This window comes from Cololabis saira, chromosome 2 (genome assembly GCF_033807715.1).
Source record: "Cololabis saira isolate AMF1-May2022 chromosome 2, fColSai1.1, whole genome shotgun sequence".
NCBI classification, from domain to species: domain Eukaryota; kingdom Metazoa; phylum Chordata; class Actinopteri; order Beloniformes; family Belonidae; genus Cololabis; species Cololabis saira.
The window spans coordinates 27799702-27867145 of NC_084588.1; the positions used below are offsets into that span (position 1 = coordinate 27799702).

Here is a 67444-nt window from a genome sequence, read left to right on the forward strand (position 1 = left end):
TTATGTTTATGTGTTTTATGAAAAGCACTTTGTGTTACATTTTTTTGTATGAAAGGTGCTTTACAAATAAAGTTTGATTTGATTTGATTTGATAGTAGTAGTAGTAGTAGTAGTAGTAGTAGTAGTAGATTAAAAAAAAAAGTTCACTGACAGCTGTTAGACCAAGGTAGAGAGGACTTCTACACAGACATTAATTGTCATATACAAATTGATTTCGTACCCTGATCTCAAAGTGGCCACAGATAGCCAGTGGATGCTGAAGCAAAGCTGACTGATGTCCACCCCATCGCTGACATCAATACAATAAAAAGACCTTAACGACTATTAATATTATTATTATAAAAACACGAACACTAAGCTAAGCAATTAGGAAAATGATAATACTTTTAAGGGCCCGATTTACTAAGATCCTAAATAAAGAATACTAAATTGCGTGTGCACTGAAAAAGTTTGCGCGTGCTGTTGTTGTGTGTTTTGCGGGTGATCAACTAAGATTGCGTGCGCAATTGATAACAGGTGCAAACCTCAGTATTTAAATGAGGTGTTGCGCGTCTTACGGTTTGCGGCGCAAACTTTGCGCCATGGAGAGTGGATGGAAAGCAGGATATAGTCGCAAGCGCAAAATGAAATTTGACGAGTTGGAGTTATAGAGATATTAGTGGAAGAGGCAAATTGTTGTGCCGTATTCAGCACCCCTGCCGTGAAAAGCACCCCCTCGTATATTCAATGATAAGTAGACCAAGAAAAAAACAACACACTGACACTTCAATATATTTATATATACACACTCACACAAACACATACTTAGGAGTTTATATTATATATATTTACAAATATTATGGAAGACAAGACAGTAAGCAGGCTATTAATTAATCACATCAATAACCATTTACCCAATTTTTTTTTTTACCCGAATCCATGAGCGCATTTAAACATGAATCATTAACACAAAACTGGACGCTAAACAGAACATGGACAACAGAACATGAACAGAACACGGAATGAGAATATCATTTTTGTCAGACGAGGGGGTGCTTTTCACGGCGCACAAGTATAGGCGCACAATGACAAACACTTTTTTCTCCATGAAAACACGTGATTTATTTATTATCACAAATAAAAAAATGAATGTGCCTCCTGTGGCAACCTTTTGCTGAATAATACTCGATTTAACATTCAAATAAAATATTTCTCCTTTTGCATGTGGAGATTAGCACCTTCCTTTCGAACGTATTAAATACAGACGCAATCACAATCCACGCAAAAACTTTCAGGCTTGGTAAATCTCATTGCGCGTGGTAAATGGACCAATTTGCATCTTTCCCTCCCAGTATTTAGCGATTTCTGGTGGGTACGCCCCATATTGATTATTCATCAGGGCAAAAGTACTAAATGAATAGCGTGTGCTATTTTGCGCATTTGAGAGACGCAGTCCTCTTTGCACGCTGTTAGTAGATCAGCTGGCACTTTGTTTTGCGGGTGCTGTCAAGTTTGCACACGTTTTTACACACGCAAACCTTTAGTAAATCGGGCCCTAAGTCCAGTAAATCGCAACATTGAAGAAAAATTGATTGATTGATTGATCAAACATGTCTGTTTATGGGCTGACCAATGGGGAAGCATCCGCCCACTGCGGGATGTTTGTGTCAAGATGATTGAATCAAAAAAAAAAAAAAGACTTCAAAACTTTTTTCACTTCAAACAAAAAAAATCACTTCAAATCGAAAAAGATATTTTAAATCCCCCAAAAAGTGTTCAAATGCAATTTCTTTTGGTCTCAAATATTTTTTTGCATTCAAACACTTTTTGTCTTTCATTGAAAAAGTTTTCTTTTATTGAAGTGATTTTCTTTTATTGAAAATATGTTTTTATTTTTGAAGTACAAATGTCCTACCCATAATATGGCCCAAACACAAAAAACACTACTTCAATCAAAAAAGTTGCTTCAAACAAAAGAAACTTCACTTCTATCAAAGAAAACATTTCCAATCAAAGAAAAACAGTGTTCAAATGCATGTTTTTTAGTCTCAAATATTTGTTTGCATTCAAACACTTTTTTTCTTTGATTGAAATCATTTTTTTTTTATTGAAGTGATTTTTTTTAATTGAAAATATATGTTTTGATTGAAGCAATCTTTTTTTTATTGAATAATTAAGACACAAATCTACCTCCATAGAAATTTGGACATTTTTAAACGTAGACTAAAAACTCATCTCTTTGGTCTGGCTTTTATGTAGCATCAAATTGTATAGTTTTATTCTGTTTAACATTTTTTAGAGGTATTTGTTTTATTTATTTATCTATTTCTTGTAATGTTTTTATTATTATTATATTTTATTTTTGTGGACTGATTTTTTTTTTAGCCTTAATTCTTGAACTTTCATCATTATTTCATTTTAATTAACTATATTGTATGTCAGTGTGCATTGGTCTTCCAGTTTTTATTTATGTTTTTATTGTGCTTATTTTTCATTCAAAATGTTAAGCACTTTGTATTTCATGTACCTGGATGAAAGGTGCTATACAAATAAAATTTGATTAAATATGCAAACAGAAAAATCAAAAAACAAACAAAGTAAAATAACAACAACTAAAGCATATTCCATAGGAGCAGGAAGAAGAAAATCTTATTATACCTGCCCCTCCCTCAAAACAAAATTGAACCATAATAACAGATGGTCTGCACAATTACAATTACTCAGTTAACATCACAAAGAAAGGAAAACAAAAAATCAAAGATAGATTGTCTGTCTCCATACGCATATAATATAAATCTTAACTATTTCATCGATACATCGATACTTCAATCAAAAAAGTTGCTTCAAACAAAAAAACTTCACTTCTATCAAATAAAACATTTCCAATCAAAGAAAAACAGTGTTCAAATGTATTTTTTTGAGTCTCAATTATTTTTTTTGCATTCAAAAACTTTTTTTCTTTGATTGAAATCATTTTTTTTTATTGAAGTGCATTTTCTTTTAATTGAAAATATATTTTTTGATTGAAGCAATCTTTTTTTGATTGAATAATCAAGACACAAATCTACAGAAGAGTATTAGGGCCAGGCAGGAGAAAAATAAAAATAATATTGGAGAGGAGGAAGATTTTTTTTTCATTATGCACTTTGAGAAAAAAGTCGAAATGTCGAGAAAAAAGTCAAAATTTCGTGAATAAAATTGAAACTTTTTTCTCGAAATTGTACTTCAACATTAATCTCGACATTTCGACTTTTTTCTCGAAGTGCATAATGAAAAAAAATCTTCCTCCTCTCCAATATTATTTGTATTTTTCTCCTGCCTGGCCCTAATACTCTTCTATCTAACTCCATACGTAGAAATGTGTTTCTGGGTCCTTTCAAAGTCACTTCCTGCAGCCCTGGATCTCCGGAGGGGGCGGGATCCATGTGGCGACTCCCCTCCAGTGTTTTCATTTTTTCCTGCTGATACGTGGCTGTTTGGGAAAAGCGGCGGCGACACGGCAGCTCGTGGCCCGTCAAAGGTTTCTCTGCAGCGGCAGCAGCAGCAACAGCAGCTGGAGCTCTGCGGAAACTCTCCTCTGCCTGCTCCATCACCCGGCCTGGATGGCAGGGACACACTGGTGCACAGACTGCCGAAACCACAAGGTATGCAGGGGGGCAAACCGCCCTTATTTCGACTGTCTTTTTTAATCTGAGCATTTAGCAGCGTTGTTTTCCTGGCCTTGCAGCGGTAAGTTTGTGAAAGTGCGTCGTTTACACCGCCTGCGTGTCCGAGCAGGAGCTAAGCGCTTTAGCAGTCCGTCTGCAAGGCTGATTTATGGTCCCGCGTTAAATCGACGTAGAGCCCTACGCCGTAGGGTTACGGCGTACTCTACGGCATAAGGTGTGCGTCGCCGCGTACCCTACGCCGTAGGCTCTGCGTTGGTGTAACGCGGAACCATAAATCAGTCTTCAATACTAGCCGCCTAACTTTTACCTGCAGACTTCAGACTCTTTTAAATCCGAGTTTCCAGCGCAAAGCTCATTTTTAAGCGTGTTTCTTGTCACTTTCAGCACTGTGGCGACGTGATTTTTCCTGCTACGTGGAGGACTTTTCTGCTGCTAACTCCCACTCATGCCACTGACACCACTGCATGACTATAATAACAATCTTTTGTGATTTGTATCCATTTTTTTTTTAATATAAGGGCTCAACTTGTTACAGCTTCTAGCTTTTCAGTTACTTTTGAAGAAGCATGGGAAAATGGAAATAGGCTGCTGCCATAGAGGAAGTCTGGTTGGACGTCTGCCCGGTCTAGACTTTTCTGTCTCAAGGAAACCTGGAGAACTAAAACTTCAACTGTCCTGGACTAGGACAGATGAAGTTTGTCTCGCAGAAGAATACTTCTAGTGTGAGTTAGAACAAAACATGTTAATATACTTAATTTTAATATACTATTCATTCATCATCGTCATCATCATCATTTTGGATGTTTTCAATCACCTGATGATTTCACTCTGCCCCAAAATTATGCCCTAACTCTTATTCTAAGACGTGTGGAATCAACTGTATTATGAGGATGCCTGAAATGTTGGCATTTTCTGCAGCAAAACTGTTTCAAAATTATAATTTAGATGTCACCTGATAATGAGCAAGAAACAGAAGTGGGAATCATTGAGACTACTTAAAAATCATATCTCTAACCCATTAATACCTAATGTAGCTATATATCAACTTAAAGCAGCACAATGTAACTTTTCCACCTTAATATAATATTCCCAGAGTCATTGTGATGGTACATCAACTTACAACAGGTTTAATGACACCTCTGTCATGGTCTGAGGGGTCTGTATCGCCTTCACTGGCACTATGTAACTTTGAGGAGCACGGTAGGAACCCTGCCACACTACTGGTAAAGCACTACCGCTTTTGTCCAAAGGAGCCGCCAAACTCAAAAAAAGCTGAAAGTTACATTGTGCTGCTTTAGGTGTGAAATGTGTTACTATAAATCTAAATGTAACTTAACACAGACCTTTTTAATGAGTTCCTATCAGTTAAAAACATCCACAAGGTTTGATCATGAAGCTCATGCCCCGTTTACACGTAGCAAAAACCGTGGTGTTTTCATGCGTTTTGGCCGTTCGTTTTCACAAAAACAAAGCTCAAAGTCACCGAAAACGATTATTTCTGAAAACTCCGGCCAAAGTGGAGATTTGCAAAAACTCTGTCTTCACGTTTGCTTGTAAACAAGGGGGAAACCGACATTTAGGCTCCAGAACGTCACATTATGCGACAGAAACGTCACCAGCGTCATGTGTGCGACCTGTGTTTACAATTTGTTTGGCCACCGTCAATATTTTCTTTTAATTTACTTGTTTTTTATTCTAACGTCACACTTAAAAGTAACCCCACTTCTCTGTCACTCCAAACGAAAGACTCTTGTGCCATCTTGGAAGTAACTGGAAGGAACTTACAGGATTTCGATTGGCTAGCATGACTTTATGCTTCTCGTTACGCTGCCGCCTGTAGGTTTGGCTGCTCATAGCTCCCTTAACAGCGTATTTATGCAGGTTTGTGTAAATTATGGTATTTTTCAAAACTTAGAGGGAGAAATATCCGTTTTTGTAAATACCCGCTATGGGAACGTGGTCTCAGAGACTGTGCTTATAATGAGGGGTGTACTGATTTTGATTTTAGATTTAAAATGTTTTCTTTTTTACAGCTGACGTTCTGATTTTGTCTATTTCCAATAATATTTCTATTTAAGAGGTAAAATTGACCACTAATAAAAATATTTGTGTATCTTTTTTAAAATGTAAACTTTAACTGCATGTTTAAACTTGGACTCAAAAACGATCAACAGTAAGGCCTGACCACATGATTTGAAACAAAAAAAACCTCCAAAGCGACTCAAAATTCCAGCAAGCTTTGCTCCATTTATGGTATTTGGGTGATAGGGAATAAGCCCCTGATTCGGCATGGACCCCAAAACCCAGCAGGGGTCCCTCTGTCTAGTCCCGGCTAGAAAGAGCCGGGACTAGAAACTCTTCTCTCTCAAGTACTCTTCTATCTCAAACTCGCTCCCACAATAAGGACTTTTCTCCTGAGACTGAGAGCTGAGAAGGCCACAGCGCCTACAAGCTACCAGCCAACAGGCTACTTCTCCTCCATCGTTGGGCCCGAAGAAGTGTCTGGTTGCCAGGAAACGGCAACTACAGTCTGTCTGGACGCAGCATCGAGCGACCCGCAAACATTCCAAGCCCTAGACGAGCCGAACGAGGGACCCATGTACACCCCAACGATGTGAACGCCTTCAGAACGACCCGGAGCCAAGGCAAGCCCAGCACCGACACTACATCCCTTCATCCACATGGAGACGAGGAGAACGGGAAAAAGGAAGCCGCTCCTTGCCAGGAGCGGTGGCGGAGCATAATCATCCAGCTGTTCACCAAACAGGGAGGAACGCTGGAATTCCACAGACAAAACCATCTTTTCCATCGCTTGAAACACTATCCATGTAAGAGGCTGTTTTTGTGTCTGGGCAGAGAAACTTAGTTAACACATTTAACTAGTTTTGATTTACGTTTGTGAGCTGGACCGCTGACCGTTGCTGGATCTCCTTGACGTGTTCTTCCACAACAGAAAACTAAGCTTTTCCTAATTTCCCAGTTGAATGACCAGAGCGCGCATGTGAAGTTGGTGATTAAACACTGACTTTGGTTCAATCTGGCACCAGCCTTTCCTGAAAGAGAAGAAACTACAACCCCCAGCCTTCTATCTTTGTCTCTCACATGTACCATGTTTCCCAACACGTGGTCCACCAAGCGCAACTAAAGGTCTCACTGACTACATTTGTGATATAAAATGAAGATGGCGGCTACACTAACGAGTGCAGCAGTATGACAGCAGCACAACCGCCATGCATGAGCAACTCAAAGGAAAACATGCTGTGGATCTCAAACCTTAAAGTGACGACACTACAACAGTATAAGCATTTATCAAAATATTAAGTGACAGTTAAAGCATTAGCTGAATTAAATGTAGTTTATTTTACTGTTTTCACATGTAAGTCATGGCTTGACCATTTTCTGGTGTAAAAATTAAAACGATGATGCTAATTGCTTACCTGCTTCAAAGTGTTCCAGCCCATTTGTTTTTTTGTTTTTTTTTTAGCATTTAAGACTAAACAATATTGATTTCTATTAATGTCATGTTTGTGTAACTACATATTCAATGTGAATTGTGCAGTGATTAACGCCTGTGATGGAAAACCATTCAGACTTACAGTATTGGGCAGAATTTATGTTAGAATTATGGACTTTTATACAAAGTGACCTCTTAAAAACAGTGTTTGCACTTTTAGGGGTTTGAATACGTTATTTAAGATATATGAAGAATGATGCCCTAAGACACTTTTGCTTTGGTTTGTTTGAAATTTATTGTATTCTTTTACGAGTAAAAACTTGTGAGAATAGTAAAATGTATTATTTGTTGGCATTTAACAGAAAGATGTATCGAGAGGGGGAAAAAATAATTTTAGGATTAATCTAAAAAAAATAATCGTTAGATTAATTAACAAGAAAATAATCATTAGTGGCAGCCTTAGTTTAGCATGAACATGTAATGATTACAGTTTAGCTGATGATTAAGAGAAAGCTGTTGATAATTCTGAGAAGTTCGACTCGTATCTGGAACATTCATGACTGATGTCTGCACTGCAGCTGCTAAAGTTGCATCATCTGGACACGACAAACTGATATTACTGAACATGCAGAACAGTATATGTAAATATTTACCACTCCCAACATATTAAGTGTAGGTTTACACTGTTGGACAGGAATGTCATGATGTTTTGATTTTTTTCTGGGCTCAACAGGCAGCTCTAATGATTTATATTAAACAATGTTTCCACCCATGCACGTGTGGGGTGAGGCACAAATATGCTATTTCCTAAGCCTTTCAGCTCTGCACAGAAAGCTAAAGAAAACTGACTTAATTTACACGGTAACATCCAGGATTCATACTCCTTAACTTATTACTAACTCCTTAACTCCTTACTACTTATTAACTGTGCACGACAGTTGCTTTTTCTTCGTTTCGTATCAAGATAAGTTTTTAAGATGTCATATAAATACCGCATGTCTTGAAATACTTATTTTCTTCTTCCTTCTTGCTTTTTCTTTTCAGAAAGACAGCTTGTTATTGCTATAACTAATATTGATTTACTGATTATCCTGCAAAATACATATTTTAGTACCCAATTAAACTTCTGTTGTCCCTCGGGTTGATACAGTTTAGAGAAAGAAACAAGACTTTAAGTTATTTCAGTTCATGTCTCATCTTCCTTTGGGTTTCTTAGGCCTCGTCTATGATAGCATGCAGTTATCTGTTTACATCAATCTCACTCTAGGCAGAGAAAAGGATTTTGGATATTGAATCAATGATGGGATTGCGTGATGTACTTCAAAAAGCTAAGACTTCATCACAAAGAGGATCTCCATTGAGGCTTCTTGCATTTCTATCTGAATAAATCTAAAAAAAAAACAAAAAAAGGTTAATAACAGTACTAGCCTACTCCTGAAATAGTTTCACATATGTCTGAGCCTGCAACACCAATGGCAGAAACCTGCTGAAACATAGATGTGTTCACACGGCACTAACACAGTGAGATTGCAGAACCACTCGTATGCCTTCTAGCCATGAGCAAGTGCCACTGTGCAGCTTAGTGCAGCTGTTAATCAGTCCAACTGTTTGGAAAAGTTTGACTCAGGTCCCATCTTCTAACAAATTAACTTCTCTCAAATTCCCTAAAGGCTACAGTGTTTATTTCCAACCTGTATTTTTTTTTCATACAAACATGACGCCCCCCCCCATTTCTTCACCTCTAATTTAATTTTTTTTTTGCTCTGCCTTCATTTATGGGGAAGAGTATATACTTTGAAGTTCTCCAACTTGTGTAGGAAATTGACACTTGAAGTCCTGGTTCTTTACTCAGTTTTACGAAATGGACTGACCATTTGTCTTAAAATCTGTTCTTTTTACAGCATTACTGGTTGCAAGTGATCGTTGGACCGTGGGAGGGATGAACAGTGGATGTTACTGGAGGCCCAGCTGGGCTATAGCTGCTCTGTTTATCCCTGTTACCCTGCTAATGCTGACCTGCAGGGGGGCTTCAAGCGGCCAGAAGATGACACAAACTGCCATGTCTCAAGCGGGAGCCACAGCTGCAGGACTAGGTCCCAGCCTGACAGATGACCTCCCAGGCCTCCAGGCAGTAGCAGACTTTTTAGCCAGTGAGCATACACATGTTTGGCTCCTGTCCCTGGTGGGCTCTGTTGCTGTAGGCCTCAGTGGGATTTTCCCCCTACTTGTTATTCCCATTGAAGCTGGAGCAACCCTTAAAACAGAAGGTAAGAGAGAGCAATCTCTAACCTAAATATGCATTTACATTTATATTTGTTAACCTTTTTGTGGCATTGATTCAACAACATGTGGGAAACTTTCCTCAAAAATGTTGGTCTATATTTACAAAATGACATGACTGCATATTTGCTGCAAATTTTCCAGTCCTCCACATCCCAAAGGTCCTGTATTGGATTCATATCTTATGACTATGCAAGCCTTTTGTTGTAGAAACCAGTTTTAGATCATCTTATTTTTGTGATATCATGCATTATCCTGCTGGAAGCAGCTATCAAAAGATATGCATTCATCATGACATGGATGAATTAAATAATGCTCAGGCAGGGTGTTGTGTTTAATCGATGCCTAATTAGTACCAAGAGGTCAGAAATGTGCCGAAAAATATTCCCCTTACCATTACAGCACCATCACCAGCTTAAACTGTTGGTACAAAACAGGATAAAGCCAATTGATGATTTTGGATATTGACCATACGATCTAAATGTTGCATGAAGCATCATGTTCATATTTAGGATCCTGTGTTTTCACTGGCATCTGGACATCAACAAGAATCCAAAATGGTACATATATCTTAAATATATACATCTCAGACATCCTTTAGCTGATGTAATAAGAAAAGCATTTATGTTACTAATGATATTTGCATCAGATGTCATGCCAAAAACTTGGAAGAACTACCTCTGGATTGGTAGCTAAGGACATGTTGGTTGCTGAAATCAGAGAACTATAGCTACTAAAGTGACTGCTCAGCTGCTAATAATAATAATAATAATAATAATAATGACTTGGATTTATATAGCGCCCTTCAAGACACCCAGAGCGCTTTACAGAGATCATTATTCATTCATTCATAAACCAAAATATTGCAAACGTAATACAAATGAAAACAATTCTTTGAGTATTCTGCAGTTGGTTACCTAAGTGCTTAAAAAAGTATTTTATCCCAACTGCCTGAATCCAGCTGTGAAGCTAGGTTGGAAGTGGGTCTTTGATGACTTGTATTGAAAAGTCATCAAAGACCCACTTCTTTGTGGGTCTTTGAGTCAGTATCAAGTCATTTTCTTGATTCTGTAAAAGCACTGCATTATGCCCGATCACTCTGGGGTCATCAGGCCTTCTCGGTTGCTGCACCCAGACTCTGGAATAAGCTGCCCCCAGAAATGCGCACCATCACTGACTTTGGGGTTTTTAAATCCAGACTGAAAACCTATTTATTTAGACTGGCTTTTAATACACAGTATTGATGTGAAATATTCTTCATTTAATTTTAATGGTTTTATTATGTCGTTTTTAAATTATTTTGTTTTAATGTGGATTTTAATGGAAAGCACTTTGGTCACCCTGTGTGTTGTAAAGGGCTTTATAAATAAACATTGATTGATTGATTATAATGTTACTTTTAAGAAGTATTTGTCCAATTTGGGTTACTCTGATTTTCCCAAATGTGATGTAATCTTGAAGGCATACAATGAAAAAGAAAACGATGGCACACAGAGCAACACTGATCTGAAAATATTGGACCCTACAATCAGCAAATCTTAACCTAATCAAACAGATGTGTTGCTTTTTGGAGCAGCAAACAAGAAACTTCCGTCATCCTCATATGAAGGAGGCAACTGTCCAAATCTTTTGACTGCATTTGTCGGTGCAATGCTGCAGTTATTGGTTCCAAATAAACCAACTACATTTAAAACGGTTGCTCAACATTGTTTCTTCAACATTAACTTGCCTGTTTTAAAGGGGACCTATTATGAAAAACACATTTTTTCTTGCTTTAACATATATAAAGTGGTCTCCCCTCAGCCTGCCAACTCAGAGAAGGAGGAAAGCAACCAAATTCTGCAGTGTCTGTACAGCCATCCGGAGGATCCTTCCAGGGTCATGTGACTTCTAAGAGCCGTTCAGATTCTGCGATTTACATAGGTCTGCCTCCGCTGTCTGAAACCACACCCACAACTAACTCCGTCGGCCGGAGCGTCCGCCATTGTTCCGAAGCGTATAGTCTGTATCGTGTGGCTGTTTCAACAACGAGGGACAGTAAAAATTAGGTTTTGCATCAACACTTGCCTTCATAAAAGGATCAGTACCAACAGTACGGACCCGGCAACTGCACACGAGTCAGCGGTAAGTGAAGTTAATCTTTTATGTTATTTATATTTGTCTAGTATGATTTTTGCATGTGTTAAGTATTTAGCTTAGCTCGGAGCTCCAGTCTTACCTCTATTAGTAATACATTTTTTTCTGTCAATGGTTTCAGATCTTCCAAGCAATGCACCTTAAGCTGTTCAACTACACCTTCAGAAGACACGCACGGTCCTTCCTTGAGCCAGCAATAGTGCATAAATGTTATTTATATACAATTTGGTGTATATAAACAGTGTATGGTGTATATAATGTGTACAAATGTTTTTTTTTTTTTTTAACAATAAAGTTTCCATTTGTGAACATTCAGTGTTGTGATTTCTTTACGGTTAACATGATTCATTTGTCTTGTAACATAAGAAATGAAATGATGAGGAATCGGAGAAGAACTGTGGTGTACCTGTTTAGAATTCAATTAAATCTTCCTGTGTGAAGACGAGGTGACCCGTTCCGCGTTACACCAACGCAGAGCCTACGGCGTAGGGTACGCGCCGATTTAACCCAGAACCGTAATTCAGGCTTTAAGATCCCAGGGAGTCGTTTACACCGTGTCATAAATGCATGCGAACGTCCGACTATCGCGTCGAGCTGCGTGACATCGGACGCTCTCTGTCCACACTGAAACTGTTAAACTCGCGGCCAGTTAGGACAGTCCAATAGAAAATAAAGCAATGGAATTGATTTTGTCGCTGAAGCTCGCTCGCATCGCATGGGAAACGCTTTAATAGTGTCCCATGCTACTCTTCTGCCCAGAGAGGCTTTGTGTCCTCCCCTGCTACACGTCATTCAGGCAGCCAATCAGCACAGAGCCTCATTATCATAGCCTCCCCTCCCCTCAGAATCCCTCATAATAGAGAAGGAGGTTAGAAGCGGTAAAAATAAAGACATGGCCCAGAGGCTGAATTTCTGATTTATGTAGAAAAAACAAGCTTTTGATTGTTTTTAAGACATTCAAGGCCTGTTTAAAATATACATTAAATGCCATAATAGGTCACCTTTTAAAGACATGTTATTTTTGTTGACCATATTTTTGAAGCAGCATGACTCATTTTAATTTCAGAGAGTGAGCAGAGTGATATTTTTAAACTTTCACGGTTCAAATAAAAATTAAGTGAGCACCATAAAGTTTATGCTTTGTAATTTAAAAAATGTTCTTTCAATGCAATGCAACTTATGTTATTATTTTTAAGTGCCCGGACCCGTGTTAAGTCGCTATAGGTCAGCCTTAGGGCTGATGCCTTTGAGGAGCCCCACCCACAGGAACATTCCAGATGTATTTTAAGCTGTGGTTTGTCAAGTGCAGCCCTGACTAGTGTTTGGGTATTACCAAGGGAACTCTTCATGAATAAACATTTCATGGATCATATTTTCACTGCTGAAAAGACAGACAGTACAGGAAGAGGAACAACAACAGGGCTTCACATTTTATTACTATTTATTCTTGGCTGTAAATTTATATTTGTGTCTAATCTCAAACCAGAATGAAAGCTTGCAATTAGTTGATTCCTTCATTATTCATGGTTTTCAGTAATTGGTACCTTTTCTCTTCTCTGTGTTTTGCCAGCTGGGTGCCAGAAACTGAAGCAGCTCTTGAGCTTTGCTATTGGTGGTCTCCTTGGTGATGTGTTCCTTCACCTTCTTCCTGAGGCGTGGGCGCTCTCCAGCTATTCAGGTGGGCCTTGTATCCTCCAGTGCTATAGAATATCCTCTATTCAAACTTTTCTGACCCATCCGTCCCTCTTTTCCAGAGAATCAACAGTTAGATTTCATCTGTGTCAGCTTTCATGTCGCTGAGTGCAGCAGCAGAGAAATAGGAGCCAATTTTCTGGCATATATTTAGCCAGAAGCCGTTTTTACACAATAATCTTCAATAAAACTGCCATGGTGTGACCATTGCTTTTAATATTTGTAATTTTTACAAACGTAACTGGATTCACCTTAATGTTTCCTTTTTAGAATTGTATAAAGCAGGAATATTGTCCCTAAATTGTTTTATCTAACGGTATGCTAATTTGAATAAAAATGTGTTTGTTGTTTGTTTTTTTTGTAATTGTGGTTTAATATTATACTCTCCGTATGGATATATTTTTGTATTACCATTTTAGTTTCTAAACGAAACCACTACATGTCCCAAGGCTTGTGGGTAATCATTGGGCTCCTGGCCTTCCTTCTGTTGGAGAAAATGTTCCCAGACCAAGACAGCCTAGAAGATTCCACCTCAGATTCAGACCTAAATTTCAACCTATCTGTAAGTGTTTCAACCAGTATCTTACTGTCTCTCATGCCAATACAGGCCTTTGCATATTTTTGTATTCATTGGTATGCTGTGTGCAGACACTAACATACGTAGGCTGCATATGTGTCAGTGCTGTTTTGATGACTGTAACACCAGATGACCTGCTTTGCACCCAAGAGTTTGCAGCAGTAGTTCAACATTTTGAGAGAAATGCTTTTTGGCTTTCTTGTCTATCACATAGATTCTGTTAAAGGATGTGTGTCAGCTCTGTGCTTGGACAGAAAACATCAACATTTTTATTCATGTGTTGGACATTAGCAGAGTTGTTGGATGCTGTTACCCCTCAACAGAGCCAGATTAGTCATGTGCCCTGATGCCTTGTTTCCACATATGTGTGTATATAGTTTGTAATAAACTGGCTAGGCTAATGTAAAAAAGAAAAAGCATTTCATTTTGGATGAAAGAAATGTTCACTGTAGCAATGAGGAAAGATCCAGTTTTTTAGATCATGTGGATGAAGTTACCACAAAAGAATGACACTTACACTTAATACAAGGGTGATTACATACAAAAAGCAGGTGAACACTCCATATGTTACACAGCGTGTTGTAATTTTCATACCGCTGGTGACTAAAAATGCCTGAAGCTTTTGCTTGAATGTGATCAAAGTAAAGTTGGCTGTTTGACTGGAAAGCTTGTAGTTCCCTATCCTGCTCCTTAATTCCTGGGATACAGGGTGGTGTTTTTCCAAAATTAACTGCAAAAAATGAAACCTTTCAGGGTACTGGGTTTCATTTCTGGAGCACAAAAAAAAAAAGAAAAAATGAAGAAAAAAAAAAACTGTCACATATTAAATGGATTCCTGATAGGAATAAATGGGGTTCTGGTTGACTGACTTACAAACACACACATATGTAGAAACAAGGTGTTTTTTCTTGTTTTTATAGACACGATAGCTGGGTTTATGTAGTTTTACTCAATTTACGTAAGTGTCAGTCTTCTACCTACAGACTTAATATTTCTATTTTTGCAAAGTCTCTCTTTAGTATCTGCTTATTAAAGATAAATAATGAAGTTCATCAATGAGTCACTTAACCCACCAAAGAAATGGTGTTAGCTACACACTGATTAGAAACAGCTGTTCATGGGTATTATTTAATTACTATGTTAATAGTATTTAAATTAGATGCTTAGGCTAATTTGTGACACAGTTTATTATTTAAATTTTATAATATTAATTGTGTTTCAGGAAATGTGATTGAATGGCAGATTACTGTGCGTTTGTAATGGCAGCCTCATCCACCGTCCCCTTTCTAATTCCATTCACGGAAAAGATTGCAATCCACGCCTCGGCTCCTCCGCTTGTCTATTTTTAGTGCTGAGATGAAGCAGCTGTGTTAGCCATTTCAGTGTCCACAGAAGAACACAGCTTTTAGACAGAGCAACAATAGACAGGGATGGAACGTGGCAGAAACGGGAGGTTATGTCCGTTTTTTCCTAAAATGCCATGTTGGAGCTAACTTGTCAGAAGATGCAGCAACATCAGAAAAAAATCTGAATGTGTTTTTGCTTGACTTGAGCGAGGGTTTGAAACGGATGTATCGTGTGGAGTAGTACCAGTAAATGTGAAAGCAGGATTTTATCAGTTGCCAACTTAAATAAAACCTCACACATTGTTTTGTAATCCAGTTCTGCTCCAATTTATTTGGGTAGATTGACAGGGCTGAAAATGCATTACACTTAATTTCTGCCTCATGCTTCAGTCAAAAAATCTGAAACCAACATTTCCTCATGCCAGACAGAGGACAGTGAGTTATTTCCGTCTGTCTCAATTTGACTATCATTTTAAATGACAGTGTTAGTGGTTTCTAAATGAGGGAACAGGGAAGTTGGCTCTTCTCAGAAAACAGAAGCTCTAGTCTGAGATGAATGGATCTTATTTATATTCATAATGTAAAACATGCTGGATTGTGTTGAAATTTAAGGCTCATCTACACTTCCTGAAAAAGACAAAAGCAAACTACAAGTAAGGGCTTGTACCTATAATGTATATGTAATACGCATTAATAAACACTAATTTGTATATAATGAGAGTTTGAAAGCTGGTGTGCTCCCACTGGGCGAACCCTCTGACACAGCTGCTGCTGCAACATTACAGTACCTGTTTACTGCATTGTGGGGGTCAGGCTATAATTAAATTACTGTTTTTAGTTGGACACACGTCAGTGGCCATGGAGGTTATTAAGGTACCATGGGGGAGATGTCTTGATGGCATATTACTGGTGGTGCCTACACAGGCAGTCGGAATGTAAAACAAAATGTTTCCCTCTTTTTCTCCACAGACACGGTCTGATTCAGCTGTCAGTGGAAAAACAGTGGCGTCACTCAGGAATGGACACCATGCTGAGCCACAGAGAGCCTCCAAGCAACACAGTCTGCAGTGTAGATCAGAGAAGATCAAGGTAACCATGACAGTCTAAATAGATTTCAGTTTAAAGAAGAAAAAAAGCATCACCAGTTAACATGATATAGTTTGATTACAAAGAGATGCTTGTAAATGCCTCTTAGGTCACAAAACCAAACAAAAGTTGAAAGTAACCTTAACAAACATCTCAAGGCTGACATAGTCATCAAAGTTATTGTTTTAGCAGGCTTATACTGTATGTGATGTTCTGATGTGTGCTAGGACTATCGTAGAAAAGAAAATGCCCCAAAATTATTATATTACTTTTTTTGTAGAATTGGCATTATTATCATTATCATTTATTTTTCTTCTTTGGTTTGCATGCGTGTGTCACAGACGAGTGGATACCTAAATCTGCTGGCCAACTGCATTGACAACTTCACCCATGGATTGGCAGTAGCTGGGAGTTTCTTGGTCAGCAAAAAGGTAAGAAGTTGTGTTTTTGACAGTAAACAAGAGCTAGAGTTTACATTTCTGTTTTATCCATCTCCACTCACATAGAGACAACTATGCTGCTGAGTATCATAACTACAATCATTATTTCATTAATTCTGAAGATATTCTCCAACTCTAAAATTATCTAATCTTGAATTGATTTAATCCATTTTAGTTGATTTGCCTGTGTATTATGAGGGAGGCTGCTTCATGACCTTGGGTGAAATGATTGAAAAGGCATATTTTACTAATGTTGAAACATCAAGAGTTGTAACATGCTCTTGAGATAGAAGCTACACATCAGCTAAACTAATTATTCAGGATCATGGGACTGTCAAATGCTCTGTTGCTGTTTGTCATCAGAGTCACAAGAATTGGAGTAAAAATAAAATCCAATATAACTGTTAAAAAAATCTGGAAAGACACTGAGCACCACAGTCAGCTGGCCTCCAGCAGGGTGGAGGGAGGTGGATGATGAGGGCTGCTGTCATTAACCATGCGCTTGTTGATCCTATTATAACTGAATGTGCACTAATCAGCCCCCTAACATGTTTCTAGTTGCAAGGACTTTCTGTAACTGCTGATTTTTAATGAAAAAAATGACTGCTGGATTTGAAGCTTCATATTTTTTGAAAGACCTCATATGTTTTTGCTCCTTCTTGTAACTTTTTTTCAATACCTCAAAGAGCATAAACAAGCAAGTTAATAAAAATATAGTTAACAAATAACTCCCCACAGAACAGACGAAAATCGCTTTTCCTTTCCTAAAAACTCTGCTTTGAGCTTCAATAACACCAAGGAGTGACAGAGAGCGTTATACTTACACAGCTAAAAAATAATTCAGAGGAATAGATCTTATATTATATTGTGCACAAATGGGATAGACGATTCTGCACTTCACTTAATTTACTGACCTCAATAACCTTGATGATCGAGGCACTTCAACATTTTCAGGTGTTCCAAATATCAGTGGTTAGGTTGGGAAGCCAGAAAATCCTTGCCTTCAATGTAAAATAACCCACTATAAAGCAGTGTGCTGGTGTAGATTTTCAGTCATCTGATTTGAATATTCAAGCTTGTTAGGATTGACAGGAAGGCAATGTCAGGTCTGAAAAACATGATGTCCACCAAGTGGATCTGCCTGTGAATGCCAGATTGTTTTACAGCATTTTAATGCAGTCAGTATTAAGTACTTTATGTGACTGCAAAGTGGGGCAATATTTAATCATAAAACGAGATATCTGGGGAATTAAAATAGACTTGTGACCCTTCCCCATGAGTAACGTGTTTTGTTCATAGAAATGCTCGCTCGCAGAGCTGTAGACCTGTTTTAGCCATCTCCACTGTCTTAAAAAAAATCCACTCACAGGGCACTTATCACAAGACACAACCAGCTCACTGAGTTTGAAGGGACGCGTTTTAAGCTTTTTCATACTGTATTTTGTTAGAGGCTTGTTTAAAAATTTCCATTTTAAACCGCAGTGACATGGATTTGTGCTGCTTCAGTAGGTTGCTGTGTATTTGTAGCTGTGGGAAGAGAGTCCAGCTGGAGAGACATAAGGCTAGCAGCATGAACTATGGATCACTGTGCCAGAAAGGAAGTTAACTAGATGCCTCAAACATGCACATTACAAGTAATTTTACCAGAATTTCTGTTTACTCTTAATGTATTCACAGTGTAATTTTTTTCACACTCAAATATGGTGTGGAAAAACCTACCAAATGCTATTTAATGTGTTCTTTCCAACTAGGTGAATAACTGGACTGAAACTGAGTGTCTAAGTTACCAAGAATAAGACCTAAGAGATGATTCAGATTTCTGTAGGTTTAATTAAACAATTGCATGCAATAGGGTCAAAACGTACACCAGGCGTCTCGATGCAGAATGACAATGGAAAAAAAGGAAGCTTCATGATTTTAAGGCATAAAGGATGATTCATTCTTACAATTCGAGTAGACAAAAATCTCTTTAAGGTCGGCATTAATCTTTTTTGAGCAGAATACCAGTCTGTACATTTAGTTGAGCCAAGGCTATATTTTGCTGCTTTCAGCAGTTTTGGATTAATCAAGTGGCCAAGGCATCACATATGGTATGGAATAAGTCTCTATCTGTGCATTTATAAAATATGTTTAACAGTTTTAATTCTCAGCTGTGGTGGAGAAACCTTAAACTCTAAAAACTCTAATGGTTATGACAAAATTATTTTCAGATGGTTTGATCCACATTATCTATACATACACTTATGCTTTATAAATAATAATCGTAGTTCCTGTGTTAAGTATTTTAATGTGTGGAGATTTCTGCATTGTAGGCTCTTAACTTAATTCTGATAGGTCTTCTCATGCCTTTTCTGAGGGACATCTCCTTAGACAAAGCAGATTTAACGAGGTATTTCTTGCAGGTCGGATTTCTCACCACCTTTGCCATCCTTCTCCATGAAATTCCCCATGAGGTAAGATAACAGTTCTTACTAACTTGGCTTATATCATTTTTAAATGTGGAAGTTCATGCCTTTTTATATCTTAAAAGGAAGCTAAATAATTCAGCTCTCATCTAATTCTGCGGTGTCACAGGACCATTAACTGCACTGCATATTTCAGAGTTGGATAGCCCCAAGTAAACTGACAGGGTTGTGTTATATCAAAGTTTTTACTTTGATACTCACTTCAGACACCCAAATCGATGCTCTTGAGCACAAAAAAGGGGTTTTGTTATGTGATATCTACCATGTATGGTTTGTTTAAGAACCTAAAACGGTCAGTGGTTGGTGTTCCTGAGTTTCGAGGACTGTCGTACTCCACAGGTGGGAGATTTCGCCATCCTGCTGAGAGCAGGGTTCGATCGCTGGAGTGCCGCTCGCATGCAGCTGTCTACAGCCCTGGTTGGGATCTTGGGAGCCTGTTTTGCTTTGTGTGTTGAGTCACCAAAAGGCACAGGTGAGAGAGAACCAGTTAGGAAACAAAGAAACAATCACACCTTTTGAAATTGAATCCGACTTGAGTCCTTTGGTGCCGTTTTTAGCCAACGCCAGTTGCTGGATATTGCCTTTCACCGCTGGAGGATTCCTCTACATAGCCTTGGTGAATGTAGTGCCTGACCTGCTACAAGAGTCCAGTTTAAGGTATGATGAATGTTTCTAAATACTTATTCTGTTAATGCCAGCAAAACTTGTATTACTATTAATTGTCTTTTTGTAAAATAAATCAGCATTGAGCTTTAACCAGCACGTTGAATCAGTTTTCTTAGACATGAAACGGCGAGATTTGAAGAACGTCGTTATTTATCTATCTGCGTATGTGTCCTTATATTATGTGGACCTGCGTATATGTGCAGTTGCATAACAACTCTTGTAAAACATGGTCCCCAGGCACTATTGATGACCGGAGCCACACGCGGCACCTACTAAGTATTATTGGAGTTAAACTGTGCTGACTATATTATGAAATGGTTGCCTGATTAAAAATTGCCCACAATCACCACCAGCAAAGGTCTCATTCCATGCATTAAAGTACCTGAAAGCACTTTAGGAAAACAAGCTGATAGATCTGAACAAAAAAAATGTCTTTTTTTTTTTTTTTGCAGATGTACAAATGCCAGCTTATGGGTCAGATAAAAAATACCTTATAAAACTGCTAACTGTACCATCTTTGCATCTGCTTACAGCCCATGCAGAGAAAAGATAGGGAAGGCAGCATCATACCAATCTTTTACCAAATTTAATTCACATGGAGTCGGCAAACTAAAAATTGGTAGTTGTAGATGCATCATCATGTTACCCTCCTCTTTTAAGTATGAAGGCCTTATTCCAATAAACCATGACATGGAATAGTTCTGTGATGTGAAAATTGGCAAAGTCACTATCACTTGAAGTCCATGAATCATTCTGTAAATTGGTTTGTTTTTTGTCTTTTCAGGCACTCGCTACTGCAAATACTGCTCATTTTTTGCGGTGTGGCCATCATGGCTGTGCTTTCTGCCATTGTGGACTGATTACGGAGGACACACCCCTCTTGCCTTACCAAATACTACCAGTGGAAAGCAATCTTCTTCCTAACCAACTCCTCATATGTTACCCCACCAATCATGGACACATTGTCTTGATTTAAAAGCTTTAAGTGATGTATAATGTCATTACCAGGTTACAGTTAAGCAATCAAATATCCGTTAAGGACTGGCACTTTACAGAGGGAGGACTAAAGGAATACCCTCTTGATCAGATGACAGGACCTTACACTTAAAAATGTGCCATACCTAAAACCCGAGGAGGAATCAAAAAGGTTTGGATTGAGATCTGTTACCAAACTGTCTTTCAGACAATCATGATGTTTTGCACATATATTTACACGATGTACATTGTCAGTAACAATAATAATTCCTGTTTTCAACAGAACAGGTGTTACTGGCCCTGCACGTGACTTCTTCTTTACAATATAGTCAAACTTTAAATTTGTAAAATGTTCTGTGTATTTTTACTGATGTGTATACTTTGTTTCTCATGTAGATTCTGTATATTTATTGAAAATGAGCAAAGTTTTATTGCCCCTCCCCTTTGTGATCTTCTAGTGTTCTTTAGAAATAAGTGCCAATATATCAGGATGATTTTTTTTACTGTTCACGACGAACCAAAGTACCTTGTAAGTATTTGTTTTGATCACACATTATAGTATGTTTGCACCTTTTGAACATTGGTGCTCTCGTACAGTTCTTTTTTCCCAAATAATAATGACAGTGTGACTGAAAATAAAGATTCATAGTGTTTCATATTAAGTTGCACCATATTTTTTGCTAACAGTTTGAGACAAGGGGCAAATAATTTTTTTTAGAAAGTTGACCCCAAGGATTTACTCATGTCATGTTGTTACACATTTGAAGAAGAAATAAACTTAATTTCAGACAACTCTCTGTTTCATTCTTAATTTGCAAGAGAAAAAGGGAAATGGACATTTGCAGACAGTTGGGATACTTGCGTTGTATTGATCTCAGTGGAATTTAGATGTCATGATGCTGAGAGGCTAACTGGTACAAAGATGCTGAGGCAGCCCACTGCATTGCTCAGCGTGCTGCACACAAACATGTCCACTGAAGGCAAAAATGTACTTCAAAGGCCCTATGCCTAAAAATGTCATATGGAAGAGAGAGGGAGGGGGCATTGACTGTGTGTTCACACTTGTCCAATTTCACCAGTCTATTTGGCAAGCTTCTGTTGCCATAACGACTTCACGGCAGGTTGCCTTCCTTAGTCATCAGCCTTTGAGCAGCTTATTGTCTGTGGGAGCCTTCTTCAGTCACAGCATAAAAGAACAGAAAAAAAAGAAACATTCCTCCGAGTGCAGTGGAAGATAAACAGTGGAAAACAGTATGAACACATAAATAGCTAATTTCTCAATGTTATAACGTCAACGTTAGTAAGTAAACTTTACAGCTTAGTTTAAGCATCAAAGTCTTGGAGTCTGGATTAAAATGTTTAGTGGATGATGCATAATTCAGCCTGGCTAGCCATACCCATTCACCTGGCAAAATGTTCTCTCATGAAACAGGTTTGGTGCCCTCATATAGACATTTTCACTGGTGCAGAAGGCACCAAACCAATTGCACCAGAGGTGCCTAGGCAATCAATCCAAGAACCACTATTCAAAACAACCATGATGGCTGCCATCACAGGCTTCTTTTCTTTTATTTTCTATTGTCTTTCTATCGAAGAGCATAAGAATTGGGATAGCTGATCATCTTAGTATAGCTAGTTAGCTTAGGATGCAAACAGCCTTTTACAGTATTTGTGCAATCTGTTTTTGTCAGTATGGATCGTATGCGATGAGATGCTGGACTGCACCTCAGTGGACTGTGTCAGCTCTGTAAGTTAATGTATGTGCTATAACCGTCAACATTTTCCGCACGGAACCAACATTCAAGGTAGTTTAAAGGATTTGTGCTGAGGTCAAGTCTGTTGATATTTGAAAAAAACCTAAGGAAAACATGTAGAGCTATCCCCGCATGCCCCTCCCTCCAGATCTACTCTCAAAGACATGCCTTTCATGAACTCTCCCAGCCATCCTTCACCCCACTTTGTGCGTATGAGCATAAACCATTCCCCTGACGGTGACTGGCTGAACTATGTTTTTTAGGGCAGGCTGGTGATTCACCATAGACTGTAAAAAAATAATGACCAAGCATTATGTCACGTGACCCATTGGTTTCTGAAGACCAGTTTTGAAGCTTGTTTTTTCTCATATGGGGTGCAGCCAGCTGGAACCCACCAAAATAACTGCACATGTTGTCAGATGTTTACAGCAAAATATACCATTTAACATGTTGACTCGATGGCAAAATCAAAAATGAACATCACGTTTAGCTGACACTGGGAAAATACAAACAGCTGGTTGTTTTGCTAAGCATGGTAGCATGACAGTTACAGATGAGGAAGTGATAACGGCAAGCCATTGGCTGACTGTCAGTCATTCATATTAGAAACAAATGTATTGCTTTATATAAACTCTCCTGGCGTGATACAAAAGATTTCGCCTGCCTCAGAGTGGAAGGTGTGGAATCAAACGATTGAGACTAAAATGTTTTTTTTTAACCAGTCTATACCATGATATTTCTGCTCTAAAATTTGACATTTTAACTAGGGGTCAGTGGAGATTGACTCGCTTTCGGAGCCAGACTCTATCTGTCAGTTAAGGAACTGCAACAAATCTTAGTCTCGCATGAGCCTCAATCTGGGAGTTAGATCTTGGCATTTGGGATTCACTGAATATCACAGAAAGTGTTCTGGATTACACATTGCATAGAAACACCTATCTTATCTGTAAGTAATATCCATGCATTAAAACAGCCATGTTATAACTATATCTTGCAGCCTTCTTCTATGCAGGCAGCAGAGTCCCAACAAGCTTTAGCTCAAAGTTGTTTGTCGTTATCTGTTTTACTTTATTATTTTAATCGTTCCTTCACAAACAAATAAATAAAGCTGTGTGAAGGAATTTTCAGCATTTTGGTTATGAGAACCATATATTCTTATAGATTTACATGAACCTGTCTCTCACTGTATGTCTTTGCACTACATATGATGTATTCATTCAAATGTTTCTGTTAATGTTTCTGTTAACCCTTTACAAGGGTTACAATAATGCTAAATGACTCAATGTACCTTAATGCATGATATATCAGTTCAACATGTTCGTTAACAGATTTCCTCAATTTATATGTAGGGAAATATAATTAAGTCATGATATGTCAATTATGCTTTTTATGATTACTATGCATATTCCCACCTGAAAATCAATATTATTCAAAAGAATACACCTGCAAGTGTATCTTTTTTCTGTCTGCCTCAACCTTGGAGGACACAGTGTAACTACGTCACTGCCTCTTACCATAGTAGTTACATCTTCATAATCAGCCCGAGCACAACTTGTTGTGACATTAACTTGAAAGTTTGAGCCTCCACTTTACATACACTTAAATACAGCCAAGAGGAAAACATGACAAGGCCACACGGAAATTTGAGACTTGAACCACCTTCTCGCTGTAAAGAGATATAAACAGTAAGCTATACTCCTATGCCACAGATTACCACAGATCGATTGGATTCTAATTACTTTTTGTGAGAATATGTCTGAGCGGTGAAAAACACAAATCTGTCAAACAGCAAGTAATCTTCTCTGAGGATGGAAAGTTGTGAGATTCAAATCTATTGATGGCCAAGTTCTATTTGACAACAATTTGGGTATTTTGTATCGAATCATTAAATGCTACTATTTAATCTGCTCATCACTGCTGCTTTATTTGTCGAATGTTAAAACATTTACAGAAGTTAACTGCTTGAGATCAAATTATATAAGGCAATAATTAGAATGAATCTAATCTCTATACAGGTTAACTGGATAAAAATCATGACAAATTAGAAAAGTAAACACATAACTTATTAGAGCCATCATTTATAAGATAAGGCAAGTTTATTTATATAGCACAATTCAACACAAGGTAATTCAAAGTGCTTTACATCAACATTAAAAGAGGCAAGAGATAATTAGACAGTATATAACCAATAAAATGAAATAAAATTATGAGAAAAGAAGGTAAAATAATAAAAAGCACAAGTTGCTGAAAACTAAGGGCAGTAGAGTACCGCAGGCACATCTCATTCGCTGTTTTCAGAAAGTATTTAATTTTAAGAGTACGCTTAAATAACAAATAAAATGATAAGAAAAGAGGTAAAATAATAAAAAGCAGAAAGTTGTTAAAAATAAGGGCAGTACAGTACAGCAGGTAAGTATTTAATTTAAGAGTGGTAGACTTTATTGTCCCAATGGATGTACACATCTCATTCGCGGTTTTCAGAAAGTATTTAATTTTAAGAGTACTCTTAAATAACAAATAAAATGAAATAAAATGATAAGAAAAGAGGTAAAATAATAAAAAGCAGAAAGTTGTTAAAAAATAAGGGCAGTAGAGTACAGCAGCTAAGTATTTAATTACTAAGGTTGACTTTATTGTCCCAATGGAGAAAAAAAAATGACTTCGGACGTCTAAAATATCTGCAGCACCCACTGTGAATGCTGAAAACAATCTATTAGTTGCATATGACAACATTGTGGTCCTGGATCGCCCTAAGATCCCATTCAAGCATAACAAATGTGCACCGCTCCTCCTCCTCCTTCAAACGGAGCGTGTTTCCGTCTGCCCCCCATCATCCCGCAGCATCCTGGAGGAGAGACAGCGCAACTGCATCATCCTCCTCCCTGCCTCCTGCGCGCTGGTCCATCCATCCATCCCCTCTCCTCCTGTAACAGATGGTGGGAACAGCGCTGCATCTAGCGGGCAGCAGCGCAGCACAGCTCCGCATCCTCCCCTCCACACAGCCGTGGCCCCGCAGCAGCAGCATGCTCCAGCAGGGCTCCGGCAGCCTCTGAGGTCCCGGCAGCACCAGCACCTCGGCCGCCCTGCAGGAACCTTCTTGCGACTCTCCATCGAGCAGGGGGGGGAAGATGGCCGCTATGAAAATATTAACCAGCACGGGGCTCTTCCTGGCTTTGTGCGCGCTGGGGCTGCTCACCATGGCCATCTGCACCGATTACTGGTACGAGACCGACGCCAGGAGACACCGAGAGAGGTGTAAAAACTATGGCAACAAGCGCAACGACCCGGGCTACATCTACATCTCCAACCACAACCTCCCGCTCCAGATGCTCCCGAGGAGCCTGCAGAGGGAAGGTGGTGATGGGGATGGCCCGCACGCTGCTCCCCTCGTCCGGGGGAAGCGACACTTTCTGTCGGCGGCCACCGCCATGGAGTCTCAGTGCAGCCGGCAGTTCAACTCCACCATCTCCGGGCTGTGGAGGAAGTGCCACCGGGAGGGCTTCGACCTGGAGACCGAGGAGCTGATTTACAAAGGTAAACACCAGCATGGAGCCCGGCTGTTCCTGTGCTGCTGCCAGGCCGTGATGCTCGGTGCTGCTGAGCTCACACCTAGACACAACACCGATCACCCCGAGGCCTCACAGAGCAGGAACATTCCTCAGCTTTCACATTTGATCACAAAAACTGCACGTCAGGTTTATTAGTCCATGGGCCAGAGCCCAACATTTCACTTGTCAGCACCACTCAAGGTGACCAAACTTGCTTATGATTTTTGAAGATATCTATGTCTGTAGATGATATTCTGGTATGATAACCCTTCCTGAGTGGCAGCTGGATCATAGTTTGAGTGACATTATGTGATGATTCTGTGCTTGGTTAACCTTCTTAACACTATCTTAAGTACACACAGAACTTGATAGCCCAACTATAATCAGATCTTGACATATTCCATTAATAACGATGTTAATTTTGTTTACAATATTGTTATGTGTAAAATATTGTTTCTAAAACTAAGCTGGTTCCTTATCTCATTGTGGTGTCCTTTATGTCCTGTATCTGCATGATAAAGACCAGTTTGTGACATCAGCCTAGTGGCTGTTATAGTTCCATAGGAGCCTAATGATGCTCTTCTAATTTAAGGCTCACAATGACCTGTAACAACGATATAGTATGGGGTATATTATACATTTCCTGAATCTTTATGGTCCTGTGAGTATTCCAGTTTTTGTGTCTCTGTTGTTCCAAGATAGCACAGGGACAAAAGATTTGTGTAAAAATTGTGTAAAAATGTGTGTTGTTTATAGTTTAAAGAGCTGCAGTGACCTCTGTGTTGGTCAGAAAGATTCACATCTTAGCTTGAATGAATGCTTAAAAGGTCCCCTTTAAAATGATACCAAAGACAATATTGTGAAACATTGACATATCCTGTACATGAGTCTAAACCAGGATATGCACCAGCATCTAAAATGTAATTTTCTGAGCTTCATGAACTGATAACTCTGATACAGCTGCCACTCAGGAAGGGTTATCATACCAAAATATCATCTATAGACATAGATATTTTCAAAAATTATAAGCAAGTTTTGTCAGCTTGTGTGGTACTGATCTCTGGTCTGGCCCATGGACTATATGTCAGTCCGCAGTTTTATTGCTGAATTCCGCTGTCCATGGTCCTGAGTGAACCCGAGTAGGAGTGAAAAGGATGCTCTTGGGTTGCCAAATTTGACAAAGGCAAAAAGACTAAAAATAACTTGAATCTGTTCTTCTGCTGAAACAACACAAAAGCAAGTATTTTTTTCTTAACCAAAAACAAAAACTGTATTTAAGACAAGTTTTATTGTCATATTAACTGTCAGAGTAGACGTGGATGAGCTCCCATTCAGCCTAAAGCGACCCAAATGATACATTAATGACACTGATGTCACGTTCATTAATGACAGATTCATATCCTTATATCCCAGACCCAAACTAGCCCACGTTATTTATATTTGCAATGTGTATAGAATTGTAGAACAAAAGGCCCCTACTTCCCATAAAAAATGATAATGACAACAATAGAGCTACATCACAACACAGATCTGTTTTTGTTCAAGAGGCTTACAAGCTCCCTTGGCATTTTCACTCTTGTTCACTCAGTCCATTGTTAATACCATGGCTGTTATTATAAGGCTATTTATTAGGACTGCATTCTGACCAACTATTCCATTTATAGCCTTAAATGTGGTCAAATTCACTTTATGAAATAGATTTGAACACATGTACGTGAAATTAAATTGAGTGACTCTGTCATAGTCAGTAGAATTTGCAGCCCTCCAACCAGAAAGTTGCTAGATTGACCCCCAGCATTGTCATGTGACAAAGTGCCCTTGGGCAAGAACACTGAACCCCAAATTGTCTACATAACACCAGCCACCCATAGTGTTGATCCTACAACGGATAAATGGAGAGGGTTATGTCAGGAAAGGCCCCCAACGTAAAACCAATGCCAAATCTATATTTGGAACATGATCTGCTGTGGCAATCCCCATTAAAGGGAAAATAAATGCTTGCTTTTACCTTTTGCTCTAAATGTTCAACTTCTTATTTACCCACCATTAAAGTCTCGCCACCCCTAGCTTCGATGCCTCTGGGGTTTTTTTTTTAAATACACTGAGCTCCAAGCAGCCAGAAGGGAGGTACGGCTCAAAATTTGGCTCTTTTTCAAGTATAATAAAATCTGGTGGCTGTGGTTTCAATGGCCCAGGAAGTAAATGTTTTAAACGCTCAAAACAAACATATGCAATTACTATGTAGTTTAGTGTTTTGTCTGCTTCTTAAGATCCTATTTCACTAGATCTCATATTTGAGTTCTTCTGCAATAAGTGTTTAGAGCAAATATTGGCACTGATAACTGGGCATTTTCATAATATCATTTATTAATTCCTTTTTCACAGATTATTTATAAAAGCCGCTGGGGATGAAGAACCCATGTTACATAAGACCAGTAACTATGAACAAAATGCAGTTTTCTATTTTGTACAAGTTCCACTGCATCATTGCAGAGTTAACTACTGGAAGCACAAATGTATACTTATAGCATCACATAACGTTGAAGTAACACACATGTGTTACACTTAGCTGAACATACTGTAGCTGCTCTGACATGTATAATTGCTACTTGTGGACTTACATGTGGATGTGCTCACCAGTCTGTGTTTATATAAGTAGTGACAACAGACATCTCCACGCACTCGGATTTTTAAAGACAGCTTGATTAAAGTCTGTCAATGCAACAAAATAGAACACACAGCCATGGATGAAACTGTACCCAGAATGAGACAAAATGGGGGCTAAAAGCTGTTTTAAACATGACTTATGCTTCATCAGGAAACAGAACTAGTCGAACATGACTGATACACGTTCAGGAATTATCTGATGTCTGTGTTTAAGTATGAATGCAATCTTGATTGACGTGTCAAGCGTACACCGATCATTGTGCAAAATTCTCCAGTTGTGGACTCAAAAGCTCATTAATACTGTTAAAGTAACACATATTCTAATTGTGTTTTTCACATCCACAAGGATTAGAAGTGTTTGTAAGTTTTGGTCTTTGCTTTGGTGTTCATAAGTGTTTAATTTCAATTTACTCAGACAGTTTGTCCACATTATTACTGAGCAAAAATCACTGGAAACATGAGAGTTTTGCATTGAACACTGGTGGGAAGTAGCAACACATTACTTTTATTATTTATTTTGACCTCTACTCAGATGAAAAATGGGTGAAGATATGCTTAAATAAAATGGAACTCTGTGTACTAACAGTTTTGACAAAGGTCTGACATCAGCAGGAGCAACAAAGGCACCTGGAGCATCAGGAAGATGTCAATCAAGCACAGTCTGTAGATTCCCTCAACCCTTCAAGAGAAAATCTTTAATCCTGTTAGGCAATTCAAAATATCAGTGTGGATATACCAAAAGTTAATGGGGCATTTAAATGCTTGCGTGGTATCCATACCCTTACCAAAGTTAAATTTCCCATATTATGGAATCTAAACAAATTGCACTTCAAAGCTGGTTGGCACAGAAATCTGAAATTACAATAAAATATAGATGCAGTTTTGGCTTGCTTATTGGTTTTAAAATATCACCGTCTGTTGGGAAAGCATTGCCTCCAACAGTATCTCGATGTATCACCAACTTTAGTCTTGGATGTTATTAAACAAACATTCATTTTCTAACCTTAAATATCACAAACCTCAAAAGAAAACCTTAATAACCCCCTAAAATGTAATAGAAATTCACCCTTTGACACAAACTTCTGAGCTTTTTCAAGCTATCTTTATGAAGGCAGAATGGCTTTTCATGACTGGTGTCATATGCCAACTAGTTTCCATGAATCACTCAGTTTTTTCCTACAGTAAGGGAAGCTTTGATCTGCTAAGTGACTGGTAGAAATGTTGGTGCTAGATGACAGAGTAAGTCTCTAAAATATTTGCCAAAGTACAATACGATTCCCTTTAAATCAGAACATTTTGCTTTTGTTAGAATCATTTGTTTTGTTCATTATTTTACTAATCACCCCTTAATTACTGCCTAGGAGTGGGGAAAAACAAGGTTAATAGGCCCAGCTCGGAAAATGAAAACTCACTGAGAGTGAAAAATAAATAAGAAGTTCTTCTCCCATGTGTGTACATACTTCCTAATATCCCAGAAGAGGGGCAAAAGTTCAGAATGCAAGTCTTTGTTTTCTTCTTTGCCGCCTTCCTTATCTGCTTTAATTAAAGATATCTGTGCTCCAGTGATAACTTTCTCCCTCATTTTGTCTTATCCAGGAAAAATTCAAAGATGTATCCCAGTCAAGTATCACTATTCCTCGTCCATCCTACCACGAAATTTACCCATCAACATCACAAAGACCATACGACAGGATGAGTGGCATGCGCTACGTAAGTCTCAAAGTGTTTGTCTGTCTGTTTTCACTTGTCATGAATTTGCAATTTATTTAGGCAAATAAGACAAATAAACAACAACTAAAAAAAAAAGAAAAGACTGAAGACTGTTTCGTAGCTGTGTTGGGATTATCATCCTTTGATACTCTGTCTTTGTATTTAGAGGTTTAGTTGACTGAGTATTTGTAAAACTGGTGCATTTTAGTCCTCTCTTAATTTAATTGTATGTATATATCCAAGAACGTGGTCCTACATAACTGCAGTACAACAAAAGCAAGCTGCTGGCGGTCCATACAAAAGGTCCATAGTTGGAAAACAGTTCAATGCTGGTTCATTTTATAATTGCTGCTGTCATGACTTGTAAGTGGCTGTTCATCTGTTAAACCAGGCAGTCGTCTACTCATATGAGGATCACTTGTTCGATCCCTAGCTTTCTCAGTCCACATGTTAAAGTGTCTCCAGGCAACATGAGCCTCACGCTAATAAATTGCTATTTAAATGCACTGTGTACTATGTAATGCAACTGTAATTTTTACTACAAGGTTATTGTAATCTTACTGTTATCTACAGTACATATAATGTCCATTATAACAATGCAACATTAGGTGGTTAAAGCAACGCCAAGGAATTTTTTCATGTTTAATATCAGGTACAAATTTATTTAAAGTGATTATTGGGTTTACTTTTAGGAAGTATTGTCTAGCTGTTGCAATTTCCTGTCCCTCATCGGAAATCACACTTAGTAACTTTGGACTCCCGGAGTATTGCTTTACAGCACTATGTCAACAATAATGAAACTAGCACACGGACTTACAGTGACCATTATAGCAGAGGCGACTAAGAGACTCAAGAAAAATAATGACAGAAGAGAAAATGGAGCTTGACCAAGCAAGAAACCAAAGAAGAGTGAATCTTGGACACACTTAGTAAGGACAAGAATTAGGAGTTAGGATGGAGAAGGTTCGGATGCCACGTCACCATAAGCTAAGAACTCATCCATGCTGGCTCAGATATGGACACATTTGTTGGTACACATCCATAAAAGAAAAAAAAAAAAGAAACTCACAATTGTCACTGAAATAACTTGAAACTGACAAAAGTAATAATAAATTAAAATGTACTTTGTACTAAAACTGATTAATGAATATCAGATATTGATTTTGAATTGTTCAACAGAATAATAAAAAGAAACAAAAAACTAATGAAACTGGCCTTGACAAATTAGTTGATACAAGCAACTTAATATTTTGTTGTACAACTATTTGAGGAAGTCTCATATATAGATGTACAAACCGCTCCAGCTGTCTGGTTTGATGGGACAGACTGCATGTTTCAGCTTTTTACATTTTTTTTTTTTTTTTTTTTTACAGATGTTCAATAGGATTTAGATCAGGGCTCATAGAAGGACGCCTCAGAACACTCAAGTGTTTTGTGATTAGCCATCCATGGGTGGTTTTAGTTGTGTGTTTTGGGACATTATCCTGTTGGAGGACTCATGCCCTGCAATTGACACCGAGCTTTCTGACACTGGACAGCACATTTTGTTCCACAATGCCTTGATAGGCTTGAGACGTCATTGTACCTAGCTACATTTTTTTTAATGCTTAATCTTTATGTATATGAACATAGAGTTGATATGACCTACCAAAAAGCACCGGTTTTGTCTCATCTGTCCAAAGGACATCTTCTTGGAAGCTTTATTTGTCAATAAGCATTCAGACAAATTCCACTCTGGCTTTTTTTAAGATTTGCTTTCAAGATTAGAGACTTACTCAGTCGTCTACTTTGCCTCAAACATTGATGGATTGTATGATCTGACACTAATGTATCTTGACCTTGGAGTTTACCTTCAAACTTTCTAAAAGTTGTTCTGGTCTCTTTGATTACCATTCATAATATTCATCTGTTCAGTTTGTCATCAGCTTTCCTCTTGTGTGCATGCGCAGGGAGTTTGGCTTCAGTCCTGTGGACCTTAAACTTCTGAAAGAAATGTATAACTTTAGTCACAAGAACATCAAGCTGTTTGATGATATTACAGTCTTTACCTTTAACATGCTGGTTTGCCATTTTCTTTCTGATCTCTTAAAAAACACCTCTCGATTCTCACGATACCAAACAGTGGTGAATTATCACCCTTTAAATAGAAAGACTAGACTGCAAGTTATTCTAAATAAAGGACACATTATCATCATCTTTTCTAGGGGTAACAACTAATTTGACCGGTCTCTTTCATTCGTTTTTTTTAATTATTCTATACCACAGTTAAAAAGTCTGATTTTCTTATTTGGTTTTTCAATATCTTGTTATTTTATTTTTTACCTTTGTCAGCTTCTAATTATTTCAGTGAGCACTGTGGGTTTTACTTTAATGGAAGGTTACCAACAAATCTGTCCATATGTGTAAGTATCAGTCTGCATTAGTCTCACTCCAGGAAAAGTGAAGGATTTTAGGTATTCAATCTACAGAAATTGGTTACATTTAGTCAAAGGGATGTGTAAACAAGATAATCTAAAGACTTCAAATATTGGTATATTGGTAGAAAAAAAAGCTGGGGGGTTTAAATTTGATCAAATATCAAGTATCTATATCATATCTGGCATTAGTAACAAACCAGATCCTAAAACAAAGGTCTCAAATATACAGCTGGTTTCTATAAACAAAAATAATATTTCCTTTTTCAATGTTTTATTTTAACAAAGTAAATGTACATAGCTAATTGATGAATCCTTACTTTTATTTGCACAGCAGGGTGTGCACACCTCTTGGAGTTCAACCCATTGTTTTTAATTGGACACAGAACATTTTTTACTCATATCTGAGATTAGATAATAAATCTACAAAGAAGCTGTAAAAATATCAAAGACTTGATGAAAACGGTGGAATATTTACATGCTAAAAGGCATATATCAGGACTTCAATCATAGCCCATATACGTTTTTCAGTTGTTTAAGTTTCAATAAGAAAAATTAAGCTTTTTAATCTGTGCCTCTGCGTGGTGACTGTTGTTCAGGGGCATGTGTTCATGTGGGCATGTGTGTTCATGTTCAGTCTTTGGTGAATCATCCTCCCATGCATGTCACCATTCGTTGTTTTCTACATGGTCAAAAACAGTCAATTTCCTTCTACTGACTGTCTTAAAAATGTGGCGTCCTCATACTCCTCATTTAAATTCACACTCAACTATGACACGAATAAACTCCAAAATGCAGCTTTCACAAAATTAAACTGTTCATACCTCTTATTCCAGTTCATTCCTTTCTTCATGCCAGATAAATGTGCCAACTCTAGATAAATGACTCATTTAACAGAGTCCACTTATTGTGGGTGAAACAAAATTACAAAAATGTATTTTATACATTCTATTTTTTTAACCTGCAACATTTTTATTGCCCTTTTTCGTCGAATAACACACAAAAAAAAACCATAACCTTTTCGGAACACTTCCAATAGAAAGTCTAGATCCTCCCCCCACAATGAGGAGATTGAACAAAATTAAATGTTTTTAACAGTGATGCAGGGGATTACATATTTACTAGTAAGCCAAATGTTATGATAATACATAAATGTGATATGATTGGCAGACTATAAAATATCCGCTTAGAGGGCGTTATCTTTATTATCATGAAATGCAATTATTTCTAGTCATAAAAGCTAAAACTAGTTGGGACTGGATGTGAATACTGAAGCAATTTTTGTTATTTTACAGCATCTGTAAGCCAAAAACATATTTAATCAACATGGGCTTAAGTGTGAATTTCAATTTGTAATTTACTTTATTAAAGGTATAGTCTGTAATCGTATTCAAAAACATTTATTGTTATACTGGGTGAAATGGTCCTTCCATCCTGAGAGTAGCCAGTGAATAATGTGTTCAGAAAAAGGAAAGAAAAAAATCTGGCCTCTCTGACAGCTTTAATCCTGTAAAAACTCTGACCAATCTGTTTTTTGCGCACCGAGTGGCACAGATTGGTCAGAGAACCAGAGGATTGGCAGGGGGAAAAGAACCAATCAGATGTCTTCATTTTAAGTCCCGCCCACGCCCCCCCTCTGTCCCATGCGCGCACTCGTCACGTCGAAAATCTTGCCGGAAAACTTCACACACTCGAGTCACATTTGCTGAAGAATAGCAGAGAAAACGAGAAAACGCAGCCAAGAATACCACCTCCAGCGTTACTTGTAACGGCTCGCCCTGCTAAAAAGGCTAAAAAAAGAAAGCCAAAGTGCGATTCTGCGGCGCAGGTTGTCCGCTACTGGGGGTGTGCCACGAAGCACACACTGAAGGCTGATTTATGGTTCTGCATTACACTACCGCAGTATGGGAGTCCGTGGGGATGGAGGCATCTCCATTCCGGCGAGGGCGGAGAGCGCTGGTGTTTTGCCAAAAAGTGATTGCCTGCCAGAATCTGATTTCTTCTGATTTGTGGCCGCGGGAGTGCGCACAGCAGCCCGTTGAGCGATAGCGCTAAAATGTCAGATTTTCAGATTATGAAGCTCAAGAATGAGATCAAGTCATATTTAGGCAGAAACAACTTTTCATTAACTGTATTTGGCCTTCAATCAATTTTTGGCAGGTGAAAATGCCTATTTTGTGTTGTAATGGTCCTTTAAAATAGTTAAAAGCAATCCTGTGAGCTCTAGTGTTTATATTATGAAGCTCAAGAATGAGATCAAGTCATATTTAGGCAGAAACACTCTTTTATTAACTGTATTTGACCTTCAATCAATTTTTGGCAGGTAAAAAGACCCATTTTCAGGGGAGAAATCAGATTCTGGCAGGCAATCACTTTTTGGCACTACACCGGTACGGTGGCGGTGCGCTGCGTTGCTGTGCAGGCTCTGGAGCCATGGCAACGCCGTAGGGTACGGCGTAGCCTACGGCGTAGGGTACGCGGCGACGCGCACCATTCTGCGTTGGTGTAACGCGTAACCATAAATCAGCCTTCAGTGTGTGCTCTGTGCGCTGTTCTGAACACTTCTCTGTTGTGCTCATTTTGCTGGGACGTCAGGTCCCTCCGCCGAGACACAACTTTTGCGGTATGCGTTCATTGTTGTGTCTAAAAATTATGTGCAGTGCCCACTCAATCAGAAACGGTACAGATATTCTGTGATATTTTTTTAATATTTATAAAAAAATTAAATTATAACAAAATAAAGGATCCCCATAACTTTGATTGGGTGAGCAGGATGCACGTTTAGGTGGGCACAGCCCCCCCTGTCCCCCCCCTAAAACCAGCCTCGCTTACAGGTGAATGAGACATGGGGTAATTTTGTTGAAACTGTACCGTCCAAAATGTCCTGGAAAACTCGACTCCTGCAAATGCGCGTTCCCCAAAGTTTGTGGGGGTGTGGCTTTGGACGGAGCGCTGACGGGAGGGGGAGGAGGGGGCGGGGCTTAGAGGAGGTGCCACTTTCAAATCTTGCCAGCTCTCCAACATTAAAGACTATACCTTTAATATCTGTAACCCTCTCTATGAGGGTCTAAAATTGAATGTACAAAAATCAAAACAGTGAACTTCGAATACTTTTTTAAGAATACTGGACCTTCAGAGAGTATATATTTCTTCTTCTGTGGTGCTTCCCCAGGCCGTTTGTGCAGATATCCTCTCATGTTGGTTGGACTTATTTGTGAATTGTTCCATCATCAGCAAATGGAGCTTAAGCAGGATGAGATCAATTGACCGATTCATTATTACAGGAAATTTTTCTTCAAAACCTTGGAAAACATCTCTTTTGGGTTTTTGCTCATCTGTGAAGCGCCATCAAGCTTTGGACCAGTTGTAGACAGGATATTGTATATTGTATAAACAGTATGTTGTTACACAGGAGAATTAGGCTGCCTTTGCTTCTTGTCAAATGATCAATAAACAGTAATGACCTTGGTGTCATTGGAAACCATATATGTCCATGCCCTCACACTGCCTCCGTATGCTGTATAGATGAAGCTGCATGCTCCATGAGCTGCTCTAAAGCTTTAGTTGGTTTTCTTTTTCTTCCTGTTAGGCTTGTACAGGTTGATCCTGTTTCCATCAGTCTAATAAATGCTTCTGTTTTTGAAATGAAAATGAAAAAAGGCCCCAAGATTGTCTACTTTCACTTGTATTGACAACTCACAAATGTAAATGGCATACCTGAAATCAGTTTTTGGATTGCCCCACATGCACAAAGGCTTTGCTGCAGCCTGAATGGCCATTTGGTAAATGTCCTTGCCTTTATCACTGCTTTCATTTCTGACTACTGCTGTCAATTAAAAACAAAATGCCTCAAAACCACTTTTAAAAAATCCAATTGGGTGAGCAGTATCATATTACTGTTTAATAGGATGACTGGTTTTTGTAGAGCAACTGTAGCTCAGGAGGTAGAGTGCAGGTACAGACCCTAAATTCTCAAGCTTAAGTATTGAAATGTCTTTCGGATGAGTGGCATGCGCTACGTAAGTTTCAAAGTGTTTGTCTGTCTGTTTTCACTTGTCATGAATTTGCAATTTATTTAGGCAAATAAGTCAAATAAACAACAACTAAAAAAAAAAGAAAAGACTGAAGACTGTTTCGTAGCTGTGTTGGGATTATCATCCTTTCATACTCTGTCTTTGTATTTAGAGGTTTAGTTGACTGAGTATTTGTAAAACCGGTGCATTTTAGTCCTCTCTTAATTTAATTGTATGTATATATCCAAGAACTTGGTCCTACATAACTGCAGTACAACAAAAGCAAGCTGCTGGCGGTCCATACAAAAGGTCCATAGTTGGAAAACAGTTCAATGCTGGTTCATTTTATAATTGCTGCTGTCATGACTTGTAAGTGGCTGTTCATCTGTTAAACCAGGCAGTCGTCTACTCATATGAGGATCACTTGTTCGATCCCTAGCTTTCTCAGTCCACATGTTAAAGTGTCTCCAGGCAACATGAGCCTCACGCTAATAAATTGCTATTTAAATGCAGTGTGTACTATGTAATGCAACTGTAGTTCGTACTACAAGGTTATTGTAATCTCACTGTTATCTACATATAATGTCCATTATAACAATGCAACATTAGGTGGTTAAAGCAACGCCAATGAATTTTTTCATGTTTAATATCAGGTACAAATTTATTTAAAGTGATTATTGGGTTTACTTTTAGGAAGTATTGTCTAGCTGTTGCAATTTCCTGTCCCTCATCGGAAATCACACTTAGTAACTTTGGACTCCCGGAGTATTGCTTTACAGCACTATGTCAACAATAATGAAACTAGCACACGGAGCTACATCGACCATTATAGTATTGAGTATTAAGTATTGAAATGTCTTTCGGCATGATACTGAATGCCACATTGGGCCCGACGTGTCGGTTACTTGTATGTAGTTTTTGATACAAAGCTCCATGAATATGATATAACACAAAGTTCTGACTTCCTTCCAGGTTATTTAAAGATCATTTCTCTACGGCCCTATGATGGATTGCCGACTTTTTCATGGTGTATTTCAAAGAGATAGAGCTTCCCCGTGACCCCAAATAGGATGAAGTATAGAGTCTCCAAATTTATGTGTATAAATAAAATAATAATAATCATACATCATGGGCCAATCTATTCTCTGTATTTTGGTGTGTAATTACTATTATTCTTTATAATTATTACGTCAGTATTTAAAGACTTGGATGTTAGTCTATCATTATTGATACACATACAATACATATTTACAGTTGTGAAAAAAATCACAGTTACACTGGAAACAGTTGGAAAGCAGAGTGGTCTATATTTTGTCTTTTTTCCAGCCAAAAATATTCTTAATGAAGCTGCTTTTGCATCTAACTCCTTTTTGTCCTCTTAACTGAAACACTCTTATCTGAAGTTGCAGCAGCCAGATTATTTATTTAAATGAGTAACTTTATAATACCGTCATTTTCATTATGTCCACCTATTTCCATGGCTCACCTGCCAGTCGATGAGTCAGAGCTACGGCTGCTATTGGACTGCATCCGTGGGGATTTTCAGTAGGATTCACAAGCACGTCTTTCTTTGGTTCAAGCACACTCCTGTGTACCATCTTCAGTGCAGATGTGATTGTTGTAAAAAAAGCACTTATTTACTGATGGGATGCCACTTTAAGCATGTTATTGTCAAACCTTTTCCTGCTCTCATTATTCATGCAGGCACTGCCTTCATAATCATTTCTGGTTTATATATCATTCTTTTATACTTATTGTTTTTTGAAAGAAAAAAAACAACACATTTGTCTACAGGCAAACACACAAAAAACAAAACAAAACAAAAACTGCTAATAACTATTATTTTGACATTTGTGCTTTCTGTTCTACTACGATGAGATCAAATGACACATTTGGTTCCGCAGGAATTTGCTGGTCGGGTTTTTCCGTCACACATTTTCAATTGTAAAACATAGTGATAAAAGGTGTTTATTTTGAAACTAAATGAATAATTTAGAGGTGATTTTGTGACATTTGTAATTTCTACTTGCAGATCTAAGAAGAATGACGGCCGGTTTTGTGGGGATGGCTGTGTCCATCATTCTTTTTGGCTGGATCATCGGGGTGCTGGGATGCTGCCAGCAGCATGACCTCATGCAATATGTAGCTGGGCTACTCTTTCTCATGGGAGGTACTGTGAGAGCACATATGCCCACAGCCACACACAGCCATGCACTCAAAAGCCAATTTTATTCAATTTCCATGTTTAGTTGGTGGCAGGTGAAAGCACATTTAGGTTGACATGAGATAATCGATGCAGTAACATGACCCTCATCTTATAGTAAGATGTACAGCACATTAAGAGATTTAATGATCGATAAGGAGTCCTTCTAAACTACTCTTGATCTCTTCTCCTTGTGCAGGAACATGCTGCATCATCTCCTTGTGCACATGTGTGGCAGGAATCAACTTCGAGTTATCCCGCTACCCTCGCAACATGTACGGCCTCCCTGAGGACATTAGCCATGGCTATGGCTGGTCCATGTTTTGTGCCTGGGGCGGCCTCGGTCTCACATTGCTGGCTGGCTTCCTCTGCACCTTGGCTCCCTCTCTGAGCACACCCGTTCGCACGACCATCCACAAGCCGAGGCAGGAGAACGGAACCGTGTGACGGAGGCGCTGCGAGGCGACCGACCCACTGAACGCACAAACTGCACCCTTCCAACGTTGATGTTCAACTCTGAAAAGGTTCTTTTTTTTTTTTTTTTGTCAAATTCACCACATCACAACACGTTCAACACCGCCATCCCCTTCCAGTGTTCAGTGTGCCTGAGTTGTAACGTAAGCAGCGAACTAACAACAAGATTCACACATCTAAGCTTAAAAACTCTCAAGGAACCTCCAGGAACATCAAGAGTAACTTGTACAGCAACATATGACCGGGGAATGACTCTCATAGAACAAGTAGGACTTTTTTCATTGTTGTTGTTGTTGATGTTGTTTTGTTTCAATTTTTGACATGCTGATTTTATTGTGACCTAAAGGTGACTGTTTTCTCAGAAGAGAATTTGTCTCAAAATGGTGCTCTTTTAAAACAGCCACACACACACACACACACACACACACACACACACACACACACACACACACACACACACACACACACACACACACACACACACACACACATGGGAACAAACACACAGACATCATGCCCATCATCCTGTCAGTATTCCTCTTTCATTCAGCGGTGCGTGTTACTGTTTGTAATTTAAAAAAAAAGAAAGAAATGTGCTGGCAGTGACTTTTCATTGCTTATCTTTAGGTAGGCACAATAACGGACATCAAAACATGAGTCTGGGGGAAGATGTTTACAGCCCATAATGGATCTTGCAGTGTTGTCAGTGCGATAAAGTTCACAGACATAACTCCCCTTGAAAAGCAAATTGATCCCTCTTTTTTCAAAATTCCCCACGTAAAGATACATTTCTTTGTAGATCCAGATCATTGTTTGTGTAAAGTGCATTTTGAATAAGATTTTGTTCTCCGTGTCATTTGAGGTAATGAAGGCTGACAGTATGGAGAACAAGCAGATTTTGTTCATTTATTTATTTATTTTGTACCAAATAGAAACAGCTAAGGAAACAGAACGCAGTAGAACGCAGCAGCTGCTGAGCAGGGATGTAATGTTGCTGTGCTGTTACTGCTCTGACAGGCCCAGTTGTTTACTGGCTGCTGAATCAAATCCTAACAAGAGCAAACATGGGAAACCAAACTGAGGAGGAAGTATCTGTTTACCCTTGATATCAGTCAGCTGTTCTGCGTGCTCCGACTACAGCCAAGCTTTGCGATTTTAGAGAAAGAAGCAAGCGCTGTGTCAGTGATCCCACTGCTGAAGAAGCACAACCAAAAGCCCTCTCTGAGTCAAGCAAAGGGACGCAAAGTGTCAAAGGTCATATCAAGTCATCAAATAAAATGGGAACATACAATCACATATTTTGAAGTCATTAAAAATCATGAAATCATTCAAAGATGATTAAATCTTTGGATGGAACATTCAAATCAGGCTTCAAAAAAGGGGGGGAAAGCACAGTACTGTAATAAACAACCTTCAACTGCACCTAATCCACACGCTGAACATGAAAAAATGATGTGACCCTTCAGTGACAGGTGTCCACACGGAATCCCTTGGTTTTTGCGTGTTGTGCTATGGATGCAAATGTTCCGCAATCTCTTACATTTTTGACACATTCTGAACCATTCAATTCTTACACAATTTGCCAAAATGTGATGGAACAATGTAAACCCCCCGTGAACGTGGAGAACAGCTTGAAAGTGTTAGTGAAAAGGAGACTTTTGAGGGTCCTGGTGATAGTTTGGGTGATAATGACCAACAGCATACATCATTGTTATCATTATATATTTTTATTGCCAGCAACTAATTTATTTTGATATAACAATATTCACCACAAGTTCATTATACATTTATATAAGTGTTGATTGCCTGAGATAAATCATCAGAAACTTTACTGCTGTTTCAATTAACTCTCTTAAGTAAAAAAGAAAAAGTGTTGTCAGTGTGTTAACAACACTGTGTGTGATGTTCAGTCCCTTCACCGTCACCATTGACAAGGAAATCATGCGAGGCATGATTGAAATCAGTATCTTCAGTGTCATCTTTGCACTTTGCTGCATCTCATAAAGTCAGTGAATCTGAGTGTGGGAGCAGGAGCTGATCAGAGCATGTGTCATGTACCCTGCTGTATCTTTTACAAAGAATCTGGGTTTATTCCATACTCACTAGACATTAACCTGGGCTCTTATTGTGAAAATATTCAGGCCTGAAACTTTGACTATAAACGTGACAATATTTTGGTCAATACACCAGTGATAGACAGAACGAAATGCTGGCTGGTGTCTTGGCTGTGTGCAGTTTTAAGTTCACACTTAAATTCATACAGTCACACGGATATTACTGAAAGTGCTAAACTGTAACGTGTTTACTTAGTGGAAGTATAACGTGTTGTTATAACTGAAGCACTATTCACAGAATTCTTGAAAGCGTTTTTGTGTATTATGCACAGAAAAATCTGAGTTTTTCTGTGCACTGATGGGTCTTTATCAGCAGTCCAGAAGTATTACAAAAATGAATTTTTAATTTTGAAAGAACATATTTTACACCCCTATATGTGAAGCAGTAAATTTAGAAGAAATCCAGAACATAGCTTTGTCTGCATTTTGAATCTAAAGTATTTTCACTGACCGAGAAGAACAGTAGCACACAGTAGCAAAGATGTTCAAAACCTTAAAAATGAGAACAAATGAAGTCATTGCAACTGAACAACGTTTGTAAAAGTGTTGTAAAGCCCTCTCAGGAGGGAAAGCTGTGTTTGCCTGCTGTGTTTTTCATGAGGAACATTGTACAGTGTGCAGTGAGAGATGCCCTGTGAAAATGCCGCTGTTAAGAGTGGCACTTGTTTCAGTAGCACAACCATTATTTTCTACAAGTCATTTATACTGGGTGCAACCACTTCAGATGTTCTGTGGGGATAAAAAAAAAAGACAAAACTGTCTTGCATGATCTCATTCCAGTTAGTTTCTTTCAATATATGAAAAAAAAACTTGTGTCAGTTTTTTCATTAATTTATTTTACTGAAATAAAATATGTAATTATTAACATGTTGTGGTTTCCTGTCTTAGTGTTTGAGCCTCTATCCTGCAGTTTTGCTTTCCAGGTTGGGACACTGACTCATCACCCCTGGTGCTGCTTTTTTTTCTTTTCTTTTTTTAAGCACTCTTATCTTTAAATATTTAGTATGCAACCACTTTTATCTGGCTAAGTCGGCAGAACATTTCGTACTGTGGAGTCTGCGACGCCAAGGTAGTGACTGGAGTTGAAACTGAAAACAGATCCTTGCTTCAGGTTTTAGATGAATTTCCAGGAAATGTAAGCGCTGATGAAAGCTGAGGTATCGGCAAGGTATGGCACTTTGTGACTTAGGACATGGTGCCATCTAGAGGGAGGATTTGATGTTTCCCGTTTGCGTCAGGCTGATTTCATGGTCTTCAATGCACTTTGCTTCTAACACCTGCTAGAATATCAAAAATGTTAAAAACACTACATTTTGCAAACCATAATTTAGCCTGCCCCTGAATAATGACAGCATTTGTATATTTTTTAACAATTACAATAATTTGAAACAGAATTACACCAGGAAAATGGAGACTTCTCCCTCCACCAACCACACACAAACCCCTCCCACCCCATTCATTCAAAAAATGAAATGTGTTGGAGGATTCTTCCAAAGTACAAAAGCTTAGTCGTACACTTGCAAAACTACAAGACACAGGTGTAAGTTTAATAAAAGCAACAATACAACAGAACAAATAGAAGTGGATGATTTAACTTCAACAACATCATCAGATACCTTTCACCTTAAGGATGAGCATCTAATGATGCTCATCCTTATTTCATGCCTTGGGGCTGGAAACCTCTCCCAGATGTCACAGGGCGATCTAAGACAAATCGATTCGTAATTATATGTTCACGACTAGTCTTCCAACTAATATTCATGTCTCACACCATAATGTGATGAACTGGGATTACAGTTTATTTCCACAAACAGTGCAAAACACATAGCAGAATTTCATCTCAGTACAGTTGCTGAAACCAGAAGATGTTCCCGCAGAATGACTATTGAGAGTCACTAGTTGTTAAAAATGCTCCATTTAGCCATCTAATTATTACAGATATGCCATAAGAGCGCTGATATCGACCATTTACCAATAGATAAAACAGTATTTATTTTTAAACTTGAGATAAAAAAGGCTTTGAACTACTTGTTGAAATGACTGTGTATAATTTGAGCAGGTTACTGCTGCTTGGATGCCGAAGCAGAGTCAGAGTCTACTTCTTACCAGAATAATGGGCACCAACCACCATGTAACCTCCAGGTGAGACATTTAGGCCGGGTAGCTTGACTTTGTCCCGACAGACTCTGACCTCACGTCTGCCTACTGACCCTCCTCCCCCTCTGCAGGGGTCATGTTTCTGCAGGTAACTTAGAAAAGTCTCCCATCCTCCGCCAACACGTACCATCACATGGCGCTCATTAAGCATCTGCAAAACGAGACAGAAGGTAGCATAATCAGAGAGCGAATAAAAAGAAATACAGTTTATCAAGCGTTGTTTTTCTATGACGTTAATGAATTTTCAAAAATAGCAGAACTCTTCCCTACACAGAGTCACACACCAGTCTACTATTTATACAAGCTTCTTGTGCATGTGCTATGAAAAGCAAATGATCTCTTGGACGGCTTTGTCAAAATCTCATTAAAACCAAATGAAAGTGCACCTCATGGCACCAGCTGAGCACACATGTCCCACTAATCCACATATGAGCATGCATGCACACACACAGTGACGCACAAAGGCACAAAGCTCTGCAACAGAACCCGCAGAATAAGCGCTGTTTCAAATATTCAGTAATGACCACAGCGCAGCCTGTCTGTCAGTTCACTGTAATTTCAGCAAAGTCGTATCTGATTCAACACGTCGTTTACAGACATTTGTCCTTTTTGGCAGAAAACAAACTGCTGCCATGGCAACTACATGCAAGAATATGAAACCGAGAGAATTTAAAAGAAATTGAAATGGGTTTAGTGCAGACCCTCAATTCCCAGTAGACATAAACATTCCCAGGAGGTTTTGCAAAGCCATCCGTTGTTCTGTCAGCACCAGCCCACCCCCTCTCCTGCCTCATCGCCAATAAACCCTTAATTATGGTACCATTAAGAACGTGATAATAGGCGTGTGTCATAGATAGTGAAAAAAAATGAAAAAAAAATGATTGAGACAGGCTAAGACGAGCGTGCACAGGCAGCTACAGAGGAAACTCCAGACAACAGCTCGTCTCAGCTGTCATCCTGCAGATTAAAATGTTCAGGTTGACAGGGGTCAAGTCTGACATCCTGGATAAACCACTTTCCTGTCAGATGTGGAAGGAGTATCAATCTAAACTGGTGTCATTTACACGTATTCACTCCCCTGGCCAAAGTTATTCACGGCCTTACTTCTTTATTTATTTGTATTAATTTCTGTCTCCTTGTTTTCAACAGGGGCTGATAACATTACAAATGAAGATGTGATTGTTGGACCTGGCCTCTCTTACAGTTTTTTTTTTCTTCTTTAAAGTAGATTAACAATGGCTTGCTACATTTATCCTTCACATATGACTCATTTTTCTATTGTGCTCTTTTATGCACCTGGGCAGTTTTAAAGGAACTGTATATATATATATATATATATATATATATATATATATATATATATATATATATATATATATATATATATATATATATATATATATATATATATATATATATATATATATACAGTTCCTTTAAAATTTATATATGTTGTCAAGTAAAATATTCCACAAAAGCCTTCTTTGTTGGCCAGACCTCCTTTATTTCTGTCTGCAGCGCCCCCACCCCCCCTTGAGGTCTCAGTACAAAGTGTGCTACGTCTGCAGCCCATAAACTACCGTCTGGATTCCCATGTGTGCTCCCATGGCAGCTCCATTGATTCCCTCTCTCTTCTCCTGCTGAAAGATGCATGAGTGTACTCAGGAGGAGGAGTCCTGTGTCCAAACTGTTTCCAATAGGAAACAGGCTTTAGCCACATCCTTAAGATCCCGTTTATAAGTAAATTCAAACCTACATTTAAACGGTAAAGTGAGAATGTGAAGAGATTTACACAGGTCTGCAAAGCCCTATGGCTATTATACCTTTCTTGCTACAGTCAGTTTTTTTTCTTTTGTGGCAAAAGATGCCCTATCCTACATGAAGGTGAGAGAATTGTTCATGAGTATGTACAAAACATTAAACTGGAATGAAGGCATTGGCTTTGTTCATAACTGCAGGCTTCAGTAGAGCCTGTTGATTTAGCAGAATGCAAATAACTTAACACGCTCTGCAGCATTCACAAATACCCAGATGGTGTGATGCTTTTGGAAGAATTCATAATATGCAACTGACCAGTCTATCTAGTACGCTATATCCCAAGATGCTACGGGTCATTACAGCATAAGCCGGTCACAGAAATCAGAGACCAAAAGCTGCCAGTTTCCTGCCTTTTTCCTTTTTTTTGGCCTTTCTGGTTCTCAGATCATTTTCCGTTAAACTCGTCTCTGTATTAAACATCAACAACGTGTCCTCATCCCCAGCTCATCACATGCTAATGCACAACTGTAAAACATTTTGATTTAACCCAGGAGGGTTAATATAGACACTTCTGGTGCCTTCATTAGATTTAGTGCGTAACTAAAGCGCAAATGAAGACAAATCCTTAGTAACAATCGACATATCAACCTCAGACAAAGTTTAACAGTCCTGCAAGTTTCTTTTTTACTACTGCTTCAAATCTGAGATGCAGGTCATGAAAAGGTCCTCATAGGGCATGTAGATCATTGATAAATTATATTTCAGGGATTCCCAGTGGGGTGGAATGTCTTAACTCACCTAACCAAGCTTTGGTACAGTAATCCTATTTATAGGAAGCATATTATTTTACAAGTAAGCTTCATAATATGAATACAAAATATCTGTTTCTGAAATAATCACATTTTTCAGGATTGATATTGAGAATCATCTTACTCCTCTTCCTCAACTGAAAGCTCAGAAGTCAAAGCAAGCAAAGACCAAAGGGTTTATTGAGTTAACATCTTCCTCGAGAACACCCGAGAAAGTAAGAAGATGAAGAGGTTTAATACTGAAATGCTAAGCTGAAGGCAGAAAAAACAATAACAGTCTCATCATTTTGAAGGTTTCACTCAGCTATGAAGACTTTCAATATCAGGAAAATCCGAACCGATTTTGCAAGATAATGTGTGATGTTCAAATCTCTTTTTCCTCCCACTAACACAGTCAGAACGTACACTGCTACAAAGCTGAAGGAGAACCTAATTAGTGAAAAAAGAAAGAAAAGCCTTCCTCTTTTTCAACGTCAAAGAATGGCAAAGCACTCCAGGACCAGAATGAGTGAATAGGCTATAGAGGGAATAGAGAGGAGGTTGGAGAGGTGTGGGGGGGGGGGTCGGGTTTGCTCGGGTGTAAAGTTTATATGTGAGGAGGGGAGGTCATGCTCAGCCGCTCATTAACAAGCTGTCTGATTAAACCCCTCACTAATGACTTTGTCTTGGTAATCAATAGTATCTGCTCTTTAAAAAGGTCTGTACACATTGAGTGAAGCCTTCTCCCAGGAGCAGTGCAGGGGTTATCGCCACCTATGGTAATTGAGGTTTACAGCGTGTTTCCTTGCACGCATGGAGACACGTGTGAGCTCCAAGCTAATGGATGCCATGAAGGTCGATGGGCTGCAGCGCTCTATTCAAACAGCTGAAGTGTGCTTGTTTGTCAGGAATCATGAGCAAAAGAAAGGGAGCAGTGCGAGTTGTGTCTGGAAACTGGTAATTGTGGGTGAAAACTGACAGCTGGACATGGTGAGATACTGTAACTGCATGGCTGCATAGAGAAGATGAGCACAACATCAGGCCAGTTGAAATACGGTAAATAAAATGGTTTTTGATAAATAGAGATTAAAGCCTTTTTTTCACGTCTGCTTTTAAATCTCTTGCCATGCTTTGGTTACCATGGTTTTGTTTTTTTCTTTTTCTTTTTTGCCTCAGGTGTCTTTTATGTTGTGTTCAGACACATACTATTATCTGTCTTATCTTCTGGGGGGAACCAGGTGTTTTTGGACTTGAAAGAGTGTATTATTTTTTTTAAAGCAGTACAGTAAACATATATTGTCTGTCAGGCAAATTCAACTGTAACAAACAAGTACAGACATACCTGAAAACAAGGTATTGAGTCAACGTTGTTTTTAATTTCTCAAACACTTTTTCTAATGATTTTATTAAGAATAAGAGATATTCCAACCTTTTACTATTAGATAACCTGTGCATTACATTTTGTATTGAAGCTATTAGAATTTTCTCTTTTTGCAAATGGATGGATGTATATGGGCAGTGAAATAAAGCGCTCTGCTCATATTTAAAGCCTTTCCCCACATACAGAGTTTGTTTTCCCAAGTGGTCTGCCATTTAAGCCGCACACCAAGGTCACATCATGGCAGAATCATCCTCAGAGAGACGTGTTTGTTTTTCCTTCAGGTTCATACTCTTTGCTGAAGGTCTATGTCCTGAATACAATCGTTGTCAGCCCAGTCTTATCCTGACCATCGGTTGCCAAGCAACCCCGCCTCCCATTCCTTCTGCCTCCATACAGGCGCATACGGGTGGAGCATGACTGAGGGAGGATGAAAGCCACAGAGCGACTACAAATCAGTCCACTGCACTTGTTGCTGACTCAACTGTTGATTAAAAACCTGACAGCTTCCACACTTCACATCTTATTACGTGTTATTGCACTTATGATGCATCTTCATTGTATGAGTCATTAACTTTGGCTTTAAATTATAAGTTATGCTACCATGCATCCTCATTAAGCATCCCCAGTCTTCTTTTCAGTTGTTTTATTACTTTAATATCTTACAATGCAGCAAAAGACATCAGTATCATGAACCTTTTGGAACAAGAACACTTCTAGAAAATATCTACATTAGTCTGGTTTGTCTATTATGTTTCGATATGAAACACAATAGTTGCATGTATCATTTTGAAGATGTGCTACATGTTCTTGTGGGTTGAAATTGGGTAAACGGTTTGAAAGACTGGAGATGGTGGTCCACATATGTGTGGCTTATTGGCAGAATATGAAAATCATTTATGAGAAACTGGGCAAGCAGGAAGAGTCTCACCCGTATATACAGAACTATAGGAAGAGTCTCACCCGTATATACAGAACTTTAGGAAGAGTCTCACCCGTATATACAGAACTTTAGGAAGAGTCTCACCCGTATATACAGAACTTTGTCTCCAAGGCGGTAGCAGCCTTTAGGTTGCTTCTCAACAGGGAATCTAGCAGGACAGCTGCAGGGGGGGTTTTCAACAATGCCTCTCACCTGAAAGATCAGACAGAGAGGACTGAGTGCAAATGGACAGTGTGTTTTCAAATGTGATGGAAATAATATACATACAATATCATCCAAAATGCTGGTGGCTGCGCTCCTCCGGTTCGAGGATTTGTTGGATGGCCGGGGGGTTGACATTGCAGATGGGGAGGCGATGTTAGGTGTGGCTGTAGGACTGTGCTTGTTTATTGTGGTGGGACAGACTTTTGCTGTGGAAACCAGAATTTGACCTGGTGAAGGTGCTGACGGCAGCGCTGTAGCAGATGTGTTTGTGGTGCAGGATGAAGGGAGCAAATTTGTTTGTGTCGAGGCTGTGGTTGTACAAGGGTTAGTGGCTGAAAGGGAGGGCTGAGGAGGGGGCGAGCTTGTAGAAACTGGGTTTGTTGTGGCGGATGTAAGATCAGAGGCGAGGGAGGCAGCGAGGGGCTCCGGCAGACAGGTTGTACTCTGAATGAGGGGAGGAGGAGGAGGAGGGAGAGGGAGAGGGAGAGGGGAGGGCTCTGGGGGCAGGGGGGATTGTGATGGTGAATGCAATGATGTCGGAGTAAAAAAGGTAAGGGGGGATGATGGAGATGAGCACCCTGCCTCCTCTCTTTCCAGCTCTCTTTCCAATTTAACCAGTCCTGGTGGCTCCACTCCATACCTGGAAGTGAGATTCAACAGAAATGTATGTTTATGTTCTCATAAACCAACATTAAATCACAGCAAAGGCTGATGTGATTTCCAGCCAGAGGTACATTAACATGCATCCTAGTTTAGCTTTCTGACTTTAAAAATGCAACTATGTTTTGCTGGCTTGTGCAGACTCTATTTTTTGCTAATGCCTTGATAAAATAATCAAGGTTTTCCATGAAGAATTCATCATTTGGACACAGCAGATGTTGCTCCACAAGTGTATCTATGTTGCTTCCACAGATTTGCAAGGTACCTATTTGCTCTAATGCAGCACCATCATTGATACAGGTTTAAGATCAGCTCCACTGTTCCTCTATGTTTTATATTTATACAATGAGTATCTGTGAGGATCTTTATGTACATTTTTCTTCATGGTGGAGTTTTGGATGCAGTTAGGAAGTGTGTTCATTTTTTCTAAAGTATCCCAGATCTCATCTCTAGTTAGTTTCTAGGTGTGCTATAACTGCTGTAATATTTTTAGGTGCTGTATTATGCGTAGACACTTCCTGATGTTTTGTTTACCTGGCTGCAGTCCGTCCCAGCTCCATCAAGCACAGGCACACTTCCCAAGGCTGCTTGTGGAGGACTTCACACAGTATACACATGACGAACAAAGAGCATGCAGGGGCAGAAAGGGAAAAAAAATCAGTCATCTGGAAGGAAAGATGTTTCCGGAGATAAAATTCTGTCTTTGACAAAAGAATGTAGAAAATGTAGCCTGAAAAAATAGGACATATTTCAGGGTATATCCCGACTCCATTGTGTATATTTCTATCCTTAAAGGTGAGCAGGAATTCCTGTGGGTTCCGGCCTTACAGCTGAAGGCATGAGGGCAAGAGAGCCTAATCGTAAATCAGCCTCTCCAACCTCTCCAACCTTTGCAATCATCACATCTAAAGATGAAGGGGCTGTTGGGGTGTTCTGGAAACTCCGTTTGGATTAAAAATCTTCTTCTTAAATTGTTAAGAAGAGTGGTTGAACACAAAACCATGCATTACACAATGAAGTACTCAACACCCATGAATGAACAAGACAAATCCAAAAAGAAAATAAAAAGATAAGAGGCTAAATAAAAGATTACTAAGTGCATTTGTATTTGAGATCCACCAGACAGCAGCAAAGAAGAAGATGCTTGAGCCAACACTCTATTAGCAAAGTAAAGGAGTTTACGCTGTCTGAATCAGGACTTATTGTTGGTGAGGATTTACCTGCTCATTATCTCTGTCACGCATCTGCTGCCTTGCTTAGACATGCCCAAGAAAGAAATGCTTAGAGAAGACTCCACTAAATGGTGCAGAACCATGTTAGTCACCCACAGATGACAGATTCACTGTGGTTTCATCCTTATCTGAAGTTTAAAAAGCATTTACTTAAAGGTGAAGTCAGTTCAGTGCAAATATTCAATATCATTTTTATCACTCTAATCAAAAGAAGAAACAAACTACAAGAACATGATGCTCCCACTGGAAACAGCTTGAAACTGTTTAAAAACATAACATTTATAGACATGTCTTTAACCAAAAACACTTTACAAGTGCAACATGACAGTTGATGGCAAATTTAAGTGGAAAAAAACTGACGGGTTTCCAGACTCCCTAAGGTAAGTTGAGAGTCTCTGGTCTCAACTCACCCAAATCCTCAGACTCAAAAAGGTAAGCCTCATCAATGCCAATCTTTCGACACCAGTAGAGGAAGTTGGCTGTGTTGTCTCGGGCGAAAAATGATCCAGAAGTTGCATCAGTTCGCCAATGGATCGCTCTTCTCACAAAGGGCTGTTATAGTTGTCAACACACACAAACACAGAGAGGGAGTGAGTTTTCATTACATTAACTCATTACTGGATTAATACTGGTTCACAAACCTGCATAATGACATACAACACAGAAGCTGTCTTTAAAATTACTGCACTGTGTAAATGGAGGCAGAACGCTCCGGTTGAGACATCATCCATTAAGCCGAGTGTTTTGTTTGCTTAGAGGACACTTAGAGAAAGAGAAGTTGCCAAAACACAACTAAAGTAAGGTGAAGCTTAGTAAAAGAAAATGTAAAAGAAATGCATCGCCAGACAGCCTCAGACATGACCTGGTTTTTATTTGTGTTCTCAAGTTTCTGACAAAGCCGCTGTGCAAAAGTTCAATGAGTCTTGGCACGTTTCAGACACTTTTAGTTTAGTAAGACAAAAGTCACATCTTTCAATATTTTCAGTTTGTCAGCATTGTTATAGCTTGTCCCGGTTTGCACAGTCACAGCATTCTTATGTTGGTAGGATGTGTTTTAATCTACATGATTTAGCTTGTATTTTTGCACACAGAAAGCTCCTGCTATCAGGAACCTTCTCGCTATGCAGCCATAGCACCTGCTCAATTTTAACGGCCGAAATTATGAGTATTGTTATTATCATTGTGATTTTGTTGTTGCATTTGTGTTTGTGCCGCACCTTCCCATTGCTGGCTTGAATAATTTTCTCTTGGAGCATCTGCGCCAGCTGACAGAGGAGAACGCCGTTATCCAGACTGTCCATCAGGCAGTCCGCTGTGAGGTTCACACCTAGTGACAATCCACACACCAATACCGAGTTACACCCAGGAATATTCGTCCAAAACATTAGAAACATCATGCGGTGAGTGTTACCGTGTAGGTTTGACAATATATGGCATCATTTAGAAGACACTTTCACTAGGAACACTCTGATTGGGTAATGGGCTTCAGTATTTTGCCCAAGGACATTCTCACATGTGAACTGGAAGTTGGTGATCAACTTAGCAGCCGTCTGGCTGAAGACAGACCACACAGCCTCCAGAATCGCAGCCACCTACAGGCCAAAATAGAGCCGATCTATTGGTTCATGGAGGCAGGACCTCAGGGGTCGTTTTGTTGTCTGGCATTTGGGTGTTGGCAGGATCATTTGGATGCTGTTGGTTGTGGAGTGGTGCCACTGTAGTTCAGAATTGTTCCAGTGCCTCCAGTGTCTTTGTGTGATCAGGCTTTGAGCCTTCTGTCATCATTCTGATCACAGTTTTTGTTGTGGGGGGTTATGTCTTGGAGATATTTAAGTAGGTAATACTAGCAAAAGTTACTCTGACAGGGTCCAAAACTTCCCAGCAGAACTCGGGATTGTAAGAAGATCATTACTGTTGTAAATGTCATCTGCCAGTAATTCTAGATGCTGTAATTAACAGGAAATAAAATAAATAAAAAAAACAAAAAACTTTTCAATTTGATTTTTTTTTTATTAAAAAGGTCTAAATCATTCAAATCAGTATCCTAATTATATGTTACTGTTTCCTACAAATTTAAAGACTCTTTTTTTTCAGATTCTTTTACTTGTATCAATTTATTTGAAATACCACTATAGACATTATTTTGGTCTGGTGCTCAGAGGAGCCCCTGGATATGTGACTTGGGGCTCCAAAAACGCAGTGACCCGTCTCGCCGTATCGATAAAAGAGGGATGCAGGAATAAGTTATTGGCAAAACGATATTTATTCACTTATAAAGATGAATTAACAAATTATGGTGCGTGTTAGTCTGTAGAGTCAGTATAAAAGTTAAATTTTTTATCGGCCAGATTGGGATGCTCACGGCATATTTTGCACCTAGGGTTGCCAACTTTCAGAAATAGAAATAAAGGACGCCCCGATTTCAGCAGCGCAGGAGCCAAAAAAAAGCCCCAAAACTTCTAAACTGCATAAAAATGTGTTTATTTTATATGAAAAAACATGTTCTTTAATAGCATTGAACTTGCATGACTGTACAGACAGACAACCATATAGCAGCTGAAATAGCCTCCTATGCTATGTATGTCCACATCAGCCAAGGTGTAGAATATTGCTTCAGGTGAAGAATATGGTGTACAAGTTAACTTATTTCAATAATTCAACTAGAATATGGTGTAAAGGTTAACTTATTTCAATAATTCAACTAGAATATGGTGTAAAAGTTAATCTATTTCAATAATTCAACTTAAAAGGTGAAACTAATATATTACCTAGTCTTATTACATGCAAAGCAAGATATGTTGAACCTTTATTTGTTATAATTTTGATGATGGAATTGTTTATTGATTTCATAAAATATTCTCTAATTTATTTTTTATTTGGGGTTTTCATAAACTGTGAGCCATAATCAGAGAGCAGCGTCTTGCTGGTGCAGGAAACTGCTGCACGCAATGACGGACACTGGCTGATTTATGCTTCCGCGTTGCACCAACGCAGAGCTTACGGGGTAGGATACGCGGGAGCGCGAACGTACGGTACGCAACGCCGTGTAACATCTTGCAGCCACTTCTCGGCGAACACACGTTTTCTGTTCGATTCGGGTAGTGGTTCAGTTTGGCGTCTCTTTGTAGTTGGTGGTGGTGGAACGCCAAAATAATTACTTAATGGCGCTTGTATCTTGGACATTTTGACGAGACGTGTCGGGGTTTGTTCAGTAAAGCTGATCCTTCCATCTCTTCCTGCCCAACCCACCGCCGCCACGATCATGGAGTAAGGACGCGCTGTGATTGGCCAGTACCAACTTTGAGTGGCAGTTCTGGGGAAAAGCTCTCGCAATAGATTTTTTAATATTAGTATTCTGGTCTGGCCACAACCAAAAATATGAGCCCCAGCTGTTGGTACGCAAAAGCGCTTCGCAGCACGAGATTGACAGCGCACTGTGGATTTTGACGGCGCATGCGCTCTGGCGACCCACTTATGTGCAGCCTTGACTATAGATAAGATAGTGTTGGTGAAATCAACAATTCTTAACATTGACTCTATACCAGATATTGAAAATATGAATGTAATTTGAATCTTTGCTTTATTCTCAAAACTTTAATACCAAAGACGAACATACTCCTTTAAACTGTTTTTCACCCAAGAAAAGCTTGAACGTTTCCAAGATTGACAAACAATTAAAAGACCTGTTTGGACAGTATTTCATTTTGAGTAACACAGAAATTCATCATTTTTGGCTGACTGTTCTGTGCAAACATCTACAGGTTGTGACACGTGCAGTTTCTTAATCATTTCTCTGAAAAAAACTGGAAAGACAGCTTGGGGAGGGATGTGAGGGGGGTTGATGTGTTTTAATCTTAAAACTGTCTGTACATGTAGATTAAATATATTTTTTCTGTTTCACTGTTTCATGTTTCATTACCCGGGGTAATGAAATTAAAGGTATTCTACCATCATGTTTGAATATGTCATAGTGTAATTTTAAATTGACAGCCATAGTTTCATATCTTTCAACATATTTTTGGAAGATAGAGAAACTGTCTCACCCATCATTGCATTGAGCCATAGCGCTAGATCTTCTTTCATTGGCAGGAGGCTGGCGTCGTGACGAAAAGGCAACCACTGGTGGTACTCCTGAGGGCTAGAGAGGCCAGGGCCAGAGTGTCTGTACTTTGGGGACAGAAGACAGCTCATCCCCAAACCAGTCATGTGCTGCGGGCTCAGAGGACTGTCCAGGTTGGGGGTCATCGTTCCCACTTCACTGTCCATATTTCCCTTGCAGCTGGTCCTTAACAGACCCTGGTGAACATAACAGCATATTTACTTAACAAGGAGTTCATTCAATAGCAGTTTTATTAGATTTAAAGCATTTTGTCATTTATTTATTTTTGCAACTAAAGATATTTTAATCTCAATAACTTGTAATAGACCAACAGGAGTCTCAGCGTAACTAAAAGGGTCCTGATACAGCTGGGTTTAACTTTTCTTGGTCTTTTACTAAACAGCTATGCTGTTGTAATGGTGTATGATATGTGACTTGTTATTATCTTGCTGAAATAAGCAAGGCCTTCCCTTATAAAATATATAATTGAGAGGCAGCACACTTTGTTTTCCTTCAAAACCTGTATAAGTTGCTGAGGCGTCATGGACGTTCCAGATCCACTAATGCATCCCCATACCATCCAAGATGGCGTTTCAACTGTGAGTCGACTAGGAGTCGACTAGGAGTCAGCTTCACACCTGTTTAACAAGAAGGTTTTGGATTCCAAAAAACAGTTTTAACTTGTGTTTATATTTGCAGGAAACAACAATCTGCTCACTTATGCTTTTTAAAATGTTCCTGAGCGAGGACAGTCTTGTCTATATCATTCATTCACAAACCAACTGTTTGAAATATAGTTTTCACCATTGGATATACTACTACTACTGTCATTTAGCAGATGCTTTTATCCAAGGCGACTTACATCTGAGACACACACACCACGGAGCAATTAGGGTTAAGGCCTTGCTCAGGGTTCCAAGGTGGTTCATCTTGCTTGCATTGCGGGGCTTGAACCGGGTCCTCCAGACCCAAGCCAGCCTCTGTAGCCACTAGACTAGCAACCCCCATATAGTTTCTTTGTACCATTTTGCAATAAATAAATGACTTTAAAGACATTAGAAAAATGTTACCCAGTATTCCTTGTTCTTTGCAGTAAACACTGAAGGTATAAAATGTATTCATTGTATTTATTTTTTGTATTTCAAACTGAAAGAGTTATGGGATTAAAAACAGAAAAAAACAGTGTTGTGACATAAATCATTGAATTATGCATAACAACCTGTTAGATGAAGTTACAGTATCACTGGCCCTTTTACCGATACATTCTCGTACAGTTTATAAATAATGGTACTTATTTATTTATTTTGTGTTGAGGATTTCAAAAGCTGTCACGTTCACCCTTTCTTAGGCGCAGAGACGTGCTGTAAGCCCATTTCACACCCACAAAAACAATACATGTTGAAACCTACTGCACTGGCAGGAACACCGGCTTTCACTCACACACCTTATATTTACAATCAAACCGTGCTACACACACAACCATTAATCAGAGAGATTAGCGTGACTGGCTACAGACAGCTTGTGTTTAATAAGACGTGCGGCCGCTGCTCTGAGTCTCTCTTCTGGTGCTGCTGCATGGCTCATTTGTCCTGTTCCCAGAGAACCACCATAAAGCATCAGACATGCTCTGATTCTTAGCAATGCTAAGAGCTAATCAACTGGAATTAAGATGATGACACATGCAACGGGTCACCGGTCTAATGCGTTATATACAGAAGACACAAGGGGGTTTGGTTTGTGCCAGACTGACTTTAAGATTTCATTAAAAAGTAACAGGCCCACGCAGGCGTCAGCCACAGTAAACCATTAAAACAAGGTGATGGTTGGGGAATGTTGCATTAGGCACTGTTGCAACAGAAATCATGTGTTCATAGTCCAGTTTCATTATCAGATCAGCAAGTGTTAGGCTTCTGCCAGAACAGTGTACAAAGGCTGTCACAGCAGTAACAATAGTATCTTAACTTGTGATAAACACTATAGTTTACAGTCTTTACATTAAAAAAATAGTTTTGTGTTTTGTGATCCATTTATGATGTCAGGCTTAAAAAATGGGCACATTTCCCAAGAGAGAAAATTACCTGACTTCTCACTTGATTTATAATATACAGTATATTACTAGATTTTGCGCTGCTATCCATCAAAACTCAGGCTTCGCGCTCTGAAAGGTTGTGTTTGCCTGCATATATGCCCAACCTTTAACCTATTTTCCTGCATTTAGACTCACTTTTGCCCTGAACTGGTTTGAACACTTCTCTCACTCCGGTCTTTTTTTCTTGTGCGCTTGTGAAACATCTGCTCTGAAGCAACCTTAGTAAAATTCCAGCCAACATCATGACAGAGTTGACACTGACATTGGAGCCTTCCTGTGGGTGTTTTTTCTCAGGGTGTCCCATGCAGACGAATACCTAAATGCTAAAATTGTCTTATATTTACAAACCATCTTGCTAACATGTATATCTTAAAATCTTGACCACATCCACTTTTCTTTTACAAAGCGTAAGCTAAGGCATTTCAGAGTAATTATGAATCACCACCTGGGTACTATTAATCCAGTACACGCAACACTTTCCACGCAGGACTTCTGAACCCACAGTCTTCCTCGTTTTGTATGTGAACGGCCTCAATGACAAGACTTTTTCTCTGTGCCTCTGGAGGTGAAAAAGAGACTGTACTCAGTGCTGTGGCAGCATGCTGGATGTAATCACACACTGATGCGGTGGTGGGCCTCCTCTATATGTCTTTATATATGTCTTTATCAGTTACCAAAAGGGAACAGTGGTGGTTTAAAGAAACCCCATATGGTGAAAACTCTGTGTGAAAAGGACTTCTGGCTTTTAAAACTGTCAAGGCAACCGGCCCAGCTGTGCCATTTCAGTCTAAATATAACTGGAAAACTGATATATCATTGCCATCGAGTGAGACATGACGCTAACATGACTAAACTATCTTTTTTTAATCCAATTTTTACTTAGTAAGGCCCCTGGTTGGTGACATGATAAGACAATTAAGGTCTTTAAATGCTGAGGAAAAAGCTTCCCTAATTGCTTTGGTATCTCCTTTAAAAACACACATTTGACCATTCTTTCCATTTGAAAAATAAGGACATCAAGCTATCCCACAATCCCTTGCAGTCACAACATTTAAAGCAAGGCAGTTTTCACTAACTGGGATTCACATCATGTGTGCAGGTTTGAGAAGGGTGGAAGCAACTGTTTTAACCGTTTAACACAGCAAGAGGGTTCGTTGCTTGACGCCTGCCAGTCTTTCTGTGTTTAATTTGAATGTTCTCCCCATGTCTGCGTGGGTTTTATCTGGGTGCTTAGTAGAAATACATGGATAAAGAGGGTGATTGGAGGGACGTTTGATCAGTTTTAGAAAGCGTCATCCAGCTCCCAAAGTCCCTCACCCTGACTATCAATAACCCCCCCCCCAAAATAACTATAAACTCATGTTCCAATAATCTTTTTTTACACATTAGTTTAACTTTACAGCACAAAGTCACAAATTAACAGCGATGAAGCAAGCTTAGGGGGATTGAGAAGTTAGGCAGAGGCGACTAAGAGGCTCAACAAAAGCAAATACGTATAACCAACAAGACAGTATCTGAGTAAGAGACGAATAAGAGTAAATATTGGACAGTGTTGTAAAAGGGACTTAACCTCATGTCCTCTTATTTAAAATTTAGCTTGAAAAAGATTACCTAAGTAAATATGCTTTGTTGTCCATGCTTATTCTTTCTATGAAATAATGTGCTGGAATTCATAGGACAAAATATATATATATATATATATATATATATATATATATATATATATAAAATTTCCTCTTCCTATCTTCCTTTAGCTCTTGATGGGTTTTTTTTTTCATATGTCATTTTGGAAAAATCACATTATATGTGGCGTAGTGTTGCAATTAATCAAATGCATAGTTTGTTTGTAATAAAATTAGACCATAATTACATAAGAAGTGTGGCAGTATGTGTACGGCAGTTTGTACAGCACTGAAACCTGGCCTCTGGTGTGAGATGAATGGGAGGATGTATAAATACAGTTCTCTCAGGCTGTAGTGAAAAGAGTCTTTTGTAAACACAGCAGATATGGGTCAGGTCTGCGTGGTATGTTTACAAGGAGTCTGCGGAGGGGACAGGCTGCCAGGTTTGAGGTTGGTTTACTGGTTGACCAGCCAGCCATGAGAGCCTGCTTCTAACAAAACATCCAGGTGCAATAGTCACACTTCTGCTACAGGATGGTTCTGCTGGGAAAGCACAGCGAAGGTCACCTACAGGCCCAGATCTCAGACACTGGCAGCCTTTATCTTCCTGCAGAGCTGAATGTCTACATCTGTCAGCACATCCTGATGAACACACACGCACACACACACACACACACACACACACACACACACACGCACACACGCACGCACGCACACACGCACACACACACTAGCAAATACAAGTCCATGCACGTATCAGTGGGTCTATTCCGCCTCATTAACTCCACCCAACCATGAATGGGCTCAAAATAAGTTTTGCTTCGGTGGCATCTCGCAGCTTTTTAATTTGCATTGCAAAGCAGCATCTTCACAGTCTAACTGCAATAGTGTGGAAACAGTAGAAATGACTCACCAGTCCACCTGAAACATGCATGCAAAATCAAGGATTTGAGGTGAAAGCTTGAATAGCTGAGCATGTGCTGCATGTGTGGAAGATGACTGATGTGTGTGACCTCCAGTGCATCTCTGACACTGGCACCTCCAGAGAATAAAACCAGCGCTTGTGTCTGCCAGCAACTGATTTCACAACTAGGTAACAAAATCCTGCTTCCTAACATTGCAGACAGAACTGTCGTGTTTAAACAAAAGTTGGAAATTTGCCACTGAAAGATCTCTTTATTCACATACGTCAGACCGTAGTAAAAGTTTGGTGTGTGTGTTAAGTCTTGGACAAATCTTTTCATTATCCACTTTCCAGTTCACTTGTTTGAAAGAACTAGTCATAAATGATCAAGACTTAATAACTTTAATAGGCCGTCCAGTAGCGTTGCTTGAAGCAGTAGCATTCTCCATCAGCTGTGTCTGTTTCAGGTGTCTGTTCTTAGATTTTAACAGTTTAAAAGACGCCGTGTGCTTAGCAGTGAATGAAAAGCAGCTACTGAACGTATAAAAGCACATGGCTGAGGTGCAGGTTTCCCCCACAACTGTGCTCTTGCCCCACAGCTAGACTAAATAAACCCCATATCAACACAGGACGGAAGGATTTATCGCCTGCTGCTGTTTCCACACCAGGAACAATGACGACGTGTGCTCCACATTATCCACATATATACTTATTCAACATTTGAAAGACTCTTCCATTTAGTGCTCTGAGGTAAATCAAACAAGAATAATCTCCCAGGAAAATCTCACCTTTAGAGTGTAGACATTTTACAGAATATGTGGCAATATTGAAAAGTTAAAAGCCAAACATGGAAAAGAGACTGAAGGAAAGAAAAGCACACGATGAAACGTGCAAATCACACAGTAAGATTTACTGGAACAATGAGTCACATAAAAATCCTGAAAATCTTGTCTTATTTACAGTAAAGATACACTTGCTTCCACTGAAATTAGGCCTGCAGTTTTTGTTGTTGTTTTTTTTTTGTTTTTTTCTTTTAACGCCATCACTGCATGCATCAGCAACTATTCCTACAATGAGGACAAAAATGTACTCACCAAACTCAAGTAGCAACTGCAGGATTCCTCCAAAGATGCCCTTCTTGATGAAAGACGGCTTTCTTCACAGTGTCTTCTCCTCACATGCACACATCACTCACAACCAGATGTTCTTCGCCCTCAGGTTCGCCCCATGTAAGTACACACCGGTGTAACAGGGGAGAGCGTAAAAACAAACTCTTCTGTACACGCCTGCAAGTTTCTGGTGTCAGCTTACAACAAGAAATAACACACACAGAAATCAGCGCAGCAGTTGCTAATGAAATTAGAGTAGTTTATATGGTCTGTCTGTCTATCAATCTAAACCCTGGTTTTGAGTTTTACCTTGGTTATTAACTAAATTCAAACATAATTCTGGATTTTGTGTTATTTTGTGTTATTTTGCTCTATTATCTCAGGTTCTGCTCAGCTGGAACGCTACTGTGGTTTTGTTTTTAAACACTGTTTTGAAAGCAAAAATGCTTAGGGTGGCTGTAGTCTCAGTCTAGCCGCTGTATGGGCGACTCCTACATCAACCCCAGGACCCCATCAGGAGCAGAAGCTCCACGGTTCAGCTGCACTGTGGTTTTCTTCCATCCTCGGCGCCACCAGGAGAGTTTGTGAAGCTTCAGAGGCGCTGCCAAGCACTGCTTAGTCAGCTGCATCTCTGAGATTACGAGTTTACCTGAAAGTTTCAAGATTGTGTAAGAATCACACAGCAGTACATACATTTCTCGCTAGGTCCTGTCCTTTTCTTTATTGTCTTTATATAAAGGGTTGGTGGTTTTAGATTGCGGTGTTTGTGTGCAAATTTATTTTTCTGCTGTTGCCCAAACTTTTACATCAGTCCCAAACCCTGGGACCGTGGTACAAATAGGGGTGACATCAAGGTTTGCTGAATTAGACTGAGTGTGATACATTGATTTGGAAGTTCTCCTTTTCACGCTTAGGTATCAAGCAATCTATTTGCGGCTATATAATGTAGATGCTGGCTAATCCAGTGTTACTTGGGGGCAGGCCGGTAGCAGGAGAAACCAAGGAAAAGTTCATTATTGCTACACTTTGTGGTCACGTCATGACACAAACCTGGGAACAAAGCCTTGACAGAAGTGGCAGAGGTAGTGGGGGAGTCTGGTACAGTATGTATTACATTTGTGTCCTCGATGACATGCGCTACTATCCTAAACGTTACATTTTCTCAGTATAAGAGGCATGATCATAAACACACCATGTAAAGTCATAGTTACCTTGATGTTTTGTTCAATAGTATGACAACGGCATCAAAGAGGGACAGATGAAAGGATCAGACACACCGTTTGCTACTGACAGATTTATAAAGAAATGGTTGAAAAACAAAGTGCAGTAATATAGGCTATGCTATTTTGACTATAGTTTCATTTTATTTGAAGCTCAGGAAATTGTGTCAAAGAGGGCCAATGTATGCCCAAGCAATGCAATATTTGAAGTTACGTTAGCTGCACTTCATGAAATGATAAACTCTATTCCTTATCCCATACTTGGATACCTTTGCTATACTATCAACACAATTTTTCTTGATACAGTTTTCTCTCAGCTGAGTGGAAAAGCTGTCACCTTCTGTAAGGGATTCTGTTGGGGGTCACTCTTATCTGTTTAAACCTCTTTAAGTACCAGTAGCCTCTCAGTGTATCAGTGCTTCATCGCAACAGATATCTGTACACCTATATATTTTATTTTTTGTCAAATGACGAGAATGTCATGAGCATTTATGAATCTTATTAAAAAAATGCCCCCCCCCCCATTTAATAATCACAAATAGCAGGTCCAGGGCCAGGTTTAGGTGGGGGAGGCAGCTACAACACAAACCTCACGTTCTGGTCGCCGGTGCTTGTGTGTGCGGTGCAGTCCCAGGTGTGGTTTCTGGTTCATTTGCAGCCTTTCCCAGAGGACGAGTCCCTCATGTTGCTGCATCAATCAGGCACTCCCCTCTTCCTCTGTGAGTACACCTCCTCGCTGACCTCCTGCTCATTTTCACTGGTTAGTATTCATCTGAACCAGACTATTGTGGATATTAATGAGATGTGGTCTCACTTCATGCTACACCCATGAAAAGATTAGATTTAATCAAAATGCTTTTCCAATTTACACCCATCACCCGGCCTCCCGTCCGCCTAGGCCTGTTGTTTTTGGAGGAACTTATGAGACGGTGAACATATACAACATGAATCACACCCTGTCGCTTCCAGAGGCTGAACGAGCCTTTCAGCGGGTATGGTATAGCGGATATGGTGATGACGTTTTAAAAGCTTGTTAAACTAAATCAAACAATGACTCAGGAGCACCCACAGAGTTAATAAATAGTCCCTCGGCATCTGGAACCCAGCTTTGATTGTAAAATGAGGCCAGACAGAGTCAGGTTTTGTCTTATTCCCCTTAAATTCAAGGCTGGTGTTATTCCACATCTTCCTTATTGCCTACTGCTTCTTGGAAAGACAGCACAGCATGCACCAAAAATGCTTGTTTTATAATAAGTTGTTTTTTCTAAGTTTCTAACTATGTCACTCTTGCTGTAGAGCAGCATACCAAAATATACTGTCTCTATACACTCTTAGGTACACCTGTCCAACTACTTGTTAATGTACATTTCTAATCAGTCAATCACATGGCAGCAACGCATTGCATTTAGGCATGTAGACATTGGTCAAGTAGATCAGCTGCAGTTGAAATCAGAATGGGGAAGAAAGGTGATTTAAGTGACTTTGAACGTGGCATGGTTGTTGGTGCCAGACGGGCTGGTCTGATTATTTCAGAAACTGCTGATCTACTGGGATTTTCATGCACAACCATCTCTAGGGTTTACAGAGAATTGTCTGAAAATAGGAAATATCCAGTGAGCAGCAGTTCTGAGGGCGCAAATGCCTTGTTGATGCCAGAGGTCAGAGGAGAATGGCCAGTCTGGTTCGAGCTGATAGAAAGGCACCAGTAACTCAAATAACCACCCGTTACAACCGAGGTGTGCAGAAGAGCATCTCTGAACGCACAACACGTCGAACCTTGAGGCGATTGGTCACCAGATCTCAATCCAATAGAGCACCATTGGGATGTGGTGGAACGGGAGGTTCGCATCATGGAAGTGCAGCTGACAAATCTGCAGCAATGCGTGATGCTATCATGTAAATATGGACCAAACTCTCTGAGAAATGTTTGCAGCACCTTATTGAATCTATGCCACGAAGGATTATGGCAGTTCTGAAGGTAAAAGGGGATCCAACCCCGTACTAGCAAGGTGTACCTAATAAAGTGGCTGGTGAGTATATCTTTACATCAATCATGGTAATAAAAACAAAAAAAACATTTTTGCTTTGAGTGTGAAGTATGTGGGTGGGGCCTTTTTAAACTGTACAAATGTTGCTTACGGTAATACAATAAAGAAAAATAATATTTTTTTAAATCAAATCACGTCTCAACTGTTTTGATTCAAGTTCTCTCCTTTAAACAGGTCTGTCTAGCATTGTGATATATGTGATTGAATTAAACAATGTCTCAGCTACATGATGTGCATCAGCACACACTTGACAGATGGCATTTAAGGTTGCCTAGACAACTGAACCCTAATCCGCCTTCATCTTGTTCCCCCCTGCCACTGAGGGTGGGATTAGGGTGTAGTTGGGGGGGGGCGTGTGTTTGTAATTCAGCAGAGCACCATGTGCTGTGTACCGCTCAAATTGGTCCCCAGGGTCAAGAGGACCTGAGGCCCATCAGATGGGACACACTTATTAGAGACTCACAAGTGTTTTATCATTCTGTCAGATTAAAGCAGATCTCATTTTGAGATGGAATGAGGTGTCTGAATGTAAATGAAGGTATGGGTGTGTCTTACTTAACCGGATATCTTTTTTTTAACAAAACAAAACACATACTGTACATGATCCACAGCACAAGAAGCAGCTTGTATTTCTACTATAAGGATAAAACGTTGGAACACTACTTCAAATTCTGGGCTCCAAAAGTGTTATGTGTATGTCTAGGTTTTAAAACTGTTACATTAACATTTTCTGGGCTCCTACAACATTACTCACCTAGTTTTCCTTGGTAAGTAAGCCTGTGTATTTCATTATGGAAAATTGTAACAAATGTAATATTTCCTACCTATAAACATACTCGAAAAAGCTTACGAGGACACTGGTCCTCGTAAGTAGACTCAGTCATCCAGGTTGTGGTATTCCTCAAAGACTTGATTTACAGCAACTGGACTTCTGGAAAAGGACGTCCAGCTTTAATCAAGCCTTTGAGCCTTTGAGCCAGTTGAGGGCGACAGAAGGGGTCCACCTTGGCTGAAAATGAATTCATAAAATTTGTCATTTTTTGATTAAAACCATCCACTTCAATCCATCAATAAACTGACTTTTCCTTCAAGACCCAATTGAACTAATGCAAAAATCCATGATAAAGCAAACAGGATTTCTTGAATTTTGAAGTGTGCTTTCGATTCAATCTGCCATTTCTCACCTAAGAGGAGTTAACTTTGATTTGGATGTGCTGTGTGGAGTTTATATTAATGTCTAATAAATAATATGCTGGCCTGTCCTGCCCATGAGAGATGGAAGCCTGTTACCTTGGCTCAGGCTGGCAGGCCAAGCAGTCATAGCTGCAGGGCAGACCTTTACTTTAATTAAACTAGCTGTCACACAGAGCATCTAAATGTGGAACCACTCTGAAAACCACTCTGACTGTACTTCACACACACACACATACATATATATATTATATATATATATATATATATATATATATATATATATATATATATATATATATATATATATATATGTATATATGTATATATATATATATATATATAGATATAGATATATATAGATATATATAGATATATATATATATATATATATATATATATATATATATATATACAGTATGTGCTAATACATAAAATAGTATTAAAATAATTCTATAAATGGTCACCAGAGGGCAGCATAGCAGCTTAATCGTGAACCCTGGACATGAGACTGAAAAAGAAAGAGGAGGGAAGCCATGTTTACTTTTAATGGAGTGGGGTGCAGTCGTTGTGTTGCCAGGAAAGGAGAAAATAAAGAAAAACTAATACCCATCACTGTGCAGGTCTGCATATCATCCAAAAACAGCAAACAGCAAATGAGTAGATCTTTTATGTTGAAACCATAAAGCACTCCCAAATGCGCACCAAATACCCTCGCAGATCCTTGATTACCTGACAAAAACCTCAAAACATTTGGTCAGGCATTGAGACGGCTGGGTTTCAGGGGCAGCTGGCTCTCTGACATTCGTCTCTGTCACCAGGATTCCAATCACTGGAGATTTAACAAGATTACTAGAAGCGAGTGGAAGCAATGGAGTACCAGTGTAATGTAATTATCAAGTGATGGAGTGCCTGAAATGGCTATATTATCACTGGCGAGTCTTTTAACCCCTGTCAGCACAGCAGAGCTCACACCATCCCTCACTCTCAGCATGTGATGGTGTGCAAAGGTTTATCAGAAGGAGAAGACCTAATGTTTCATTTACGACCTGTAATAATTTGTAAATAGAGTGGTTGTGTGAATGTCAGTCTTTATGTCGATATCTTTGTGAGTAGCTCAAAGCGGAATTAGATGAAACAAGGGGAAGTGAGCACATTTGGAAAACACACTGTGAAAGCTCACTCTTTCAGCCTCCGTCTCATGGACTTGGAGTGTCTCCTGACAACCACATTTCTCTCTTTTGCCACTTCCTTTTTTCACATGTATCCTGGTCTCCATAGCAACTCATTTGAGTGTTAGAACCACGGACAAAAGAAACAGGAGAAAAAAGAAAATAGTCAAGGACACAGCGAAATAATGCATGTAGACACACACATTGATCAATGAAACATGCATTCATTATTGAGAAAGAATCAAAGAAAAAAAACAAAAAGATAAGTATCAGCATCATTTTTACTTTAAACAACATGTATTTGCCTCTGTTGTTTAGAAAACAACTTATTAAGTCCATTACCTAATTAAAACAACACAAAGGTGCTTCACTCAGTGTCAATTACATTTGAAAGAGATATTTTACTTTTTGTTGGAAGTGTCCTCTACCTCTCACAGCTGCTCATCCCTAGTATTGAAAAAAACCACCTGAGGTATCTTCACATATGTCACACATCTACAACAGCTACAGTGGACATCATGGCAGAGGTGTCTAAGAGATGATATGGACTCCAAATAACTTGAACTTAAAACTCATGGGATTTTTGGAGTTCTCCTCAAAATACAAGAAAAGTGGAATTGGAAATATAGTTGGGGATACAGGCATTTAGTGTGGAATTATTCCACCGTGCAGCAGAGGAAATATTTATACAATTAAGAAGAAATATTGCACACTATAAAAAAGAAGTTCTCACATATAAACAAGCACAGTATTTGCGTAAATGGTACTTTCCATCACTGCTGGCAGGGAGTTTTTGAGTTTGATTGACCTATTAAAACTTCTGAAGCAAAGACTTTGCATGTGTTTGTCTGAGTGCGAGACAGAAAGAGGTGTATGAGTGGCTTAAATCTTGAACTGCCAAGTCTGCTGACTTTCTGTTTGAGCAGCAGGGAAAGGCTGACAGATGGACAGAAAGAGTGAGAGGATGAACAAAAACTTTTCCCCTCTGGGGAGCAGGGGATTGACAGATTCACAGAGCTTGTTCATGCTTCTTTTGCAGAGCTGGTCAGACTGGCGAGAAGGAAAGACCATTAAAAATCAACTTGTTTATGTCAAACGGAGGTGTAGAAGACAAGCCTGAAAACAAGCAGCTGAATGTCGATTGTGTCAGCTTTTAGTCTGGAGAGCCAAATCTGCTGGAGAGTGAGTGGTTATACAGCACAGGGGGGT

General features: G+C 39.2%; 3 protein-coding genes across 5 annotated transcripts; 2 read left to right on the forward strand and 1 right to left on the reverse strand.

Moving 5' to 3' along the window:
- The first annotated feature begins 3335 nt into the window (after nucleotides 1–3335).
- Nucleotides 3336–21556, forward strand: slc39a13 (solute carrier family 39 member 13). Of its 2 annotated transcripts, none has more exons than XM_061742244.1 (10): nucleotides 3336–3623; nucleotides 9003–9368; nucleotides 13088–13195; nucleotides 13629–13771; nucleotides 16102–16221; nucleotides 16560–16649; nucleotides 19061–19111; nucleotides 19463–19595; nucleotides 19681–19780; nucleotides 20574–21556. In XM_061742244.1, the coding sequence occupies exons 1-10, from the start codon at nucleotides 3338–3340 to the stop codon at nucleotides 20647–20649; spliced, it is 1473 nt and encodes a 490-aa protein (XP_061598228.1). In that variant the 5' UTR covers nucleotides 3336–3337; the 3' UTR covers nucleotides 20650–21556. The 2 variants fall into 2 exon arrangements, with proteins under 2 accessions (XP_061598228.1, XP_061598235.1); XM_061742251.1 differs by having other exon boundaries at nucleotides 13659–13771.
- Nucleotides 21557–25367: 3811 nt separating this feature from the next.
- On the forward strand, nucleotides 25368–42507 carry tmem276b (transmembrane protein 276b). The gene is made up of 4 exons (XM_061742260.1): nucleotides 25368–26052; nucleotides 30330–30443; nucleotides 38903–39040; nucleotides 39273–42507. Exons 1-4 carry the CDS (start codon nucleotides 25647–25649, stop codon nucleotides 39518–39520), a joined length of 906 nt encoding a protein of 301 aa, XP_061598244.1. The 5' UTR covers nucleotides 25368–25646; the 3' UTR covers nucleotides 39521–42507.
- Nucleotides 42508–43187: 680 nt separating this feature from the next.
- On the reverse strand, nucleotides 43188–60721 carry gas2b (growth arrest-specific 2b). 2 transcript variants are annotated; one of them, XM_061710337.1, is made up of 9 exons: nucleotides 60590–60721; nucleotides 54825–55077; nucleotides 51999–52108; nucleotides 51192–51333; nucleotides 50084–50147; nucleotides 48953–49529; nucleotides 48770–48877; nucleotides 43768–43969; nucleotides 43188–43365 (listed from the first exon to the last, which is right to left on the reverse strand). In XM_061710337.1, the coding sequence occupies exons 2-9, from the start codon at nucleotides 55045–55047 to the stop codon at nucleotides 43316–43318; spliced, it is 1476 nt and encodes a 491-aa protein (XP_061566321.1). In that variant the 5' UTR covers nucleotides 55048–55077; nucleotides 60590–60721; the 3' UTR covers nucleotides 43188–43315. The 2 variants fall into 2 exon arrangements, with proteins under 2 accessions (XP_061566321.1, XP_061566329.1); XM_061710345.1 differs by having other exon boundaries at nucleotides 43188–43969.
- Nucleotides 60722–67444: the final 6723 nt, after the last annotated feature.

Bases quoted from the DNA above. Each gene is read 5' to 3' on its own strand.
- tmem276b (XM_061742260.1), top strand. From the start codon at position 25,647: ATGGCCGCTATGAAAATATTAACCAGCACGGGGCTCTTCCTGGCTTTG. The intron at 30,444-38,902 runs GTAAGTCTCAAA...TTCTACTTGCAG, and splicing joins GGATGAGTGGCATGCGCTAC to ATCTAAGAAGAATGACGGCC. The intron at 39,041-39,272 runs GTACTGTGAGAG...CTCCTTGTGCAG, and splicing joins GCTACTCTTTCTCATGGGAG to GAACATGCTGCATCATCTCC.
- slc39a13 (XM_061742244.1), top strand. From the start codon at position 3,338: ATGTGTTTCTGGGTCCTTTCAAAGTCACTTCCTGCAGCCCTGGATCTC. The intron at 3,624-9,002 runs GTATGCAGGGGG...TTCTTTTTACAG, and splicing joins CAGACTGCCGAAACCACAAG to CATTACTGGTTGCAAGTGAT. The intron at 13,196-13,628 runs GTGGGCCTTGTA...TTACCATTTTAG, and splicing joins GGCGCTCTCCAGCTATTCAG to TTTCTAAACGAAACCACTAC.
- gas2b (XM_061710337.1), bottom strand. From the start codon at position 55,047: ATGGACAGTGAAGTGGGAACGATGACCCCCAACCTGGACAGTCCTCTG. The intron at 50,148-51,191 runs GTGAGTTGAGAC...TACTGTGTGAAG, and splicing joins TTTTGAGTCTGAGGATTTGG to TCCTCCACAAGCAGCCTTGG. The intron at 43,970-48,769 runs GTGAGACTCTTC...CTCGTTTTGCAG, and splicing joins ACAAAGTTCTGTATATACGG to ATGCTTAATGAGCGCCATGT.